The sequence below is a fragment of the Chiloscyllium punctatum genome, chromosome 18 (genome assembly GCF_047496795.1).
Source record: "Chiloscyllium punctatum isolate Juve2018m chromosome 18, sChiPun1.3, whole genome shotgun sequence".
NCBI classification, from domain to species: domain Eukaryota; kingdom Metazoa; phylum Chordata; class Chondrichthyes; order Orectolobiformes; family Hemiscylliidae; genus Chiloscyllium; species Chiloscyllium punctatum.
The window spans coordinates 99,369,383-99,431,338 of NC_092756.1; the positions used below are offsets into that span (position 1 = coordinate 99,369,383).

The following is a 61,956-nucleotide window of genomic DNA, read 5'->3' on the forward strand; positions in this document are numbered from 1 at the left end:
CCTCCTCGTGGGTCTGCTCCTGGGCCTGGCCAAACTGGCCATCAACAGGTCCAGGCAGCGGGCCGTGGAGGGGGTCGTTAGGGCCGACTGCCTGCCCCTCTTCCGGGGTTACGTTAGAGCCCGGGTGTCCTTGGAGAAGGAGCACGCGGTGTCCACCAACACCCTGGAGTCGTTCAGGGAGAGGTGGGCACCGCAGGGAGTGGAGTGTATTATTTCCCCGTCCAACTCTATTTTGATTTAGTCCTTACCCTCCCCTTCACTGTTTTGATCACACAGCATTGCCCTTTGATGTGAAGGGCCCTGCTTGTCACTGGCCACTCGGGTGTTTTTCCTATCTTCCTGGTGGTAGAAATTGAATAAAGATTCATGCACTTTGTGTCTTTCGCTATGTCTCACACCTGCACAAAAAAAAATAAAAGCAAAATGAGCCCTGAAAAAAAAATAAAATACAATTAGAGATGGACAATGTCGTGCTGCCAGCAATGTCTTTATAAAAGAAAGAGTATAAGGGCACTACTTGTCACTGGCCATTTGTGTGTTTCCTATCTTCCTGGTGGTAGAAATTGAATAAAGAGTCGTGCACCTTGTGTCTCTCACTGTGTCTCACACCTGCACGCGCACGCACACACACACACACCATGGGGGCTGGGGAAAAAGAAAAACAAAGCAGTGTCTATGGGGGAAAAAAAAACAGGAGTGTCAGAGGTTCTGCTCACTCTGAGACTGGGCTCTGAGGAAGTTGGACCAGTATCAAGGATTCTCCCACATGTAAATAATGGGTAACTTGCTGATAGGATACCAGCCTCTATGCATCTATTTCATCCTGCAAACCTCTCCTCTTCAAGTATTTGTCTGATTCATGTTCCTAAAAGTTCCTATTGAATCTGCTTCTGCTGCCATTTTAGACAGTGCATTCCTGATCCCAACAACCCATCCCATCTGAAAGATGTTTTCTCATCTTGCCTCTACGTCTTTTGCTAATTATAACTAACCTGCTTCCTGTGGTTTTTTTACAGCTTCCCCTTTCTAGTCTTCTGCTGAATGTGTAATTTATCTTATTTTAGTCTGCTTAAAACTGTGACAGTATTAAGAGGATATAGGAATCATAAAATCCCTACAGTGTGGAAACAGGCCATTTTGCACAACAAGACCACACTGAAAACTCAAAAAGGGATCATGCTGTAAGGTTGAGTGAAATAGGAGTTGATGGAAAGGGTGAGGGCAGTAACAAATTAAAATTACTATATATGAATGCACGAAGAATTAGAAATAAGATGGATGAGCTTGAGGCTCTTTTGGAAATTGGCAGATACGATATTGTGGGGATAACTGAGACGTGGCTTCAGGTGGACAGGGCCTGGGAAATGAATATTCAAGGCTACACGTGCTATCGTAAGGACAGACTGACGGACAGAGGGGGTGGGTGGCCATGTTGGTAAGGGATGATATTCAGTCCCTTGTACGGGGGACCAAGAATCAAGGCATATAGAGTCAGTATGGATAGAGCTGAGAAATTCTAAGGGTAAAAAGACCCTCTTGGGAGTTATCTACAGGCCCCCAACCAGTAGTCTGGATGTCAGATGTAAGTTGAATCAGGAGCTGAAATTGGCCTGTCGCAAAGATGTTACTACAGTTGTTATGGGGGATTTCAACATGCAGGTAGACTGGGAGAATCAGGATGGTATTGGATCTCAAGAAAGAGACTTTGTGGAGTGCCTCCGAGATGGATTCTTATAACAGCTGGTGCTGGAGCCTACCAGGGAGAAGGCAATTCTGGATCTGGTATTGTGCAACGAACCAGAATTGATCAGGGACCTCAAAGTGAAGGAGCCATTGGGAAGTAGTGACCATAATACAATAAGCTTCAATCTGCAATTTGAGAGGGAGAGGGTACAATCGGAAGTGACAATATTTCAGTTGAATAAAGGGAACTATGGAGCTATGAGGGAGGAGCTGGCCAAAGTTCAATGGTGCAATACCTTAGCAGGGATGACAGTGGAAGAACAGTGGCAGATATTTCTGTGTATAATGCAGAAGATGCAGAATCAGTTCATTCCAAAAAGGAAGAAAGATCTCAGGAGGAGACACGGGCGGCCGTGGCTGACGAGGGAAATTAAGAAACATATAAAGTTAAAAGAGAAAAAGTATAACATAGCAAAGATAAGTGGGAAAACGGAGGACTGGGAAGCTTTTAAAGAACAACAGAGGATTACTAAGAAGGAAATACGCAGAGAAAAAATGAGGTACAAAGGTAAACTGGCCAAAAATATAAAGGAGGATAGTAAAAGCTTTTTTAGGTATGTGAAAGGCAAAAAAATGGTTAAGACTAAAATAGGGCCTTTGAAGACAGAAACAGGGAATATATTACGGGGAACAAAGAAATGGCAAAAGAATTGGATTGGTACTTCAGATCTGTGTTCACTGGGGAAGACACAAGCAATCTCCCTGAGGTAACAGTGGCTGAAGGACCTGAACTAAAGGGAATTTGTATTTGTTAGGAATTGGTGTTGGAGAGACTGTTAGGTCTGAAGGTTGATAAGTCCCCGGGGCCTGATGGTCTACATCCCAGGTTACTGAAGGAGGTGGCTCGAGAAATTGTGGATGCGTTGGTGATTATTTTCCAGAGTTCGATAGATTCGGGATCAGTTCCTTCGGATTGGAGGGTGGCTAATGTTGTACCACTTTTTAAGAAAGGTGGGAGAGAGAAAGCAGGAAATTATAGACCAGTTAGTCTGACCTCAGTGGTGGAAAAGATGCTGGAGTCTATTATAAAGGATGAAATTACGACACATCTGGATAGTAGTAACAGAATAGGTCAGAGTCAGCATGGATTTATTAAGCAGAAATCATGCTTGACTAATCTTCTGGAATTTTTTGAGGATGTAACTCTGAAGATGGACGAGGGAGATCCAGTAGATGTAGTGTACCTGGACTTTCAAAAAGCTTTTGATAAAGTCCCACATATGAGGTTAGTGAGCAAATTTAGGGCGCATGGTACTGGGGCCAAGTACTAAGTTGGATTGAAAGTTGGTTGGCTGACAGGAAACAAAGAGTAGTGATAAATGCCTCCATTTCAGAATGGCAGGCAGTGACCAGTGGGGTACCACAGGGATCAGTGCTGGGACCGCAGCTTTTTACAATATATATTTATGAAATAGAAGATGGTATTAGTAATAACATTAGCAAGTTTGCTGATGATACTAAACTGGGTGGCAGGGTGAAATGTGAGGAGGATGTTAGAAGATTACAGGGTGACCTGGACAGGTTAGGTGAGTAGTCAGATGCATGGCAGATGCAGTTTAATGTGGATAAACGTATGGTTATCCACTTTGGTGGCAAGAACAGGAAAGCAGATTACTACCAAAATGGTATCAAATTAGGTAAAGAGACAGTACAAAGAGATCTGGGTGTTCTTGTACATCAGTCGATGAAGGTAAGCATGCAGGTACAGCAGGTAGTGAAGAAGGCTAATAGCATGCTGGCCTTCATAACAAGAGGGATTGAGTATAGAAGCAAAGAGGTTCTTCTGCAGCTGTATAGGGCCTTGGTAAGACCACACCTGGAGTATTGTGTGCAGTTCTGGTCTCCAAATTTGAGGAAAGACATTCTGGCTATTGAGGGAGTGCAGCGTAGGTTCACAAGGTCAATTCCTGGAATGGCGGGACTACCTTACGCTGAAAGACCGGAGCGACTGGGCTTGTATACCCTTGAGTTTAGAAGACTGAGAGGGGATCTGATTGAGACATATAAGATTATTAAAGAATTGGACACTCTGGAGGCAGGAAACATGTTTCCGCTGATGGGTGAGTGCTGAACCAGAGGACACAGCTTAAAAATATGGGGTAGACCATTTAGGACAGAGATGAGGAGAAACTTCTTCACCCAGAGAGTGGTGGCTGTGTGGAATGCTCTGCCCCAGAGGGCAGTGGAGGCCCAGTCTCTGGATTCATTTAAGAAAGAGTTGGATAGAGCTCTCAAGGATAGTGGAATCAAGGGTTATGGAGATAAGGCAGGAACAGGATACTGATTAAGGATGATCAGCCATGATCATATTGAATGGTGATGCAGACTCGAAGGGCAGAGTGGCCTGCTCCTGCAGCTATTGTCTACTGTCTATTGACCGTCTGAAGAGTGACCCAGCCAGACCCATTCCCCTACCCTATTACTCTACATTTACACCTGACTAATGCACCTAACTTACACATCCCTAATTTAGCATGGTAAAAACAATAACTGCAGATGCTGAAAACCAAATACTGGATTAGTGGTACTGGAAGAGCACAGCAGTTCAGGCAGCATCCAAGGAGCAGCGAAATCGACGTTTCGGGCAAAAGCCCTCCTGATGAAGGGCTTTTGCCCGAAACGTCGATTTCGCTGCTCCTTGGATGCTGCCTGAACTGCTGTGCTTTTCCAGCACCACTAATCCAGTAACTAATTTAGCATGGCCAATTCACTTAACCTGCACATTTTGGATTGTGGGAGGAAACTGGAGTACCTGGAGGAAACCCATGCAGACATGTTGCCTGAGGCTGGAATCAAACCTGGGTCCCTGACACTGTGAGAGAGCAGTGCTAACCACTGAGCCATGGTGCTGCCCAATATAAAACAATTTACAAGAATGCTTCCAGGAAGAAGAAACTTCACTTATGAGAATAAGTTGAAGAAATTGGGACTATTGTCCTTGTGGAGAAGAAGGCTGAGAGGAGATTGGACAGAGGTTTTCAAAATCATGAGTGGGTTGGACAGTATAGATAGGGTGAAGATGTTTCTGCTTGTTAAAGGAACAACGAGAGGATGTAGATTTAAAGTGATGTGCAAATAAAGCAAGGGTGACATGAGAAAAAATGTTCTTCACAGTGAGTAGTTAGGGATTAGCATGAAGAACTAAATCACTGTCTTCTCCTGAAGCGTGGTGACTCTCTGATTAAACACGCAGCCCTAACGTATAGATGCCTATGGTGACTTTGCTTCTACCTTTTAGTTAGAGTGTGGAAATTTGGTGGAGGCAGATTGAATTGTGACATTTGAGAGGCGATTGGAGGATTATTTGGGTAGAACTGGTGTGTAGGGATATGGAGAAAAGGCAGGGAATTGAAACTTGATGATAGAACCAGTGCAGCACAATGGGCCGAATGGCCTCCTCCTGTGCTGTAATAATTATATGATAAATTTTTAAAAAGCAGTTTTTAGACACCAAGGAGACCTGATTAATTCAACATGAGCTCTATGTGTAACTTCACAGATTTTCAACCAGACTCTATATGTGGAGCAGATCCACCCACCAAGGTGGAGACTAAAGGATAAATTTCCATCATATGGGCATTGATCTTGACATTGAAGATATTACTGGCAAGATCCAAAGTACTGGGGCAGCATGGTGGCTCAGTGGTCAGCATTGCAGCCTCACAGCACCAGGGACCCCAGTTCGATTCCAGTCTCGGGCGACTGTCTGTGTGGAGTTTGCACAATCTCCCTGTGTCTGCGTGGGGTTCCTCCAGGTGCTCCGGTTTCCTCCCACAGTCCCAAGATGTGCAGGTTAGGTGGATTGGCCATGCTAAATTGCCCGTAGTGTTAGGTGCGTTAGTCAGAGGGAAATGGGTCTGGGTGGGTTACTCTTCGGAGGGTCGATGTGGACTTGTTGGGCCAAAGGGCCTGTTTTCACACACTGTAGGGAATCTAATCATGGACTGTGCATGACTATTTCCTGTTGAACAAGGCGATTATGGGTTAATGGTAAAAATCTGATAGAGAATACAAGGGAAACAGTGAGGCACAGCGTGACATCTCCAGAATTACATTAACTTAGTGGCTGATGATAACACAGAGGAAGAAGTATTTTGGAAAGTCCTGAGGATGTAAGAGACGCTGTCGACATGCTGAAGGAAGCTTTGATTGGAAGAGTAATGTGGTGCAAACCAAGAATTGGGTCCTGTGCTGATACTTTATGAACCACCTCCCTGAAGGTTGTCCTCTCTCTCCAGATTCAGACACCCACACAAGGTGTAGTCCTGCATTCATGGAAAACAGGCTCTTCTCCCAATTTACTGTCTCTCTCTAGTTCATCAAATGTTGCTGGGTCACCAATCCAAAAGTATTTTGATCACGAGGGTGAGAGGATTAGTTTAACCCAACTTGGAGAGAAACTGTTGGCTTTGCCCTCAGACGTACACCCTGATTCTCCGTTCCATAGGCTTCAATGGATGATCCAGTCAGTTTCCTACTTGGGCTGATTAGATTGAAATTACCCCCAGCTGGCCCTGCCACTCCCCACCTCAAAGCCCTGGGCTCTATTACAGTGGAGCCAATGACACTGCACAAACCCCATCTAATGTCAACATACAGCAGTGTCATTGGTTAATAACCTGAACACCAGCTGAACTTTCCCTTCAATGATTCCAAGACCATCTATCACACCCAACTGTATCCCCGAACAGGGTCGGTTGCACAGCAGAGACCAATTCTGGATTCTCTTGTTCTGTATGATTCAGAACCCCATTAAACAGCACATTGATCATTAGTATCTCTAATTGAAAACAGATGTCCACATGGACCTCAGTCTGTAAGGGGCTTGGAGAATAACAAGGAAATGTGGATCATTTTCTTGTGAGAATTTACCTGCCTATTTTTTCAGCGACTGTTCTGGTAACACATCCCACAGGATCAGCCGTTATCCAGAACATGGACTTCCCAGTGGGGCAGTGCTCCCCCCACCCCCATTAAGCTGCAGTAAAGAATGTTTCTCATATTTACTCAAATCGGTAGACCCATTTCACTCATGACCTTCACCTGAGATAATTGACACACCAGCTTGACACTAATTCACTGTCTTATTCTGGTTCTGAATTCTATATTAATTGTGATTGGAGGTTAAAAATAAAACCTGTTACAGGATGTTACATGGTGTGAGGGGAAGTGTAGGCAAAGCAGTGAGTGAATGTGCTGGGCAATGACGCACAGAGCAGATACTAGCTGCTGATATTCAGATCACAGTGGGGAAATTACACAGAGGATGTGCAAACCTCATTCTTTTACAAACAATTCCACCACTTTATTCATCAACCATACAATGACCAGAATATTTCATATTTCCCATTCTCATTCTGATGAATGATGTACCAAAACTCCAATTTATCTGCAAATCGTTCTATTCTTCCATCTCACATCCATTCTAGTACATAAAATCCAAAAGAACTGCAGAGTTTGTAAATCAAACAAAAACGATTACTGGAAAAGGTCAGCAGGTCCTGCAGCATCTGTGGAGAATAATCAGCATTAACCTTCCAGTTCTGAGGAAGGCTCACTCGACCTGAAACGTTCACTCTGATTTCTCTCCAGAGATGCTGCTGAGCTTTTCCAGCAATTTCTGTTCATGTCCTTTTATTGCACGCTGGCTGACTGTACTTGAGAACGCTTTGTGTGGGTGAAGCAGTGCGGAATCCATGTGTCCCAGTGAATATTTAGAAATCAGTCCAAGTCACTCTCAAGTCTTTGAGGGGTTGGAACAGGAAATTAAAAATGTAACATTGGTGCTGCAAAAGGGTATTCTTTACAGAGGGGCCAAGACACTTGGGACAGTGTGGGGCTTTTTTGTTCACTCTCCACTCAGTATTAAATCTCTGTAACCCAGTGTTGACCCTGTCCTGGGAGTGTTTGATGGGAACAGTGTAGAATAAACTTCACTTCCAATTTAAAAGATTAGAGGGAGCTTCACTTTGTATCCAACTCTGTGCTCTAACTGTTCTGAGAATGTTTGATGAGGAAAGTGTAGCTCTTGGCACAAGAGTAATGTCCCTACCTGTGAGACAGGAGGTCTGGGTTCAAGTCCCACCTGCTCCAGAGGTGTGCAATAACATCTCTGAACAGATTGGTCAGAAAATATCTGGAGGGAGCTTTACTCTGTATCTAACTCTGTGCTGAGGGAGTGTTTGATAGGGTCAGTGTAGAGGGAATTTTACTCTGTATCTAACCCCATGTTGTCTCTGTCTTGTGGTGAGGGAGCTCTAATTTCAGTTTAAATAAAGTAGAGAATATTAATCGGCATCTAACCCTGTGCTGTACCTGTCCTGAGTGATCAAGATGACATTTGACAGTTTTAGCATGTTCTGTTCTGTCATGAGCACAGAAGCCAAGCTCTTTAATTGTGGTGATTTGACAGCAATATCGTGCTTGCCACTGTGCAAATGAATTCCAGCTAAGTCCATTTCTAAAGTATTTTCATTGATGCTTGTCTCTCACCTTAACTTGCAAATGTGAGTCACTGTTGGACTGCATCAATAATGAGCCACCAAGGGAAAGCAGCTTGTTCTAAAGCTCATAGATGTGTCAATAACTGTCTGCTTAGGTGATTCAAGCTTCTCTGTTGGAGCTGAGGACTCAGTTTAAGCAGCCAACAGAGCACACTTCTTAGGGGGCCAACAGTGTTGAGGATACAATTCTTCAAATACTCAAGTCCCCATTTGTGTGTTCAGTTTGTTGATGTCAAAGAATCCATGACTGTTTTTAAGAACAGCAGGAAACTCTCTTGATAGATGGTTGTGAATGATTTAGTAATTTTGCTACCAGACTAGAAATTCAGATTTATATAAAATCCAATTCCTTATCAGCTCAACTCTACTTCATTTTCCTGCTTGGCTGTCCTTCCTAAATCTCAGATATTCTTGAATATTCAGTTCCCAGCCCTGGTTACCATACAGCTGTGTTTCTATAATTGGAATTAAATCAAACACACATATATCGTATTTGACCTTAGATGAACTACCTCATTGCAAATGCTTTATTTTTAACTTTGTCCAAAGTTGTGTGGTGTGTGGTGTTATAGTGTAAGTGTTGAATCAGCCATGATCATTTTGAATGGTGGGGCAGGTACGATGGGCTGAATGGCCTACTCCTGTTCCTATGTTCAGTTCCATATGGCGTTGACGCCGACTGTATCAAACTGACTGCAATTCAAGGTGAGTGGGGGGCTAGCCCTACTGGGTGCAATTATAGGATCTTACAAACATTACATTGCAGATATACACTAAATGCTGGCCTGTTCACAGATATCAACACACTGAGGATGAATAAAGAAAAAGATCCTGGAGAGCATTTACACAAACACCCACCCATCAAATGATCATTCACTAGGGCGGACCTAGAGTCAGGGGATGTAGAGTCAGTGTGGATAGAGCTTCGAAACACTAAGGGTAAAAAGACCCTCATGGGAGTCATCTACAGGCCCCCAAACAGTAGTCTGGATGTTGGAGGTAAGTTGAATCAGGAGCTGAAATTGGCTTGTCGCAAAGATGTTACTACAGTTGTTATGAGGGATTTTAACATGCAGGTAGACTGGGAGAATCAGGATGGTATCGGGCCTCAAGAAAGAGACTTTGTGGAGTGCCTCAGAGATGGATTTTTAGAGCAGCTGGTGCTGGAGCCGACCAGGGATAAGGCGATTCTGGATCTGGTATTGTGTAACGAACCAGAATTGGTCAGTGACCTCGAAGTGAAGGAGCCATTGGGAAGTAGTGACCATAATACAATAAGCTTCAATCTGCAATTTGAGAGGGAGTGGGTACAATCTGAAGTGACAATATTTCAGTTGAATAAAGGGAAATATGGAGCTATAAGGGAGCAACTGGCCAAAGTTCAATGGTTCAATACCTTAACAGGGAAGACCGTGGAGGAACAATGGCGGATATTTCTGTGTATAATGCAGAAGATGCAGGATCAGTTCATTCCTAAAAGGAAGAAAGATCCCAGGAGGAGACATGGGCGGCCGTGGCTGACGAGGGAAGTAAAGAAACATATAAGGTTAAAAGAGAAAAAGTATAACTTAGCGAAGATAAGCGGGAAAACGGAGGACTGGGAAGCTTTTAAAGAACAACAGAGGATTAGTAAGAAGGAAATACGCAGAGAAAAAATGAGGTACGAAGGTAAACTGGCCAAGAATATAAAGGAGGATAGTAAAAGCTTTTTTAGGTATGTCCAAGGCAAAAAAATGGTTAGGACAAAAATTGGGCCCTTGAAGACAGAAGCAGGGGAATATATTACTGGGAATGAAGAAATGGCAGAGGAATTAAATGGGTACTTCAGATCTGTGTTCACTGGGGAAGACACAAGCAATCTCCCTGAGGTAACAGTGGCTGAAGGACCTGAACTTAAGGGAATTTCTATTTGCCAGGATTTGGTGTTGGAGAGACTGTTAGGTCTGAAGGTTGATAAGTCTCCGGGACCTGATGGCCTGCATCCCAGGGTACTGAAGGAGGTGGCTCGGGAAATCGTGGATGCGCTGGTGATTATTTTCCAGAGTTCAATAGAATCGGGGTCGGTTCCTGAGGATTGGAGGGCGGCTAATGTTGTGCCACTTTTTAAGAAGGGTGGGCGGAATAAAGCAGGAAATTATAGACCAGTTAGTCTGACCTCAGTGGTGGGAAAGATGTTGGAGTCTATTATAAAGGATGAAATTACGGCACATCTGGATAATAGTAACAGGATAGGACAGAGTCAGCATGGATTTATGAAGGGGAAATCATGCTTGACTAATCTTCTTGAATTTTTTGAGGATGTAACTCGGAAGATGGACGAGGGAGATCCAGTGGATGTAGTGTACCTGGACTTTCAGAAAGCTTTTGATAAAGTCCCACACAAGAGGTTAGTGAGTAAAATTAGGGCGCATGGGATTGGGGGCAAAGTACTAGATTGGATAGAGAATTGGTTGGCTAATAGGAAACAAAGGGTAGTGATTAACGGCTCCATTTCGAAATGGCAGGCAGTGACCAGTGGGGTACCGCAGGGATCCGTGCTGGGACCGCAGCTTTTTACAATATATGTAAATGATATAGAAGATGGTATCAGCAATAACATTAGCAAATTTGCTGATGACACAAAGCTAGGTGGTAGGGTGAAATGTGATGAGGATGTTAGGGGATTACAGGGTGACCTGGACAAGTTAGGTGAGTGGGCAGATGCATGGCAGATGCAGTTTAATGTGGATAAATGTCTGGTTATCCACTTTGGTGGCAAGAACAGGAAGGCAGATTACTACCTCAATGGTATCAAATTAGGTAAAGGGGCTGTTCAGAGAGATCTGGGTGTTCTTGTCCACCAGTCAATGAAGGCAAGCATGCAGGTACAGCAGGTCGTGAAGAAGGCTAATAGCATGCTGGCCTTCATAACAAGAGGGATTGAGTATAGAAGCAAAGAGGTGCTTCTGCAGCTGTACAGGGCCCTGGTGAGACCACACCTGGAGTACTTGTGTACAGTTCTGGTCTCCAAATTTGAGGAAAGACATTCTGGCTATTGAGGGAGTGCAGCGTAGGTTCACGAGGTCAATTCCTGGAATGGCAGGATTGCCTTACACGGAAAGACTGAAGCGACTGGGCTTGTATACCCTTGAGTTTAGAAGACTGAGAGGGGATCTGATTGAAATGTATAGGATTATGAAAGGACTGGACACTCTGGCAGTAGGGAACATATTTCCGTTGATGGGGGAGTGCCGAACCAGAGGACACAACTTAAAAATACGGGGTAGACCATTTAGGACAGAGATGAGGAGAAACTACTTCACCCAGAGAGTGGTGGCTGTGTGGAATGCTCTGCCCCAGAGGGCAGTGGAGGCCCAGTCTCTGGATTCATTTAAGAAAGAATTGGATAGAGCTCTTAAAGATAGTGGAGTCAAGGGTTATGGAGATAAGGCTGGAACAGGATACTGATTAGGAATGATCAGCCATGATCATATTGAATGGCGGTGCAGGCTCGAAGGGCAGAATGGCCTACTCCTGCATCTATTGTCTATTGTCTACTGCACAGAGCAATGGAATCAAAGTGCTGCTGCACTTTCCTAACCTCAAAGGAGTTCAGAAACAGAAGATTTGTGATAAATACACAAGCAAACTAATTCTTCTGTTTTCCTGGGAGTGGTTGTTGAGGTTAGCTCAGACTGGGGATTGAAGTCAAGATGAGCAGCTTGTTCCCAGATTACAAAGGATGACACAGGATGTACAGCAGAGAATTGGCCATTTGGCCCAACTAACTCATGCAGGTGTTTATGCTGAACTCAAGCCTCCTCCTACTCTACCCCATCTAAATTTGCTAAGATGTGGAGGTGCCAGTGTTGGCCTGGGGTGGACAAAGTCAGAAGTCACATGCCACCAGGTTATAGTCCAACAGCTTTATTTAAAATCACAAACTTTTGGAGTGTAGCCCCTTTGTCAGGTGAAGTGACGAAAGCTTGAGATTTTACATAAACTTGTTGGCCTATAACCTGGTGTCGTGTGACTTCTGATCTAAACTGATTAAGCCATAAACTTCTGAATGGAAACATTGGTGAATATATATTTTTTACTGAGCTGTAGAACAATAAGGAGGATAACACTAAGAAGAAGGGAACTGAAGGGAAATATTTGTCCCTTTGTTGGAGCAAGTGAGGACAGTTCAAGTGAACAATGACTGGTGATACCGATAAAATAGACCATAGAGCTATGGGCAATTTTTATTGCAAAAGTATACTTTAGACATAAAAGGAAATCTTTATGTACATATACAGTTAATAAAACCGTTCAAATCCAAACTGCCTTACCTACAGAGAAGAAAACATAGGTTGGGGCTCAGTTTTCTCCATATTTTCAATTAATCTATAGGCATTTATCTGAGGCAGTGGGAGGGTCCAATAACTTAATGTATCCCCCCTTTACTGTCTCAGAAAGATCTTAGATAGTGCTCTTCCCTGACTGCCCCAGGCTTTAGTGCGTCCCTCAGCACGTAGTCCTAGACCTTGGAATGTGCCAGTCTGTAATTCCCAGTCGGGGTCAACTCTTTCAGCTGGAAGACCAAGTATTGGGCAGACCAAAGAGTGTCTTTCACCAAGGTGACGGCCCTCCAGGCGTAGTTGATGTTTCTGGATATTGGAGTTTTCTTGAGTAGTGTGCAAACCTAAATAATGGTAAAGATCCACAGCACTGAAGTGTGGAGAAACAACCAGGGTCAGGGTGTGTAATGTTTTTATGCAACAAATGCTGGAAATACTCAGGCAATCTGGCAGTATGTGTGCAGAGAGAAACAGAGTTAACATTTGAAGTCACGTGTGATACTACTTCAGAATATTTAGCAATGTCTTGTACAACTCTGGTTGCAAATGAGAATTGAATAACTGTCTCTAAAGTCACAAAATGCAGTTTTCAAGCTGTTTCTTACTCAAAGCTGTGAAACTAATACACTGCGATAAAGTTCCCTCTTTAAACACCAAATGACAGGGGAATATAACAGCTGCAATTATCAGAGTTGCCATCCTAAAAATGAGCTTAAAAATATGTTGCTGGAAAAGTGCAGCAGGTCAGGCAGCATCAAAGGAGCAGGAGAATCGATGTTTTGGGCATAAGCCCTTCTTCAGGAATACCCCTTATGCCCGAAACGTCGATTCTCCTGCTCCTATGATGCTGCCTGACATCTGCACTTTTCCAGCAACACATTTTCAGCTCTGATCTGCAGCATCTGCAGTCCTCACTTTATCCTATGAATGATGAATAGAAAGTCCCTTTAACTACTTGTTAAAGAAAACTGCACCTTGGTCTGTTGAAAAGCAATCCACAATGACACATACAATTTTCCCACATATGGGCTAAGTGAACATGCATGAGTTCCCTTGCTTTTCAGCAAGTGTTTATATGTAACCATAGTAGGCTGGCGATGGCCTAGTGGTAATATTGCTGGACTATTGATCTAGAGACCCAAGCAATGTCCTGGCGACCCAGGTTCACAATCCTGCCACATCCGTCAGTGGAATTTGAATTCAAAAAAATCTAGAATTTAGTGTGTGATGATGACCATGAACCCATTGCTGTGAGGGAAGGAAACTATCATCCTTACCTGGTGTGGCCTAAATGTGACTTCAGACCCTTACCAATGTGGTTGATTCTAATCTACCCTTTGGGTAATTAGAGATGGACAACATCTAGCTGGTGATGCCCTCATCCCATGAATGCATAATAAGTTATTATTTGGGATTTTTGTGGCACAGTGGTAGTCCCTACTCCTGGACTGGTTCAAGTCCCACCTGCTCCAGAGCTAATCAACTCTAACCATTGCACCCTGACTGACCGCTTGTCTCTCCTCACTTCAGTGCTGGTTTTCTGTGGGTCCTCACCTTTCTCTGGGTTTGCACTTTAATTGAGAAATCCCAATATCCTTGGCTCAATGTTATCAAATACCACCACAATCACTGTTCTCCTGAACTCTCCCCACTTGCCCCAACAAAGGGAGAAATACCTCCCCAATTCCCTTCTCCTCCACATATCATCAGTCTTACTGTGACCCCTGTAATTTAACCACAACCCTTCATCTAATCAATCCACCTCTACCTTGTTTCATGTTCTTTTTAGGTGGTTGTATTTCTTCCCTTCCCTTGCCTCTTCCAAATCCCTTCCCCCCCCCCCCCCCCCCCACTTTTGTTCAATTTCTCAGGGTATCTTGAAGTGCAAGACCTATCTAAACAATCTCCCTCCCTCCCTGCTTTTCCCCCAAGTATCTGCAAATATTTCTTTCTCAACTATTTATCGAACTCCTTGTTGAAAGCTCCAATGCTCCTTCAGGAAAAACATTCAGATCACGACAACTGGCTGTATGAAAAACAATTGCTCTTCATCTGCCCTCTGATTATTTTGCAAGTGATCTACAATCTGTGTTTGTTGGTTACACCCTCTTATCAGTGAAAAGAGTGCCTGCTTATTTGTGTCATTAAAACCCTTCTTAATTCTGAGCATCAAACAGTTTGTCAATAATATACGCTACAGGAAGGACTTGGAGACTTTGGGGAGAGTGCAAAGGAGGTTTGCCAGGATGTTGCCTGGATTGGAATATATTTGCTATAAGGAGAGGTTGGACAAACTAGAGGGGGTGACTTGATAGAAGTATATAAAATTATGAGAAGTATGGATAGGGCGAATAGTTGGAGTCTTTTTCCCAGGGTGGAAATATCAATTCTTAGAAGGCATAGATTTAAGGCAATGGGGAAAGTTTAAAGGTATGGAATGTAAGTTTTTTTCATAAAGAGGGAGAAAGTTTAGGGGAGAAATGCAGGGAAAGTTCTTCACCCAGAGGGTGGTGGGTGTCTGGAAGGCACTACCTGTGGAGGTGATGGATGCAGGCATGTTAGCAACATTTAAGGCGTATCTTGATAAACGAGAGGCAAACAAAGGGATAGACACTGTGCATGGGCAATATATAGTGGGTCTGAATAAGGACTAGGAACTGGCACAGACTTGGTGGGCCAAAGGGTCTGTTCCTGTGCTGTATTGTATTGAGGGTGATAGGTGCCTGGATGTGCTGCTGGGGAGGTGGTAGAAGCAGGTACGACATCAAGAGGCATTTAACAGATACATGTCTAGGAATGGAGGAATACAGACAGTGTTCATGTCAATGGGATTAGCTTAGAATGACATCGTGGTTGACATAGAATGATAGGCTGCAGGGCCTGTCCCTGTGCTGTACTGTTCTATGTTCTAATATCTCCCAGTTCTCCCAGATGTTGTCTGGCCTTCTGAATGGTTCCTGTGTTTTCTCCTGCTCCAGAAAGAGGTATTTTGTCGTTTTCATCTCTGCTTCAAGGTATATGTCGTCATTTTCATGTTGACATTTTCAGTTAAATCCAAATGGTTGATGACATAATTTGCAGAATTGGCTAATGTTTATTTAGCTGAGAATGAGAGTGGAACTGAAATTGTACACAGCTGAATTGACAAACTTGGTTTGTGATGTGTCCAGGCTGATGGCTTCACTGAATCACTGCTTCAAGTCAATTTCCCACTTGTGCATTAACAGAATGCACCATTCACAACACCAAATCAGGCAGTCAACAGCACCTAGAGGAGCAGGTGTGCAAAACAGCATGAGAGGCAGTCAGCAGCACCTACAGGAGTGGGAGATTGCCAGATCCTGTGACTGACATTTTGAAACAGACAATGAAAAGTGACATTATAGGACAGCCACATGCTGAGTGGCTAGGAAGGGAACAGGATATGGTATATTTGCTTGAGGAACACAGAGCAGGGATGAGAATAAATTCACTAGGTTTGGAAAAGAAGTCAATGATATCTCAAAGTCATGAGCTGATTTGGTCGGTGAGTAACTGCTATTGAGGCCTATGGGTAAATTACTGAAACAGATTAAAACACAGGCAGTATCTTTTAAGGTCCTGAATTATATGGGATAGGGTGAGAAATTTGCTTCAGTATTCACTACTGAGAGGGACCTTGATGTTTCTGAGGACAGTATGAAACACACTGATATGCTAGAACAGGTTGATGTTAAGAAGGAGGATGTGCTGGAAACTTTGAAAAACATAAGGAGAGATAAATCCCCTGGGCTAGATGGGATACACCATGGGATATACCCAAGATTACTACAGGAAGTGAGGGAAGAGATTGCTGCACCTTTGGCAACAATCTTTGCATCCTCACTGTCCACTGGAGTAGTGCCAGATGATTGGAGGGTGGCAAATGTTATTCCCTTGTTCAAGAAAGAAAATAGGGATAAACTTGGGAGTTACAGACTAGTCAGTCTTACGTTAGTGGTGGGCAAAGTATTGGAGAGGATTCTGAGAGACAGGATTTCTGATTACTTGGAAAATCATAGTTTGATTAGAAATAGTCACCATAGCTTTGTGAGGGCAGGTCATGCCTCACAAGCCTTATTGAATTCTTTGAGGATGTGACAAAACACTTTGATGAAGGTAGAGCAGTGGATGTGGTGTACATGGATTTTAGCAAGGCATTTGATAAGGCTCCTCATGGTAGGCTCATTCAGAAAGTAAGGAGGCATGGGATACAGGGAAATTTGGATGTCTGGACACACAACTGGCTGACCCAGAGAAAACAGTGGGTGGTAGTCGATGGAAAGTATTCAGCCTGGAGCTCGGTGACCTGTGGTGTTCCACAGAGATTGGTTCTGGGACCTCTGCTCTTTGTGATTTTTATAAATGACTTGGATGAGGAAGTGAAAGGATGGGCTAGTAAGTTTGCTGATGACATGAAGGTTGATAGAGCTGTGATAGCGTGGAGGGCTTTTGTAGGTTGCAACGGGACATTGTCAAGATGCAGAACTGGGCTGAGAAGTGGCAGATGGAGTTCAACCTGGAAAAGTGTGAAGTGATTTGGAAGATTGAATTTGAATGCAGAATACAGGGTTAGAGGCAGGATTCTTGGCAGTGTGGAGGAACAGCGAGATTTTGGGGTCCATGTCCATAGATCCCTCAAAGTTGCCACCCAAGTTGATAGGGTTGTTAAGAAGATATATGGTGTGTTGGCTTTCATTAGCTGGGGGATTTGCTTTAAGAGTCACAAATATGCTGCAGCTCTATAAAACCCTGGTTAGAGAACACTTGGAATATTGTGTTCAGTTCTGGATGCATCATTATAAGAAGGATGTGGAAGCTTTAGAGAGTGCAGAGGAGATTTACCAGGATGCTGCCTGGACTGGAGGGCATGACTTATGAAGAAAGGTTGAGGGAGTTAGGCTTTTCTCATTGGAGTGAAGAAGGATAAGAGGTGACTTGATAGAGGTGTACAAGATGATGACAGGCATAGATAGAATGGATGGTCAGAGATTTTTTCCCAGGGTGGAAATGTCTATCATAAGGGGCATAATTTTCAGGTGATTGGAGGAAGGTTTAGGGGAGATGTCAGAGGTAGGTTCTTTACACAGAGAGTGGTAGATGTGTGGAATGCACTGCCAGCAGTGGTAGTAGAGTCAGAGACATTAAGGACATTTAAGCGACCCTTGGACAGGCTCATGGAAGCTGGTACAATGAAGGGTATGTAGGTTAGTCTGATCTGAAAGTCAGATAAATGGCCAGCACAACATATAGGGCCAAAGGGCCTGTACTGTGCTATATTGTTCTATGTTCTATTTGTGAGAATCATGTGAGAAATCCAGTGAGGCTTTTCAGGTTGAGAGCAACTAGCTGCAACTGCCAACTATATTCTGGATGTTGAGATGAAATTCTCACTAAGGAGGAGCCTCAGGGATCCCTTGCTCTCTGTTTCAAACTCCATGCTGTTCTCTTGCTCTCTTAGCAATCACTTGAGCCTACTGAGATAGTCACAGCACTCCTGCCTTTTTGCACTTTGTCACAAGTCACACAACAGGTTACAGTCACACAACAGGTTACAGTCACACAACACCAGATTAGAGTCCAACAGGTTCATCAAGTAAAGTGGCACTTTACCAGAGCTACCAGGTTCACAGTATTCCTGTCCTCCTCTGCCATTTACTGTGGACCATAAAGCCAGGTGCTTGTTAGTTCTCAGCAGTCATCCTCCGTCAAATTAAGGGAGACAGCTTTCAGTCAGGGGGTCCAAGCACAGTAGTCAAAGGACAGCCTCCAATCTCAGCCCAGAGGTTTGGACAGTCAGTCAGCCACTGAGACTATCAGGAAGTGGCAAGTTACCCGGTCACTTTATTGTAACACCACTTAGAATAAGTAACACCACTTTGTGGGCAGCACGGTGGCACAGTGGCTCGGGTTCAATTCCCGCCTCAAGCGACTGACTGTGTGGAGTTTGCACATTCTCCCTGTGTCTGCATGGGTTTCCTCTGGGTGCTCCAGTTTCCTCCCACAGTCCAAATAAAAAATGTGTAGGTTAGGTGAATTGGCCATGCTAAATTGCCCGTAGTGTTAGGTGAAGGGGTAAATGTAGGGGAGTGGGTCTGGGTGGGTTGCGCTTCGGCGGGTCGGTGTGGAATTGTTTGGCTGAAGGGTCTGTTTCCACACTGCAAGTAATGTAATCTAAGCTAATCAAATAGGGTCTTCTGATTTGGCCATTGGTCAGTGAAAAAAGGGTATGAGTTAAGCAGGTAAGGGGACACAGGGGCAAGAGTGCAGGAGTTTGTCTTTGCAATTGCCCATCAGGTTTGAGGTTCTTTCTTTCAGTTTATTTGGAGGAGAGTGAAGACTGCAGGGTAGATGGGTTAGCTGACTGGGGTACTATTGCACAGGAGGTTTTTCAAGTGGGGAGACCACAAAATGAACATGGTGATTATTTGAAATAGTGAAGGGATTAGAACTGTTAAGAATGAAAGTCCAGAAACACCTATACCAGAATTCAGACATCTCTCCATGACTGGAGAATGGAAGGGAGAGGATCCAAGGGTTGTAATCCATGCAGGTATCAGTGATGTCGACAGGACAAGGAAAGATGTTAGAACATAGAACATAGAACAATACAGCGCAGAACAGGCCCTTTGGCCCTTGATGTTACGTCGACCTGTGAACTATTCTCAGCTTGTCCCCCTACACTATCCCAAAATCATCCATGTGCTTATCCAAGGATTGTTTAATGTGGCTGAGTTAACTACATTGGCAGGTAGGGCATTCCATGCCCTTACCACTCTCTGAGTAAAGAACCCGCCTCTGACATCTGTCTTAAATCTATCACCCCTCAATTTGTAGTTAAACCCCCTCGTACACACTGATGTCATCATCCTAGGAAAAAGACTTTCACTGTCTACCCTATCTAAGCCTCTGATCATCTTGTATGTCTCTCTATCAAATCCCCCCCTTAGCCTTCTTCTTGCCAATGAGAACAGGTTCAAGTCTCTCAGCCTTTCCTCGTAAGATCTTCCCTCCAGACCAGGCAACATCCTGGTAAATAGCCTCTGCACGTTTTCCAATGCTTCCACATCCTTCCCGAAATATAGGGACCAGAACTGTACATAATATTCCAAGTTTGGCCGCACCAGCATTTTGTATAGTTGCTGCATGATATTGCGGCTCCGGAACTCAATCCCTCTACCAATGAAACTTAACACACTGTATGCCTTCTTAACAGCACTATCCACCTGGGTGGCAACTTTCAGGGATCTGTGTACATGGACTCCAAGAACCCTCTACACACCCACACTATCAAGAATCTTTCCATTGACCCTGTACTCTGCCTTCCTGTTATTCTTCCCAAAGTGCATCACCTCACATTTAGCTGCATTGAACTCCATTTGCCACCTCTCAGCCCAATTCTGCACTTTATCCAAGTCCTCCTGCAACATTCTTCCAAACTGCCCGCTACTCTACCAACTTTAGTGTCATCTGAAAATTTACTAATCCATCCACCTAAGCCTGTGACTAAGTCATTTATAAAAATGTCAAACAGCAGTGGTCCCAAAACGATCCTTGTGGCACACCATTAGTAACCGGACTCCAGGCTGAATATTTTCCATCAACCACCACTCGCTGCCTTCTTGCAGAAAGCCAGTTTCTAATCCAATCTGCTAAATCACCCTCAATCCCATGCCTCCGCATTTTCTCCAACAGCCTACCATGTGGAACCTTATCAAAGGCTTTACTGAAGTCCATGTATACCACGTCAACTGCCCTACCATCATCTACATGCTTGGCACCTTCTCAAAAACTCAATGAGGTTTGTGAGACACTACCTGCCCATGATAAAACCATGTTGACTATCTGAAATCAAATTGTTGCTTGCTAGATGATTATAAATCTTATCTCTTATAATCCTTTCCAAAACCTTTCCTACAACAGACGTAAGGCTCACTGGTTTATAATTACCTGGGTCATCTCTGCTGCCCTTCTTGAACAAGGGCACAACATTTGCAATCCTCCAGCCCTCTGGTACTACCAAACCTGTAGACAATGACGGCTCAAATATCAAAGCCAAAGGCTCTGCTATCTCCTCCCCAGCTTCCTAGAAAATCCTCGGATAAATCCCATCAGGCCCAGGGGACTTGTCTACTTTCACTCCTTCTAGAATTGATAACACCTGTTCGTAACTAACCTCGATCCTTTCTAGTCTCATATCTCGTACCTTATTCTTCTCCTCTACGATATTCTCCTTTCCCTGAGTGAAAACCGATGAGAAATGTTCATTTAGCACCTCTCCGATCTCCACAGGTCAACACTCAACTTCCCACTTCTGTCTTTGATTGGCCTTATTCCTACCCTAATCATCCTTTTATTCCTCAAATTATTCTGCATATACTGCAGGGTAGTATATTTCACATTTTTACCACTCTCTCATAGAATCCCTAGTGTGGAAGCTGGCCATTTAGCCCATCAAGTCCACATCGACACTCCAAAGAGAGCATCATACTCACAGCAGCGATCCCCCATCCCTGTAACCCTGCATTTCTCCTAGCCTGCACAACCCTGGATACTCTAACCAATTTAGCACGGCCAATCCATCTAACCTGCACATTTTTGGAGTGGGGGAGAATCCAGAGCAGACGGAAGAAACCCATATAGATATGGGGAGAATGTACAAAGTCCACAGATAATCGCCCAAGCCTGGAATCGAACCCGGGTTCCTGGTGCTGTGAGGCAGCAGTGCTAACCACTGAGCCACAATGCTGCCATATTGCGGTATGCTCTCTAGGTTTTTTTAAAAAAAGTTTCCATCAAATTCCTTGTTAGATTTGAATGATTATACTTATAGCTTCTAGTTCTGGTCTACCCTTCAAAACTAAACATCTTCAGTGTTTTGAGTTGAGAGTCTGGTGCTGGAATTCCTGATGAGGGGCTTATGCCTGAAACGTTGATTCTCCTGCTCCTCAGATGCTGCCTGACCTACTGTGCTCTTCCAGCACCACACTCTCAACTCTGATCTCCAGCATCTGCAGTCCTCACTTTCCCCTAGCAAACTCAATCATAATTTTTAACTCCTCTATCAGGTCACCCTGTCAGTCTTCTTATTTCTAGAAAAAAGAGCCCCATCTTGTTCAATTTCAATTCTGGAATTATTCTTATAAACCTTCTCACACCTTCTCCATGCCTCGATTTGCTTGTTCTAATTTAGAAACCAGAGCTGAGTCGATGAGTTCATAAGATCAGCAGTAATCTTACTCCTGGCATAACAATATTCAAATAAGCAATGGAACAAAATATAAGGATGTGACAATGGAAGGATTTCTCATACCATTAGCAAGACTTGCTCTCTAAGCTGCCCAAGAGTGTCAATTTAGTTTTAATTTGTGGTTGATTTGACATATTATCCAATTTCATCGAGGAGCTGAAGTTTACAGCTGAGGCCTTATGCAATTAAAATCCTCCCTCTCTCAGGCACCAACACACCATTTCATTATCCAGCTGTAATAATCAATGTGTTCCCAGGTTTTTATGATAGAGAGGCAAGTCACAGCAGATCAAAAAACACATTTGCTTCATCAATGCACAGGAGTCGACTTAAAGCCAACACTGAGATAAGTGAAATAGTTCATTCACACAAATTCCATCTTTTCATCAATGTCAGAGAAATGGACAGGTTTCTAGTGAATGCAGAAGGTCTGTGGGACTGTGCCTGGTAAAGGTAGGAGGGTCCCAAAGGAAATGAAGTCATGGGACTGGGCTGATGACTCTTTGCGTGTTCCTACTTCTATCATCATCTATTGGCTGAGTGGGTCTTTAACACCGCACTGTGATTACATTGTGATGGTTAGGCTTCATTAGCTTAAGGGTTTGGGATATCATGGAACAAGAGTGGGTAGATGAGAGTTAAGATGCAGCCTGGATTCAGTGAAGAACAGGCTAACGGGCCAAATGGTCTCATAGTCCAATGATCCTACCACACAATATGATGACAATGTGAAGCAGTGCAGGAATTCTGGGAAAGTGAAGATCTAGACAGAGATTATTAGGAAAAATCAGATCTACCCAAGTACCATTGGAGTGTAGGCCTGTCAAAGCTACTAACTTTCCAAACTAATTTATGCAGCATGGACTGAATAGATAAAAATAACAAGGAGAGGAATGTTAATAGACTCTCCAAATTATCTGAGGGAATCCTTTTTATTTTCAGGTCCTGGGAAAAGTAAGGGAGTTGGTATCTGTGACAAAATCATCTAATTGTATTTATGTTTTTACATTGAAGAAGAGCTCATGCCCGAAACGTTGAGTCTCCTGCTCCTTGGATGCTGCCTGACCTGCTGCGCTTTTCCAGCAACATATTTTCATCTCTGATCTCCAGCATCTGCAGTCCTCACTTTCTCCTTGATGTTTTTACATTAAGCAAGTCCGCAAGCTGTGATTAGTGATATTTATGAAACATATAGTTCCAAGAGTTGCTAGATGCCAATATGCAATTGTGCCCAAGAATAGGTTAGTTTGATCTCAGAGTGGGATAAAAGGTCGGCACAACATCAAGGGCAGAAGGCCCTTTACTGTTCCATGTTCTATGTTTATTGTAAGGTTTTCAATAGGTTACTAAAGAGCAGTTCAATGGGCATCAGAGCTAGATAAGGAGACAGTCAGTACACTCCATGTTAGGAATGCTGTTTAAGCTATACTGTTGGGAAGTCAACTGAATTACAAAGTTTCAGTGAAAGACTCTGTGAGGAGTCAAGAGTAGATGGATGGCTCTGTGCTTTCAGATCAGGAGGAGGTTCTAGGATTAGTCGGCAACTTAGCCACAGGATGGAAACAGACCCTTTGGTCCAACTCGTCCAAACTGACCATGTTTCCAAACTAAACTATACCCACTTGCCTGCATTTGGCTCCTATCCCTCCAAACCAATCCTATTCACATACCTGTCCAAATATCTATTAAATGTTGCAACTTTATGTACATCCACCACTTCCTCAGGCAGTTCATTCCACATACAAACCTCCCTCTATATGAAGAAGTTGCCCCTTATGTCGTTTTTAAATTTTTCCCACAGTTTTGAACTCTCTCACCTTTGGGGAAAAGACTTTTGCCATTCATGTTATCTATATAGAACTCACACCATAGAAAAGTACAGCACAGAACAGGCCCTTTGGTTGACTATGTTGCGCTGAGGATTATTCCTAATCTAAAATACAATAACCTAACCCACACACCCCTCAATTCACTGCTGTCCATGTGCATGTTCAGTAGTCGCTAAATGTCCCCAATGACTCTGCTTCCACCACCACAGCTGGCAATGTATTCCATGCATTCACAACTCTCTGCATAAAGAACCTTCCTCTGATGTCTCCTTTATACCTTCCTCCTAACAGCTTAAAACTACGACCCCTCGTGCTAGTCAATCCTGCCCTGGGGAAAAGTCTCTGGCTATCGACTCTATCTATGCCTCTCATTATTTTGTACACCTTGATCAGGTGTCCTCTCTTCCTCCTTCTCTCCAGAGAGAAAAGTCCAAGCTTATTCAACCTTTCTTCATAAGACAAGCCGTCCAGTCCAGGCAGCATCCTGGTAAACCTTCTTTGCACCCTCTGCAAAGCCTCTGTATCTTTCCTATAATAGGTGACCAGAACTGGACACAATATTCCAAGTGTGGTCTCACCAGAGTTTTGTAGAGCTGCAGCAAAACCTCGCGGCTCTTAGACTCAATCCCCCTGTTAATGAAAGCCAAAACACTATATGCTTTCTTAACAACCCTATCCACTTGGGTGGCAACTTTAAAGGATCTATGTACTTGCACATCCAGATCTCTCTGTTCCTCCACATTGCCAAGAATCCTGTCTTTAATCCTATATTCAGCATTCAAGTTCGACCTTCCAAAATGCATCACTTTGCATTTATCCAGGTTGAACTCCACCTGCCATTTCTCAGCCCAGCTCTGCATCCTGTCTATGTCACGCTACAGCCTGTAATAGCCCTCGATACTATCAAAGACACCTCCAACCTTTGTGCCATTGCCAAATTTATTAACCAACCCCTCAACCTCCTCATCCACGTCATTTATAAAAACTACAAAGAGCAGAGGCCAAAGAACAGAGCCCTGCAGGACACCACTCACCACTGACCTCCAGGCAGAATACCTTCCATCTACAGCCACTCTCTGCCTTCTATCACCCAACCAATTCTGAATCCAGACAGACAAATCTCCCCGTATCCCATACTTCCTGACTTTATGAATGAGCCTACGATGGGAAACCTTATCAAATGCCTTGCTGAAGTCCATGTACACCACATCCACTGCCTGAACTTCATCAACGTGTCTCATCACCTCCTCAAAGAACTCAATAAGATTTGTGAGGCATGACCTGCCTCTCACAAAGCCATGCTGACTGCCTTTAATCACGCTATTCTTTTCTAAATAGTCATAAATCCTATCCCTCAATTCTTTCCAAAACCTTGCTGGCAACAAACGTAAGACTGACTGGTCTGTAATTGCCAGGGATTTCTCTATTACCCTTCTTGAAACGAAGAACAACATTCACCTCCCTCCAATCCTTTAGTACGACTCCTGTGAAGAGTGAGGAGGCAAAGGTCTTTGCCAGCAGCTTAGCAACCTCCTTTCTCGCTTCTCGGAGCAACCTCGGATAAAATTGGTCTGGCCCTGGGGACTTATCAATCTTAATGTCTTCCAAAATTCCCAGCACATCAACTTCATCAATCTCCATTTATTCAAGCCTGTTTCCCGATTCCTCAAAAGTTCTCATTCCCAACAAGTTCCCTTTCCTTGGTGAAAACCAAAGCAAAAAAAAACTCACTTAGGGCTTCCCCTGTCTGCTCAGACTCCATACACAAGTTCTGTCCGCTATCCCTGATTGGCCCTTCCTTCTCCCTGATCATTCTCTTATTCCTCACGTATGAGTAAAATGCCTTTGGGTTCTCCCTAATCCTTCTTGCCAAGCCTTTCTCGTGCCCCCTCCTGGCTCTCCTCAGTCCATTTCTGAGATCCGTTTTAGTAAGCCTGTAATCCTCTAAACCCGTGCTAAATCTTTGTTTCCTCCACCTTATGTAAGCTGCCTCTTCCTGTTGACGAGAAGCTCCTCTATTCTGGTCATCCAAGGCTCCTTAATCTTCCCCCTTCTTGTCTGTCTCAAAGGAACAAATTTATGCATCCTTGCAACAACTAAACAGTTTCCACATGTCCGTGGTGTCCTTTCTGTGGAACTATTGCTCCCAACCTGTACTTCTCAACTCCTGTCTGATAACATCATAATTTCCTTTTAACCAATTAAATATCTTCCCATGGTAACTGCTTCTTTCCCTCTTCATGGCTACAGTAAATGTGAGGCAGTTGTGATCACTGTCGCCAAAGTGTTCTCCCACCGTGAGATCTGACACCTGTCCTGGCTCATTGCTGAGCACCAAATCCAAAATGGCCTCTACCCTCATTGGCCTGTCTACATACTGAGGAAGGAAACCCTCCTAAACACACCTGACAAAAACGGCTCCATCCAAATATTCTGCACTAAAGAAGTTCCAGTCAATATTGGGTAAGTTGAAGTCACCCATAACAACAACCCTGCTACATCTACATTTTTCCAAGATCTGTTAGTCTATGAGTTCTTCAGTCTCTCTTTTTTTACTGCTATTAGGGGGTCTGTAGAAAACCCCCAATGAGGTGGCTGTTCCCTTGCTGTTCCTAACTTCCACCCATATTGACTCAGTAGACAAACCTTCCTCAAAAACTTTCATTTCTGTAGCTATGATGCACTCTCTGATTAGCAATGCTATACCCCTTCCTCTTTTCTCCCCTCCCTGTTCTTTTGAAATGTTCTAAACACTGGAACATCTAGCAACCATTCCTGCCCCTGAGAAACCCACGTCTCCGTTATGGCCACAACATCATAGTCCCAAATACTGATCCATGCTCTATGTTCATCACTCTTACTTCTGACACTCCTTGCCTTAAAACAGACAAACTTTAACCAATTTCTTTGTTTCATTATATGAAAATCCTCCCTGATAGATTCACTACATCCTGTCATTAACCCACCCTCAGATATGTAGCTCTGGTCCCCACCCCCTTTCCAAACTAGTTTAAACCCTCCCACCCACATGAGCAAATCTCCTACACATGACATTTGTGCCCCTCAAGTTCAGGTGCAACCCATCCTTCATGTACAGGCCCCACTTTCCCAAGAAGGCATCCCAATGGTCTAAGTATCTGAAGCCCTCCCTCCTACAATGCATCAGCGTTGTAACCACATGCTAAGCTGCACTCGCTGACTGTTCCTCATTGTCCCGTGGCACCGGTAGCAAACCTAAGAACACTACTCTACTTGTCCTGTTCTTCAGCTTCCAACCTAGCTCTCTGTCGCCACTTTTCAGATCTTCAATATCTTTAATGATTTTATAAATCCCTATAAGGTTATCCCTCAACCTCTTATGCTCCAGTGAGAAAACTCCCAGCTTCTTGAGCCTATCTTTATAACTCAAACCCTCCATTCCCAGCGATATCTTGGTAAATCTTTTCTGGACCCTCTCCAATTTAATAATTTCCTTCCTTCCTGTAGCAGGGTGACCAGAACTGTACTCAGTACTCCAAAAGCATTGGAGTCAAGTTTCAAAAGTTCCTGTGGGGAGCTGAAAAGTAGGACTGTCGCTGGCTATGTTTTGGGGATGGTGTTCTCAGGGTTCCAAAGACGTCTGCAAGCATTAATACTTCAGTGCAGCTGAGAGTGGAGACTGAAAAGCCCACAAGCAGTGTTTGCTGGATGCAACTGAGCAAGAGTAGAGCTCAGGAAAGTCCAGTAGTAGTACTGGCTTGGTGAAGCTTACTGCTTATGAAAAGCAGTGAGAAAGTACCATTCCAGAATTTCGGGATGAGTAAACATAGGAAAGGGAAGGTGATTGGCCAGAATGGAAACGCCATTGAGGCAGTCCATGAAGGAGTAGCTTTTGAGAAGGAATTTCAAGGCCAGATCCACATAAGTGAAGAATTTTAATTCTTTGTGAAGTTTAATGATATTTAATAAGCCACTATGACAACAATGTCTGTAGGGAGTTGTTGGGAAATTTGTAGGATCAGTCTTGATTGTATTTGCTATTTCATGTATGCTGTGGGATGTCCAATTACAATCTATTAGCCATACTTACTGCATGTTAATTCAGAACATTAGAAATAAATTCTACATACATTGTAGATTGAATTGCTGGTTCTAATGTTGTATATTAAAGTTTATTGCTTGTTCTAAACCACAGAATCTTGTAGTTTTATTCTCTTAGTTAGATCCCCTAGATTTCACACATTTTGCCTATTTTAAAAATAAATGTTACTGATTCCTAACCAGTCTGTAGTGTAAATTAGTGGTGTGTTTCAGGACACACCACTTAATGTAACATCCAACCAACTAAAATGTGATCAAATGCAGTCAAAGAATGACCATGACTCAGACTGATCAAAATAACTCAGAATACCACAACACTGCATATGTCATTAGACTCAATCAATTCAGTTTGATCATCAGTAATGAAGTCACCAAAAGGAAGTTGTTCAATGAATGCTGAGAACTGGAGAAGGTCAATAGCCCCTTGAGCTATTCAGTAAAATTCTGAATGATTTATGACCTAACTCCATGTATCTACCTTTACCCCATATCCCTGAAAAGCACTGGATGCCAAACATTTATTAATCTCAACCTTAAAATTTCAACTTATCTAGCATCAATTGCCATTTGCAGAAAATTTCCAAACACTTCAAACCTAGTTTCCTAACTTCACTCCTGAAGTGCCAGGCTCTAATCTTTAGATTATCCCTCTAAACTTTCCAAACTTCTCCACATCTAGCCTATCAATGAAGTAGAAGGACATCAGGAGGTAATGGAACATTCCAGTAGGTTTTGAGATGTTTGCAAAAGCGATCTTAATAACAAAAAGTCATAATAGTAAGTTAGAAGGTTAAATGTTTAATTTGACCAAGGTTAACCAATGAAATGGATCACAAGTCTTTGAACACATTGATCACGTCAAATATGAACAGCAAAAGGTTTATACATTGAGTTAAGATGGTGAACAAGAAGATGACTAAAGAGGCCATAAAGATACCTGTCACAGACACTTAAATACCAAAATCTGAGTCTGACTGTACCTGATGTAGCAGAAACATCCACAACTAACAAATCTGGAGCTGGCTGTACACTGGTGCTAATATCTCAGGAGACCGTTGAAATGGTGGAATGCTAAAACAACAACAACATACATTAACATAGCAGTTTTAACATAACAAAATATATGAAATGCTTAGTAGGAAAGATACCACAAAATTTGACACATAAGAGACTGGGGCAAAGTTTGGTGGAAAAGGCTTTAAGAAGTGAGTTGAGATGTAGAGAGGGAGATGTTTGCAGACACAGTCACAAATTATACAGGAAATGCAACGATGGGGCACAAGAGGCCAGGATTTAAAGAATAGAGATATCTAATCTGTCTGCAAAACAGATGGCGATCAGTGAGTGAATGGATGTTGGATCAGTGAGTGAATGGATCAGTGGTGATGAATGGACAGGACTTTGTGTAAGTTAGCAGAGTTTATGAGGAGATAAACTGCAAAGTTAATGTTGCAAAGCCATGTGGGAATCTTTGACATTGAGTGTAACTTTGATACACTGTTAAGGTAAAGCCCAGTTAGTGCTAAAATAATCTGTCATATTAACACTCTGCAGCAATGGTGATTAGACTCTGATTAATAATGAACGGTTGAGAGCTTTCTGTACTCAGTGGTTAACCTTTGTAACGGTGTTATGGGTGTTATTTCAAATGTTGAATAAAATTGTATTAGCTCATGCCTTTCCAAACCTAGTTCACAGCTTAGTGATTCTGGCAGGAGTTCTGTATTCTGGTTTCTTGTATATCCCCTCATTTTAATTACACTGCCACTGGAGATTGTGGAAACCCCCTGGCAGAAGCTCCCTGTGATCATTCCCCTCTCAGATATACTATTTTGGATACTGCTGGGCGTATTTAACATCTCAGGAGAAAGCAGCAGGAGCAAATCAGTGGCACCACGAAAGGCTCTATTGTACAGCAGGAAGGGTCAAAGTCTAGGCAAAAAGTAGTAACAGGGGACCTTATAATCAGGGGCACAGATGGGCATTTCTGTGGCCGTGAATGAGATCTCAGGATGCTGCGTTGCCTCCTTGGCACCAGGGTCAAGGATGTCTTTGAGTGGGCACGAGATACTCTGAAGGGGGAGGTTGTTCAGCCAGAGGTTGTCATCCATGTTGGTACTAATGACATTGGCGGAAAGAGAGATAAGGTCCTTCAAAGGGAATTCTGGGAGTTTGGTAGGAAGTTAAAAAGCATGACTTCCAAGGTTGTAATCTTGAGGTTACTTCCTGTGCCATGTGCCAGTGAAGTTAGGACTATGAAGATGGTCCAGATAAGTACCTGGCTAAAAAGCCTGTGTAGGATGGAGTGCTTCAAGTAGAAATGTCAATTGTTAGGGGACATCAGTTTAAAGTAAAAGGGGGCAAGTTTGAAGATGTGAGAATCAAGCTTTTTTCTTAACTGAAGAGGCTGTTAAGTGCTGAGAATGTGCTGCCAGAGGTGATGGTGGCAGATGCCATAACAACATTTAAGAGTCATCTTGACAGATATATGAATAGGCTGGGGATAGAGGGTTACAGAACGCATTGAGGCAAAAGGTTTTTAGCTTAGAGGGATTACATGTCAGTGGGCTAAAAGGGACCTGTCACTGTCCTGTAGGTTGTTTGATCTCTTATGTCCTCAAAGTGCTATGAAAAATGCAATGACCCCACCAACTGGTGGAAATCTCTAACCCAAGACCATCACTGGAGAAGAAGCAACCACATCGAGCATGTCTGACAGGCTCATGTTGGGGCCAACAGCAAATATTGAAAGGAGAGCACGAAACCCCAAGTTTCCTGTCCACCATCTCAAACAGCAAATGCCCCACTTAAGGCAGGGTCTGTGGATCCAGCATTGGACTGCTCCAGTGTGAGAAAGTGACAACTACAGATGCTGGAGATCTGAGCGAAAAGTATGACACTAGAAAAGCACAGCAGGTCAGGCAGCATCTGAGGAGCAGGAGAATCGATGTTTCCGGCATAAGCCCTTCATCAGGGATGCCCGAAATGTCGACTCTCCTGCTCCTCAGATGCTGCCTGACCTGCTGTGCTTTTCCAGCACCATACTTTTTGATCTGCTTCGTCACCTCAGGACCCACAACTCAGCAACATCCTTGGTTTCGAGGGACTGCCTAAGAAGATAAAAAACATTTTCTGCTAATTTATATCCCAACACCATTTACTGAGGAATGTATAATTATCAATGGGGCATATAAAATAGTAACTTCTGTTGAAATCCCAGAGAAATGGCAGGAACAGTTAACCAGTAATGTCCAGTCTCTGGCACCTCATTCGAACCCTCAACCCTCAGCAGGGTATTTGGCAAGGTAGTGCACCACAGGCTGCTGAACTCACAGGAGGACATGGAATTTGAATACAATTAATCTGGAATTGAAACCCATTCTCAGTAATGTAATCATCACTGTCAAACGATGATCAATTGTTGTAAAAACCCATCTGGTTCAGCAATGTCCTTTAGGGAAGGAATCAGCTATTCTAACCCAGTCTGGCACACACATGAATTCTGACCCACAGACTCTGAACTGACCTCCGAAATGGCCTGGCAAGTCAGTCAGTTATAACAGCAATTACAGATTGCCTACAAATTCTGGTCTGCTTCCAACATCTGCATCCCAAGAAATAAACAAAAAAATCAGTTTCAGTTAGAGCCAAGATTTTATCCCTTTTTTTGTTTCATGAGGTACTTCAATAAGTTCTCTGTTCACACTCTATATGAGGAGAAAACCCTAAACACGTCTCTCGGCCTGCATCTTAAACATGCCTTGTCACATTAGACTTAACTGAAGGTTATTAAAAATTTATGTCTCTTTCTTGCCTTCCGCAGGCAGATTTAAAACAAAAAAAATTCACTGCTAAAAGTAAAATATTAATCTTGCTGCTAGATTTTTTAACTGTTTCCTTCCAAATTGCCTTCTGAGGTTGGTGCAAAAGCTGGGGCAGTGGTTCTTTACGATTAAACTGTGGTTCTCCCCTCTCAATCAGGAACGTTTCATACAGGAACTGGAGGACAGCAACATATGGTCTCATGGACTGAAACATACTCCAATGTTGAGCTGAAGTGTTCTCAACAAATTGTTTTCTGTGCTAATTTGAGACACAGGCACTAATCCATCAGCACAGCATCTATTGTACTGTGGCCATTGTAGCCCTAACCCAAACCAAATTAAAGACATGGTTATTATCAAACTGCAGTTTGTGGGAGGCTGCTGTGCACAAATTCTGTGTCCTATTATAACAGAGTTTCTTCAAAAAGTACTTCATTGATTGTGGCGTGTTTGGGATGTCCTGAGATTACAGAAGGCGCTACAGAAATGAAAGTTCCTCATTTATTTCTGTCTTGTGACAAATTACATTTATTCTAAAACTGTCTTCTGCTGTTCTTTACTTGATCTCTATTTCATACCTAATGGGAAAGAGAATGATCATTTTATGGTTGTTCTGTTCTGCTCTCCAGGAGAAGTACCACAGCAGGAGGCAATTCAATCCTGAGTCTAATTTTGCCATACGATTAGATCTGCAACCTAACAACGTGCAACTACCTCAAGTCCTTGTTGTTTAGACCACCATCCATTCTGATGAAGTGCGTCCTGACATCAACATGGAATTACTTGGCTCTGATCTAGTGTTCCCCAGGGAAAAGACTTAGTCTATTTATCCTATCCATGCCCCTCATAATTTTGTAAACCTCTATAAGGTCACCCCTCAGCCTCCGACACTCCAGGGAAAACAGCTCCAGCCTGTTCAGTCTTTCCCTGTAGCTCAGATCCTCCAACCCTGGCAACACCCTTGTAAATCTTTTCTGAACCCTTTCAAGTTTCACAACATCTTTCCGATAGGAAGGAGACCAGAATTGCACGCAATATTCCAACAGTGGCCTAACCAATGTCCTGTACAGCTGCAACATGACCTAGAGAAGTGATTGCTGGGCCTCTTGCTGAGATATTTGTAACATCGATAGTCACAGGTGAGGTGCCGCAAGACTGGAGGTTGGCAAACATGGTGCCACTGTTTAAGAAGGGCGGTAAAGACAAGCCAGGGAACTATAGACCGGTGAGCCTGACCTCGGTGTTGGGCAAGTTGTTGGAGGGAATCCTGAGAGACAGGATGTACATGTATTTGGAAAGGCAAGGACTGATTCGGGATAGTCAACATGGCTTTGTGCGTGGGAAATCATGTCTCACAAACTTGATTGAGTTTTTTGAAGAAGTAACATAGAAGATTGATGACAGCAGAGCAGTAAATGTAATCTATGTGAACTTCAGTAAGGCGTTCGACAAGGCTCCCCATGGGGGATTGATTAGCAAGGTCAGAGCTCAGGGAGAACTAGCCACTTGGATACAGAACTGGCTCAAAGGTGGAAGACAGAGGGTGGTAGTGGAGGTTTGTTTTTCAGACTGGAGGCCTGTGACCAGTGGAGTGCCACAAGTATTGGTGCTGGGCCCTCTACTTTTTGTCATTTACATAAATGATTTGGATGCGAGCATAAGAGGTACAGTTAGTAAGTTTGCAGATGATACCAAAATTGGAGGTGTAGTGGACAGCGAACAGGGTTACCTCAGATTACAACAGGATCTGGATCAGATAGGCCAATGGGCTGAGAAGTGGCAGATGGAGTTAAATTTAGATAAATGTGAGGTGCTGCACTTTGGGAAAGCAAATCTTAGCAGGACCTATATACTTACTGGTAAGGTCCTAGGGAGTGAATAAAGAGACCTTAGAGTGCAGAACTCTGGTTAAAGGCTGACTCTATCTGGGAATGGATTTCACTGAGGTTTGCACTTAATGTTCTTGACAATTTCCACCCACTTTCCTCTCTTGAAGAAACTGACTGATGGCTTGGTTTGCCAATCTATTGTCAAATCAATTAATGAATCAGGTGTTGTGAGCTTTGATTACAGGTGAATCATGTCAGACCTGAATTACTTCTCCGGTTCTGTGATTGCATGTGCACATGGCTCGTGGGAACTATTACTGATGAATCAACAATTTACATCAACATTGCGCTTTCAATACAACCACAGAATTGTTACAGAACAGGAGGCCATTCAGCCCATCTAATCTGTACCAGCCCCCAGTAGCATTTTGATTATTTGTCAATCTTCTGTAATAAAGTCTCCCAAAATGCTGCAGGAGCACAGTAAAACTAAATATGACATAGCCCCATAAACTCAAATGACTAAAGTTGGAGAGTCAGTATTGAATGTCAGATGGTCAGTGTTGAGGGAGTGCCGCACTGTCGGAGGGTCAGTGCTGAGGGAGTGCCGCACTGTCGGAGGGTCAGTACTGAGGGAGTGCCGCACTGTCGGAGGGTCAGTACTGAGGGAGTGGGCACTGTCGGAGGGTCAGTGCTGAGGGAGTGCCACATTGTCGGAGGGTCAGTGCTGAGGTAGTGGGCACTGTCGGAGGGTCAGTGCTGAGGGAGTACTGCACTGTCGGAGGGTCAGTGCTGAGGGAGTGGGCCCTGTCGGAGGGTCAGTGCTGAGGGAGCGGGCACAGTCGGAGGGTCAGTGCTGAGGGAGTGGGCCCTGTCGGAGGGTCAGTGTGCTGAGGGATTGCCGCACTGTCGGAGGGTCAGTGCTGAGGGAGTGCCGCACTGGTGGAGGGTCAGTGCTGAGGGAGTGGGCACTGTCGGAGGGTCAGTGCTAAGGGAGTGGGCACTGTCGGAGGGTCAGTGCTGAGGGAGTGCCGCACTGTCGGAGGGTCAGTGCTGAGGGAGCGGGCACTGTCGGAGGGTCAGTGCTGAGGGAGCGGGCACTGTCGGAGGGTCAGTGTTGAGGGAGTGCCGCACTGTCGGAGGGTCAGTGTTGAGGGAGTGCCGCACTGTCGGAGGGTCAGTGCTGAGGGAGTGCCGCACTGTCGGAGGGTCAGTGCTGAGGGAGTGCCGCACTGTCGGAGGGTCAGTGCTGAGGGAGCGCCGCACTGTCGGAGGGTTAGTGCTGAGGGAGCGCCGCACCTTCGGAGGGTCAGTGCTGAGGGAGTGGGCACTGTCGGAGGGTCAGTGCTGAGGGAGTGGGCACTGTCGGAGGGTCAGTGCTGAGGGAGTGGGCACTGTCAGAGGGTCAGTGCTGAGGGAGTGGGCACTGTCGGAGGGTCAGTGCTGAGGGAGTGGGCACTGTCGGAGGGTCAGTGCTGAGGGAGTGGGCACTGTCGGAGGGTCAGTGCTGAGGGAGCGCCGCACTGTCGGAGGGTCAGTGCTGAGGGAGCGCCGCACTGTCAGAGGGTCAGTGCTGAGGGAGTGCCGCACTGTCGGAGGGTCAGTGCTGAGGGAGTGCAGCACTGTCAGAGGGTCAGTGCTGAGGGTGTGCCGCACTGTCGGAGGGTCAGTGCTGAGGGTGTACTGCACTGTCGGAGGGTCAGTGCTGAGGGTGTGCCGCACTGTCGGAGGGTCAGTGCTGAGGGAGTGCAGCACTGTCAGAGGGTCAGTGCTGAGGGTGTGCCGCACTGTTGGAGGGTCAGTGCTGAGGGAGTGCAGCACTGTCAGAGGGTCAGTGCTGAGGGAGTGCCGCACTGTCGGAGGGTCAGTGCTGAGGGAGTGCCGCACTGTCGGAGGGTCAGTACTGAGGGAGTGGGCACTGTCGGAGGGTCAGTGCTGAGGGAGTGCCGCACTGTCGGAGGGTCAGTACTGAGGGAGTGGGCACTGTCGGAGGGTCAGTGCAGAGGGAGTGGGCACTGTCAGAGGGTCAGTGCTGAGGGAGTGCCGCACTGTCGGAGGGTCAGTGCTGAGGGAGTGCCGCACTGTCAGAGGGTCAGTGCTGAGGGAGTGCCGCACTGTCAGAGGGTCAGTGCTGAGGGAGCGCCGCACTGTCAGAGGGTCAGTCCTGAGGGAGTGCCGCACTATCATAGGGTATGTGCTGATGGAGTGCTGCACTGTTGGAGGGTCAGTGCTGAGGGAGCGGGCACTGTCGGAGGGTCAGTGCTGAGGGAGTGCCGCATTGTCAAGAGGGTCAGTGCTGAGGGAGTGCCGCACTGTCAGAGGGTCAGTGCTGAGGGAGTGCCGCACTGTCAGAGGGTCAGTGCTGAGGGAGTGCTGCACTGTCGGAGGGTCAGTGCTGAGGGAGTGGGCACTGTCGGAGGGTCAGTGCTGAGGGAGTGCCGCACTGTCAAGAGGGTCAGTGCTGAGGGAGTGCCGCACTGTCAAGAGGGTCAGTGCTGAGGGAGTGCTGCACTGTCAAGAGGGTCAATGCTGAGGGAGTGCCGCACTGTCGGAGGGTCAGTGCTGAGGGAGTGCCGCACTGTCAAGAGGGTCAGTGCTGAGGGAGTGCTGCACTGTCAGAGGGTCAGTGCTGAGGGAGTGCCGCACTGTCAAGAGGGTCAGTGCTGAGGGAGTGCCGCACTGTCGGAGGGTCAGTGCTGAGGGAGTGCCGCACTGTCAAGAGGGTCAGTGCTGAGGGAGTGCCGCACTTTCGGAGGGTCAGTGCTGAGGGAGTGCCGCACTTTCGGAGGGTCAGTGCTGAGGGAGTGCCGCACTGTCAGAGGGTCAGTGCTGAGGGAGTGGGCACTTTCGGAGGGTCAGTGCTGAGGGAGTACTGCACTGTCGGAGGGTCAGTGCTGAGGGAGTGGGCCCTGTCGGAGGGTCAGTGCTGAGGGAGCGGGCACAGTCGGAGGGTCAGTGCTGAGGGAGTGGGCCCTGTCGGAGGGTCAGTGTGCTGAGGGATTGCCGCACTGTCGGAGGGTCAGTGCTGAGGGAGTGCCGCACTGGTGGAGGGTCAGTGCTGAGGGAGTGGGCACTGTCGGAGGGTCAGTGCTAAGGGAGTGGGCACTGTCGGAGGGTCAGTGCTGAGGGAGTGCCGCACTGTCAGAGGGTCAGTGCTGAGGGAGTGCCGCACTGTCAGAGGGTCAGTGCTGAGGGAGTGCTGCACTGTCGGAGGGTCAGTGCTGAGGGAGTGGGCACTGTCGGAGGGTCAGTGCTGAGGGAGTGCCGCACTGTCAAGAGGGTCAGTGCTGAGGGAGTGCCGCACTGTCAAGAGGGTCAGTGCTGAGGGAGTGCTGCACTGTCAAGAGGGTCAATGCTGAGGGAGTGCCGCACTATCGGAGGGTCAGTGCTGAGGGAGTGCAGCACTGTCAAGAGGGTCAGTGCTGAGGGAGTGCTGCACTGTCAGAGGGTCAGTGCTGAGGGAGTGCCGCACTGTCAAGAGGGTCAGTGCTGAGGGAGTGCCGCACTGTCGGAGGGTCAGTGCTGAGGGAGTGCCGCACTGTCAAGAGGGTCAGTGCTGAGGGAGTGCCGCACTTTCGGAGGGTCAGTGCTGAGGGAGTGCCGCACTTTCGGAGGGTCAGTGCTGAGGGAGTGCCGCACTGTCAGAGGGTCAGTGCTGAGGTAGTGGGCACTGTCGGAGGGTCAGTGCTGAGGGAGTACTGCACTGTCGGAGGGTCAGTGCTGAGGGAGTGGGCCCTGTCGGAGGGTCAGTGCTGAGGGAGCGGGCACAGTCGGAGGGTCAGTGCTGAGGGAGTGGGCCCTGTCGGAGGGTCAGTGTGCTGAGGGATTGCCGCACTGTCGGAGGGTCAGTGCTGAGGGAGTGCCGCACTGGTGGAGGGTCAGTGCTGAGGGAGTGGGCACTGTCGGAGGGTCAGTGCTAAGGGAGTGGGCACTGTCGGAGGGTCAGTGCTGAGGGAGTGCCGCACTGTCGGAGGGTCAGTGCTGAGGGAGCGGGCACTGTCGGAGGGTCAGTGCTGAGGGAGCGGGCACTGTCGGAGGGTCAGTGTTGAGGGAGTGCCGCACTGTCGGAGGGTCAGTGTTGAGGGAGTGCCGCACTGTCGGAGGGTCAGTGCTGAGGGAGTGCCGCACTGTCGGAGGGTCAGTGCTGAGGGAGTGCCGCACTGTCGGAGGGTCAGTGCTGAGGGAGCGCCGCACTGTCGGAGGGTCAGTGCTGAGGGAGCGCCGCACCTTCGGAGGGTCAGTGCTGAGGGAGTGGGCACTGTCGGAGGGTCAGTGCTGAGGGAGTGGGCACTGTCGGAGGGTCAGTGCTGAGGGAGTGGGCACTGTCAGAGGGTCAGTGCTGAGGGAGTGGGCACTGTCGGAGGGTCAGTGCTGAGGGAGTGGGCACTGTCGGAGGGTCAGTGCTGAGGGAGTGGGCACTGTCGGAGGGTCAGTGCTGAGGGAGCGCCGCACTGTCGGAGGGTCAGCGCTGAGGGAGCGCCGCACTGTCAGAGGGTCAGTGCTGAGGGAGTGCCGCACTGTCGGAGGGTCAGTGCTGAGGGACTGCAGCACTGTCAGAGGGTCAGTGCTGAGGGTGTGCCGCACTGTTGGAAGGTCAGTGCTGAGGGTGTACCGCACTGTCGGAGGGTCAGTGCTGAGGGTGTGCCGCACTGTCGGAGGGTCAGTGCTGAGGGAGTGCAGCACTGTCAGAGGGTCAGTGCTGAGGGTGTGCCGCACTGTTGGAGGGTCAGTGCTGAGGGAGTGCAGCACTGTCAGAGGGTCAGTGCTGAGGGAGTGCCGCACTGTCGGAGGGTCAGTGCTGAGGGAGTGCCGCACTGTCGGAGGGTCAGTACTGAGGGAGTGGGCACTGTCGGAGGGTCAGTGCTGAGGGAGTGCCGCACTGTCGGAGGGTCAGTACTGAGGGAGTGGGCACTGTCGGAGGGTCAGTGCTGAGGGAGTGCCGCACTGTCGGAGGGTCAGTGCTGAGGGAGTGCCGCACTGTCGAAGGGTCAGTGCTGATGCGTTTCTAAGGCACAGCGCCGCTCTTTAAGCAAGACCCAGGCCGTGAACCTGTGAAGGATCGAGAATCGACAACAGAATCTGACAAACTAGCTCCAAAGTAAACAAAGTGAAAAGAAACAAAACCTGATCGGACAGACTGATCGACAAACCTCCCCTCGGGAGGACCACAACCAGAGGGAGGAGACACCCGCTGATGACTGACAACGCCACTAACCAATGTGGATGCGTGATATCTTCCCGTAGACCAATCAAAGGCGTTAGAAGGCCAGAATGTTGGCGTGTGTTTGACGTCAGTCGCAGCCAATGAGAGACCGGATCTACTGCATGGCGGCAAATCACGACTGTGGGAGGCGGGCACAAAAGCTCCGGTTCTGACTGATAGCCTAATGACCAACGAGAAAGCAGGTACTCGGCATAGCGACCAATTAGTGGCTTGGAAAGGTGAGTCCTATGGCCACGACTGTGACTGGCGTCCATTCTAGCGAATGGTAAACAGGTTCCAGAACGAGGGACGAATTGGAGATGGAGATGGGCGGGACCGTCCGGGCATCGCCGGAACGTCATTATGAGTGACGTCCCTTTAGACTAATGAGAAGCCGGCCCCTGGAAGATGCGACCAATAGGTCCTGCTGGGGGTTGGTACATCCGGAGGCGTCTGATTCCCGGATTTTGTCCCTAACAACGGCCGGAGCGGGAGAGAGGGGGTTTGGTCCAGGTGAGTCCATCCCATCAAATACCGGCTCTTGAACGACGTGACACGGACTTGGTTGAGGGAGTGACTATCGGTGCTGGCCCGAGCTCCTCAAACAGTCAGTGAGGGAAGTGTGAAAGACCTGCATTTGTATAGCGCCTTTTGTCTCCCTCCTCTCCCCCTCCCCTCGGGGTACACCTCAAGAGCTGGTGCAGTTAGCGAGTTTTGAGAAGATCTGTAGCTCAGGTTGAGGTACTAGATGTAAGTTTGTTCACGGAGCGCCATCCCCGAACTTCCTGCACGAATACCTAAAGAAACAGGTGCCACCTAAATGAAAATGAACCTTCTGGGTCAGCGACCAAACATACATCCAGCCAGTGTTTGTTTTATTGTTGAAGAGTAGTCACTGTGTGAGGAAACTCAGCAGCCAGTTTGAACACAGTAAGACCTCACAGTGGGATCAATGATATGAGGATCTGATTTGGAGAATGGGTTTATGACCTGAACGAGGGGTTCTGAGCAGCTATGTTTAAAAAGGAGAACGAGTAGAGCTGCTGGACATCATAAAACATTACAGTATAGTACAGTACAGGCCCTTCAGGTGTTGCAGTGGTTTGGCGTTAGTTTGGTGTTTTAACAGAATCTTTAGTGTAGAAAGAAAACTTGCAGAGGTCACTTGCATACATAAAACAAAGTGTTTCATTTATATAGCTCCATCACTTCCTCTGGATGATCCAGGGTACCTTACCACCATGTTCTAAGATCCTTCCATACATGTATGGTGATGAACCTACAGCAATCTCAGCTGGGATGGGGGGGGGGGGTCCTATTTTAATGACCCTTTGCTGTTGCCTAAACAAGTTGTTTGTTGAGAAGTAGATTCCACAATAAGTGAAGCGAACATTGGCTGGGTTGTTTTCAGCATATGTGCCTGTTGCCAAACCAATCAAAGAATCATATAGAATGGAAATGCCCATTGAGTGTGCATTGACAAAAATTACCGCTTACCAGCACTTGGCCTGTAGCCTTGACTGTAGAGACTAGTAGTCATGGTGGTGCATGTCCCTCGGTAGGTGGGCATTTTCCTCTGTTGTTGGCTAGTGACTCTCAATTGGATGCTTTATGTTTTAGGATCTGTGTGTCATGCTTGTAAGATTAGCTGTGGGTATCCAACTGGTCACACAACTTTGGCTGCCTCACCATACAGAAAATGAAGCAGTCAGTTTGTGCATACTAAGATTTCACAATCAGCAATGTTATAATAACAATCCCTCTATTTTATTGTTTGCTTGGGAGAAATTAGTTCCATTGTGAGGAGGACCAAGGAAGTATTGGCAGAAGACAATTGGAGGTATTTGGCAGAAGAAAAGGGGGAGAAAAAACTGTAGGGCAAAGGGGAAAGAACAAGGGACTGGGATTAGTTGCTCAACTCTTTTTCAAAAGCTAGCACAGGCATATTGGGGTGAATATATTCCTATGCTGTAAGACTCCATTTGGAAAACATTACATCTACTTGTGTTGCAGCTGACAGTCAAAGTGAGCTGGAGTTTGCAGGTAGGAATACTTGGTGCTTTGTCTGCTGATGCAAGTCATGCCCTTCACTGTCGTCCCTCCTTCCAGGGCCATTTGCAAACATTGCATAGCTTCCTTACTTTTGTGTTTCGATTATAATTAAATTATTAAACTGGAAACTTTGAAGTTACAACCACCAGCCAGTTGTGGTGCTGTATCACCATCTAAACTATAAACACTTTAGTCATCGAAATGGATAACAACTAATGACCTACAGATAAATGTTGGCAAAGCCAATGCTTAAAGTCCTTGCTTCAAACTCTTTTCCCTAACCAGCATCCTTTTCGCTGACAACTGTCTGAGACAAATCAAGTCTGCTCACAATTTTGATGTTGTATTATTTCCCAAGGTGATCTTCTGACTATGCAGGGTTTTTTTCTTTTGCTGCATTGAGTTGCAGGTGTAGGGAATTGCAAATTCTCCCTGTATGCACATTGATCTTTTCATGCCTACATGTTTTAACATCCTCTTCATCCTGTGAATTTTAACCTTTTTAGGTTCTGATCACTGCAATGTGTAGACTAAGTAGAAAAGTCCCAATGGTTTAGAAGTGAGCTTTTGACTAGTTCTTGGTTTTCTTGCTCATTTGTTTTCATGCTTCAGCCTCATAGGATCTTTTATAAAGCAGGTCATCTCATGAGTTGAGGATATTTTATCTCCATTGCTTGGGTTATCGTTCCATTATTGCTAGACACCCTTTGAAGCTCACCCAGATGGTTATTATGAGTTTGCCTGCTTTTTGACTGTGGCAAGCAGAACATTTCATTTACATCCTTACTGGCTTTAACTTAAGGCAATATACTGTACTCAATTGTACACAAAGGGATGTTTGCTTAGTCGACAGGTATTGGGATTGAGAGATGAGAAAGAATCCAGGATTGTAGCTGAAGTGGTTTAGTTTTTGATGTGATTGCCTTTCAAAATGAGAATATTAACAACTATTCCTTTCCAAAAAGGGATAGACTCACTGTGTAATGGCAGAGCCCGAGGCAAAGAAAGAAGATGCAGACTCCAGACGAATTCAAACCTTTCCTATTGTCAGGGTGAGTTTCAACTAGTCTGAATCAACCTCATTCCCAGCAGAGACTAACTCTGACCGTTCAATTCAATAGCCTAGCTGGCTCATGGGCCTATGATTTTAAAGTTTCCCAACAATCGGGTGCTTAAATGTTCCTTGCATGTAGTTGTCCAAATCTGGAGGAAATTCCTCCCTAGTCAAAGCAGGGTTCCTTACACTAGACAGACACATGCTTAGTTAATCTCTCAATAATCTCATCAAAGTCAGCTCATAGGCTGTAGCTGTAAGATTTATTCATTAATGAACTCATACCCTCACACTTTAAAATAATTTAATTTCATTTGATGTTCTGATTGAAGCACAGAGTTTAAAAACTTTATTAGGCCAAATAAGATTAACATTTAGACCAGCATCATTGGATGTGATAGGAATGTCACTAAAATACAGATTGTGATGTGAACTGTTGTCACATCCACTCATTTTTGCTAATTAGTCAGGAAATTCCTGTTGATCATTGCTAAAGCATACCATGATTGGCTGATCATAGCTAAGTTCAATGACCCTCAAAAGTCTCATTTGTTCAAACTGACAAAATAGCTACTATTTCTACATGATTTGATTTTCATCTTTTTCTTAATCTTTAGTAAGCTTGTGGTGAGCTTTATGCTAAGTGGACCACATCATTGTGCATTCTTGTGTCCTGAAAAATTATTCCAGGTGGCAGAGGATACTTGTGACTTTAAACCTGTGGGAATCCAGTGTGAAATGCATTTGGAAGCTTTGAACCATTCCCAAGTGGATATCCACCCAGAGTGCAATTTGTCTCTAATCTAGTGCTTCCCAACTTTATCCCACCATGACTGACTTTGAGGCTTGAAAATGATTGTGACCCTTCAGCAAAATTGTGAAGTTGGGAGAAGCTGAGTGTGGGAGCTTGTCTGTTAGGACAGGAGCACAGCCATTACACACTCGAGCTGAGTTCATGGCTCCACTTGGAGTCCCAATCCCCATTTTGGGAGATGCTGCTCTAATCTCAGCCAAACTCTCTCTGGATATTGTGGCTTTTGGGGAAATGGGGGATCATCACCATCACAACCACGCAAGTAATTGTGATGAAGGTATTACTGGGGTTAGTCACAGTGCTTCCACAATTGTAGAAGTTATTCTGAAAGTTGGCCGCTTCAAGACAGATTCACATACAGATTTGAGTGCAAGCTACACGTGCAGTCCTCCCTCCAGTCGAAACTGCTTCTTCAGTGTCTGTCATCATCTTTTGCAGTTTTGTGATATGCCAGAGGAAATGAAAGTGGAGACGATGGAATTGTGTGTCACAGCGTGTGAGAAGTTTTCTGCAAACAATGAGGTGAGTGTCATACTCGCATTATGTGCAGCTGGATGGGTGGCTTGCCTGAAATACCTTGTTCCACAGTCAGTATTGATGGTTCCACAGAACCAGAGAAAAGTATGATCCATTGTGTCTGTGTCTATTCCATGATAGTAATATGTTTGGTAACTAAACTATGTGTGTTCAATATTGCCCTAAACTCTGGGTGCACTGCCATGGAGAGGTCTTAAGGGAACTGCATGAGGGAGCAAACAAACTGTGCACAACAAAAAGGAAACAACAAGAATATTGCATACGATACTAAACAGTACAGATCAAGAAATTGTACTCTGATATCTGCCCTGTAATTAGTCAGTGTTTCTACTCCTAACTAATATCCGTCCATTTCTTTTAGAATGTGTTTGTGCATTATGGTGGCTGTATCATCTCACATGATCAAACAGTTATGTTTTCACTCATAGTAAGAACAGTATGGCTGAACATTTGACAGTTAAAGTCAGCATCCCTTTTTTTTGAGGGGGGAAAATAAGTTTAATAAACAGATTTCTTTTGTGAAAGTGGCGGGAGGTAACATGTAAAACTCCACTTGATGAGTTACACATGCTCAGTTATTTTTGGATTCTGTGAAAAGAAAACACAGCCATTTACCTTAGAACTATAGTGCTCTGCACTTTTCAAACTTTCTTAACTCGGGTACTGCATTTGTATCAGTTTCTCTTTCTTTGTGAACAGCGTTCCCTTTTCAAAATATTTTGCCTCTGGATATGGGTAAAGTTGATCAGGTTGAATTAACCTATGAAGGTGTATTACACCTCTTTCAGGCCAAAGTCCTCATGTGAAGGAACAGCAACATTTTTGCAATGGTTTGGGGGAGAGGAGACTCTGATTCCTGCATTAAGTGCCGGAAGTGTGGACTGTTGCAATGCCCTATTCACTAGATTGTGTTATACATATGCAGTATACTCGGGTAAATGGCATGGAGGGTAATGCATGCAAAGGCACAGTCTGATCAATCAGTATTTACCCAATTTGGTGTGTCTTCCCAGTGGTCTGACAGAATCTCTCTGGAATATGGTTTGTTGTAACCAGGAGCTCTTGTTCTGTCAACTCAATGTATCAGCACAGAACAAATAAGATTTAGATCCTATTTTAGAGAAACCACATGTATTTTTCATTCTCTCTTCCTCCTATCGATGCGATAGACCTTGTCGTCCCTTTGGACTGTAATGCTAGAACAAACTGAGTCCAAATGTGTAACAACAGCTCAACCTACCATATTTTTTCAAAGCTTGTGGAAACGCACTGGTAAAGACTTGTTTTCCTGGGTCTTAAATGCTGTTTGTTCACAAACCGGATTCCAGTCCTGGTTTCTACATTCTAATATCTGAATTGCTAAACAATAAAAGACCCAGTGGGGGAATACTTTAGGACATAATTACAAGTCACCACACATACACAATGTTTCGCACTCCTCGGATAGCTATATTGTATTGTTATATTGTGTAATAAACACTTTAATTCTGGTTTGTTTTCTATGGACAACTTCACTTCCCATTTTTAAACAATAATCAATTTGCTTCATCTCTTCCACAGACTGCAGCCAAAATGATTAAAGAGACTATGGACAAGAGATTTGGTGCTTCTTGGCACGTGGTAGTCGGTGAAGGATTCGGCTTTGAAGTCACTCACGAGATGAAGAACATTCTGTACATGTATTTCGGGGGCAACATGGCAGTGTGTGTGTGGAAGTGCACATAACATGAATGGTCTGCATGTGGAACAGAAATACTGACTCTCCTGCTTCCCCTTCCAATCCTAACTCGTCTTTGAGCATGACTGGACAAAGGACACTGATTCAATCCAACCGTTACGATGGGTTATCCTGCAAGCAGGCCATTTGCTGTTTGAAAAGACATGTCATTTTAGAGTTTCAACATGGGCAGGGGCAAGAACTGAGGTTTTAAGTCTATCTTCCAACAAGGTACAAAATTTCAATGTTCAGAAATGATCGATATTACACTCAAGCAGGTGTAGTGGACTTGTAATATGGCTGGTCTGTTAACAAGGGGAATGATCCACAGCAAGTACGCTCCTCTGTATAGTGTTTTTAAGTAAGTTTTAGAATCTTTTTATTCCATTGCAAGCACAACAGTGCATGTATTTCTGAAGGAGTTTCCTGTGAACATCTGAACCTGAACCCCTCCTCTTTAACATGTGGTCATTGAAGCAGCAACCATTTTAGATTAAAATGGAATGATGCTGACATTCCTAGGCAAGGGAGACCGGGGTGGGGAGGCAAATTGAGTAAGAGTTTCACACTATCCATTTGAAATTTAACAGGGATTCTGGTCCAGGTTATTTTTGTTTTTGTGAAACTTGCAGGGACCAGATGGAAATAGACTGGTCTCTTCTTGTCTCCCTCAACCTATTTCAGCATTAAAACACTCAGTCTGTTCAGGTTCCCTGGTTAACCAACTTCATAACTGGGGATGTGAATGTCGCATGTCTTGGAGTTAAAATCTCAGTTGACTGGTTTCTAAATACTTGCAATTTTTTAAACACAACTTTTTAAAAGGTATTGTAACAAATGTTCTCACTTGTATCTTCACAGGTTTTATTAAAAAAACACTACTTGAAATACCTTCTGTGGAGTTTTTTAAGCTTTAACTAAAGGATTTTGCCCCTCAAGGCTCAAGTGCTGAATAGATTGTTCAAAATGCACTTTGTGCATGGGAGGATCCCACAAATAGCCATGAGCTAACTGGCCAGATAAAGGTTCAGTATTGGCTAGGATATTATGGAGCGTTGCCCTGCCCTTCCAATGTTTGACTCCAATAGGGCTGATGGGACTGCTATTTCACATCTTTCTGAAAGAGCATATTTGATAGTGCAGCACTACTTCAGCCTTGATTATGTTTTGAAATCTCTAGAATGGGACTTAAATCCACACCTCTCTAAATCAGGTATGAGAGTACTACCCAGCTGGATGGAGGATTGCTGGATAGGGATCAACAGTAAGAATCCTGGTCTGAATATCTTCAATATTTATCCAGTGTGGGTGAACCAGCTGTGCAACCTTCCCTGTGGAAAGGATTATTTGGGAAGAGCCTTTGTTATAGCAAAGAACACTGCAAAACCTCTAAACCTCTATTGGCCATAGTGCAGATCCAACTGATCATGAACTGTAAAGTTATGGTGTTTCTTCCAGTTGAATTTATAATTCTTAAAAAAAAGTTGCACCACTGTTACTGATAACCCAGTAAGGTTTTGCAACTTGAAAATCAAGCGTTACATAATATTGAGCAATGTTGCACTTTTGAAATAAAAAGAGGGAGAATTTGGATCTGAATTGCACCAAGAAGCTTTTGTGTTAAGGAAATTCTGCATGTCAACAGCCCTCTGGGTTGTGCTACAGTGTGTTACAAAGCTATAAGTATCAAGAGTAGCAGAGGTGGGAAAACATCCAGAGCTTGCAGACAGAGAGTCTGTGTCTCTCTCGCTCTCACGCTGTTTTGCTCCCGCTCGTGCTTTCACTCTCATGCTTTTTCACAATTTCTCTCTTGTGCGCTTTCCTCTCCTTCCTACCCCTCCCCCAACCCCTCGCTGTAGGGGAAGAGGATAGGAAGTCCAAGAAAAGAAAGGGAAGACTTCAAACAAGAAACAATTTAATAAACGCACGATATGTAGATGTTGGAAAAACCAAGTGCTGGAGCAACTCTGCAGGAGTGAGAGGGAGTTAGTGTGACATTAACTCAAGAGTCTGACATGACTCTTCACTGCAGAGCAAATCTACGTTGACCTGATTGTGTTGAATCAAAGGATGGCTATTACTGGTACAGACAGCAGCATCTCTCCACTGTAAACATCAGAAGGACTGTGAGAGGAAAAATAACCTTCCACCTTGTAATCTGGATTTATTTTCAGAATCTTATTTACTGTTCTTTTCCTACTCTGCCGAGTGTATATGTTAAATCTTTTGTCTGTCTTAATATGATTGTGTATGTTCAGGGTGCAGTTTAAGTTGCATAAATTAGAAATCCTTTCTAATCTTTGTAGCTTATCCTAAATAAATCAATTATAATAAATAGTTTTATTTTGCTACTACTGAAGAAACCTGATGTGAATTGGTTTTTGCTGGGTGATAGTCAGTCAAGCAGATTGGGGTTTTGGTGACCTCGTTGGGATTTTATCCATCTTATGTTGATTGGGAGAATAGTGGGGTATGATTGTCAATACACTGTTGCCAGTTAAATAATCAGTCTTGGCTCTAATTTTAAAATTAGTCACCTCTTTCTGGATGTGTCAATTCTGCAGGAGCTAGGTGGGTTGGGTCAAAACTATCAAATTCCTTGACCTGTTTAGACACCTCAATCACAATACCCTTCACAGTTTTAAACCTGAAGAAATAGGAATAATGCATATGCCTTTATAATTTTTTTTCCCTGTAATCCTTCGTTGCAAGGGGTTGTCAGAAAGGCAGCCACTAGTTGCCCATCTCTAATTGCCCCATGGACAGCGTGGCTTACTGGTTGATTTTAGAGCGCAGTTATTACGACAGAAATTGAGTTTGGTAGTTCAGCTGGTACCTTTAACAGTTTCACTCTCCTACAATGCTGCAGCTCAGGGTCAGCCTGCATTATAGGTTTAGGCTTTTGAAATGGGTTTGTACCCCCAGCTGTGTGACCCACATGGGAGTGAGAGTCACACTGAGATCCTGAAAGGCTTAGGATGTGTCACTGCTAAACTGGAATTGGAATGATATAGGAATCCTGGCTGGGATTTCCCTTCCCGATTTCCACACTATAGAAAGGATTATTGCAGAGAACGGCTTTGGGAATATCCTTCTGGGACACTTTACTTCCGACATTTGTGTGAAATGCATTTCTCCACAAGATGGCGCAATTTATCAATAAATGTCTTTTGTTGACATTTTTACACATTGTTGAATCGAGATTGGTGTGGTACAGAAATGTTGAGGAATTGCAAGATCGCTCTCTCTCCATTTCTCAGTTGATAGCCTCCAATCAGAAGGTTGTGGAAGCATAAATTTGGGGAATTAACATCATCAACCATCAAATACAGGTTACTGAGAACTCTGGGGGGTGTCAGAAAAGCAACCACTATCTGGGCTGTCATTCCACCTTAATCAGACACTTTTTTTTTCTCATTGCTGCATTTTTGCCCAAGTAATGAGAGTTAATTAATATCAAATTAAATGATTGGTGGTGATCTGGCTGAGAGCTACCCAGCGAGAGACTCTTATTTTTTATTCTAACCACTAAGCACTGTGCTGCCTGGAGCGACTCCCCAAGCAGGGATATCTTCCATTCGTTCCTCATTGGGCTAGTAATCCATCTATAAGAGAAACTCTCACCATTTCCTGCTGGGTTAATGAGAATGTTGCCCTTTAATCACTATCATGGAATAGTCAACATCCACTGGAACAAGTGGGGGAGAGAGAGAGCGGAAGAGAGCTCCTTCAAACTCTCATTCAAGGGATGACAAAGCTACCCAGGATAGTGACAGTACGATGTTAGATGCAGAGTATAGCTCCTCTACACTGTCCACCCCCATCAAGCGCTCCCAGGGATGGGCAGCACAGGGTTAGATACAGAGTAAATCTCCCTCTATACTGTCCCCAACAAGTCCTCCCAGGACAAAGGGAGCATGTAAAGACAGGTGGGCACTTTTGTTGCAATTTTCCAGTTCATGAACTTGGCAGGGGTATTCGAAGTTAGAACTCATGATCATTCTTGCCAGCTCATCAGTGAGATTCTGGATGAGGAGGTTAATGCACAATGTTTGTGACTCACTACCAGTTAAGATTACCTACAGTATGGAAACAATCCATTCGGCCCAACAAGTCCACACTGACCCTTAGAAGAGTAATCCACCCAGACCAATTCCCCTACCCTATATTTACCCCTGACTATGGGCAATTTAGCTTGGCCAATTCACTTAAACTGCACATCTATGGATTGTGGGAGGAAACCCACACAGACACGGGGAGAATGTGCAAACTCCACACAGTCACCCGAGGCGGGAATTGAACCCGGGTCCTTGATGCTGTGAGGTAGCAGTGCTAACCACTGAGCCACCATGCTGCCCCTAATGCCCTGAAATGATCGATAAAGGAGCCAAAAAGGCAGCTCCATTCTTAATTGGCAAACCACAGCGAGCTGCCTGACCAGTTTGGGGGATCTCTAACTGTCCCAGTATGTGTGATGACATGAAAGCTGAACTGCAGATGCACAGGAACTAGCAGTGCTGAACTGGGGGGGGGGGGGGGTTTGGGAGCGGAGACATGGTGGGTCCGGAGGAGGTTGCAGAGATAGTGAGGGGTGTATGGGCTGAAGGAGGTGACAGAGATAAGGAGGTGACAGAGATAGGCAGGTGTGTAGGAGTTTGAGGAGGTGATAGGGAAGGGTGTAGGGGATGGAGGAAACTGCAGAGACAGGGAGGGCTGCAGGGGCTGGCCCAGAGCTAGGTATAGAAAGGATAGCCAATTTTCTGGACCAACCTTTCTCCTAAACTCGCTGACTGTCTCACTGTGGCTGGCAGTCTGTTATATGCTATATGTTTGCAGTAACTCCCAAGTAATCAGTGTCAATTAACTTGAAATCATTGTTTGTGGTTTTGAGTTGTTTCCATTCTTTCCCCCAGGCTAATTGCAATGCTTTCCATCACGAACTCAGTAACATTTCTCTGGGGTTATCAACTAAATGGTACTATCTTAACCTGATGCAGGAACAGAGAGACCAGGGGCTCAAAGCATTTAACTCTTTGCAGGTAGGACTGAAAGCTGAGACAAACGGTGGATTGTCAGGATTGAGGACAAAGCAAGGAAATTATATTAAACATTCAAAACACTGTGGTGAGACTGGTGATGGAAAGATCAGAAACCAAAAAACTCTCATGACACTGAGTGTGATTCATTGGACAGGTACAGACAATAGAATAAGCTGATTAAAAACAACAGGTTGAATCTGATGCGTTTTTGGTGAAGTGTCTATTGTGTTGAGTTTTCTGGAGGGATTCTTGCTGTCAGGTTCACCTGCTTTCTCACTATTTTTTAAAACAAACTCCCCTCAGTAACTACCTACCCTTCTCCCATGGCATTCCTCATGCCTAATTCCATGCCCACCTCATCACATGCCATTTCCAGAATAACTCACCCTGACTGGGATATCTGGGATTTACCACCACGCCCTGCTCCTGTGCCATCTTTAAAAGCCCATGGTGTACCCAGACAAACTCTGTCAGTCCAGAGCTGCCCTGCCCAGTTCCTGATTTTACCCCAGATGTGCCAGACAGGGGTACCAGTGCTCCACATTGCAGGCAGTGGACATGGGCAGGGATATTAGAACATAGAACATAGAAAAGCACAGCACAGAACAGTCCCTTTGGCCCACAATGTTGTGCCGAAGATTAATCCTAATGTAAAATAAAATAACTATGCACCCCTCAACTCACTGCTATCCATGTGCATGTCCAGCAGTCGCTTAAATGTCCCCAATGACTCTGCTTCCACCACCACAGCTGGCAACACATTCCATGCATTCACAACTCTCTACATAAAGAACCTACCTCTGACGTCTCCTTCATACCTTCCTCCTAATCTCTTAAAACTATGACCCCTCATGCCAGTCAATTCTGGGGAAAAGTCTCTGGCTATTGATTCTATCCATTCCTCTCATTATCTTGTACACCTCGATCAGGTCTCCCCTCTTCCTCCTTCTTTAGCAGGAGTTTGTACGTATTGGGCTGTTGTACAGTGAGGAGGGCAGGTTTAACCATCTGGAGACATTTCAGGAACTAACTAATTCCAATTTATTTCTGTGTGAAGAAACTTGTCCTCAAAGCAGAAAATGGGATGTGATTCTGAATCATCAGAAACTGTTGACACCCAGGAGTCAGGAAAGAAGAGCAAGGCCTGAAAGTTTTGAAAATCCAAAGCCATTTCACAGACATTTGGCATCAAAGGATGGAATTTTAGCACAAGGCTGGCCACGATTCCCCATGGCAGACCAGGAAATGGTCCTCACTTCTGCTGTCTTCCTCTTCGCTGCTTGCCACACAATTACAACTCAAGTGTAAAACTCTGGTCAAGACACAAGCTTTTCATCGGTGAAACATAGCATTAGCTGGTAATGCCGCAGCTACAGGAGGGCTAGGAATGAGCAATGTGGATCATCTGGAAGAGACCACAGCAAGGCCACAATTTTCCTTTTTTCCACATTTCCCTCTGACGAATGCACCTAACCTATGGGAAATTTAGCATGGCCAATTCACCTAACCTGCACATCTTTGGACTGTGGGAGGAAACCAGAGCACCCAGAGAAAACCCACACAGACACGGGGAGAATGTGCAAACTCCACACAGACAGTCACCCGAGGCTGGAATTGAACCTGGGTCCCTGGCGCTGTGAGGCAGCAGTGCTAACCACTGAGCCACCGTGCCACCCGAAATCAGATTCCCCTTTCTGCCCTAGTGGGATTTGAAGCCAGGTCCCCATAACATTATCTGGGTCTCTGGATTAACAGTGCAGTAATAATCTACTAGGCCATTACCTCCCCTAACTCTATCGTCATTATTGTAAGATGTTTTGAGAGCACAATGTTAATATGGGTGCTTTCAAATTTAAATTCCACTTTTAAATATTTCACCCTTTATTCATCATGCATCACAATTGTGTATTGACAATAGTTTAGTCAGAGAGCTCATTGTACTGGTATGTCTCAATTGGCACACACTGATGTTTACAGGGGAGTGGAGGGTATTAACTTTATTATAGAAGAAACACTGTTGTAATACTGAAAGAACAGAAATTTAGAGTCATTGAGTTTTTGACAGCATAGAACAGGGCCCTTTGGCCCATCATATCCATACTAGTTATCAAGCATCAATCTATTGTAATCCTATTTTCCAGCACTGAGTCTCCAGTCTTGTATGCTATGGTCTTTCAAGTCCTTAACTGATACTGCCATTTGTCTGCACTCTCACACTGTCTGTACCCTGGCACTGAATCCCTCCTGTTCCTTACCTACAGACTGTGTTCCCTCTGCAGATTCTTTATTGAGTTTAAAATGTAAACACTAGAGACGAAGGCCTTCCACCTTCCTGTGATATAAGCAGCAGGGTTTGTTACAGGAAAAGACATTGATAATTATATTCTGAGAGAAAGTGATTAGCTCTCAGTAATGATTCCCCATTGGAACTGGAAGCAGTTTATAACTGATTCCCACGGCTCCCCACTGCTCCAGGCTGGTTTCTGGAACTACATTAGCTAAAGGTTCAGGGGCTGGGTGTCAGTGAGTTCCTGTGATCCAGGGGCTGGGGGGTCAGTGAGTTACTGTGACCAAGGGGCTGGGGGTCAGTGAGTTCATGTGTCCCAGGGTTTGATGGGGGATAGTGTAGAGGGAGATTTACTGTGTGTCTAACCCCATCTGTCCCTGTCCCTGGGAGTGTTTGATAGGGGTGGGGGAACAGTGTAGATGAAGCTATACTCTGTATCTTACCCCGAACTGTTCTGGATGGGTTTGCCTCCGTTGAATGAGAGTCTCTCTCTCTCTCTCTCTCCCACTTGTTCCAGTTGAAGTTGACCACTCCATGGTAGTGATTAAAGGGCAGAACCCTGACAACACTCTCATTAACCCAGCAGGAAATGGTGAGAGTTTCTCTTATGGATGGATCACTAGCCCAATGAGGAACGATTGGAAAATGTAAGAGTTTCTCTCTGGGCAGCTCTCAGCCAGATCACCACCAATCATTTAATTTGATATTAATTAACTCTCATTAGATTAGATTACTTACAGTGTGGAAACAGGTCCATACCAACCCACCAAAGCACAACCCACCCAGACCCATTCCCCTACATTTATCCCTTCACCTAACATTAAGGGTAATTTAGCACGGCCAATTCACCTAACCTGCACATTTTGGACCAGAGCACCTGGAGGAAACCCACACAGACACGGGGAGAATGTGCAAACTCCACACAGTCAGTCACCTGAGGCAGGAATTGAACCCAGGTCTCTGGCGCTGTGAGGCAGCAGTGCTAACCCCTGTGCCACCATGCCGCCCACCTTGGGCCAAAATACAGCAATGAGTAAAAAAAGTGTCCGATTAAGGTGGAATGGTAGCCCAGATAGTGGCTGCTTTTCTGATAACCCACAGAGTCCCCAGTAACCTGTATTTGATGGTTGATGATGTTAATTTGACCTTGTACCCGAGGAGCAGGCTGCGAGGTGTTGGTGACCGCTGTCCCACATGGATGTGTTTCAGAGTGAACACTGAGCTGATTTTGTCAGATACATGCTCTGGTTTCCTTGTTAAGTTTTCCCAATGTTGAGCTCATTTGGCAAGTTTGGTAATGTGGGAATCTGAATATTAATGAGGTGAATTTTGACCTTATTACGGTGTTTAACGAACAATAATGACTGTCAATTGACATCACAGCTCTGCCTAGTGAGAATCACCCCACACTGCTTGTGAGAAGCAGAAAGGATGGAACAAGGTGCTCATGGAGATAAGATCCCAATCCGGTTCTGCCCATTGTCTTTACCCATGCAACACCCAAGTTAACAGAACATAACATGCTCATTGCAATCAGAAATGTGGAATGGGAATACTAGCCATCATGAGACGATCATCATGAAAGAGAAACATAGAACTTCCACAATCCAGAGCACTCCCTATAACATTGCACAACAGCTTCATGGAACTCCTTATGGATCCCAGTGTCTGTGTCACTGACCAAACTGCTGATCTGAAACAGACCTATGGCATAGTTCCAATTCATGTCCAGGGTGTGTAAGATTTTTGCAGTTATGATGACGCACTGATTATAGGAAAGCAATTAGAAAAATAACAGCACAATATTACCTAAACTAGTTTCACAACATTAATGATGGTATATATAAGCTTCAAACAGAATTTACATTTAGAGAAGATGATCCCATTCTGGGTGAGTTAAATATATGATGTTTAAATAGAAGTATTTGAAATGATTTATTCTGATGTGTTATGGCTCCCCAGATAGAGAAGAGCCTGCTCTCTAGTTGGCTGCTTCTGCTCTCAGCAACTGTCCTGAAGCATGCTTTAAGATCATTTTGTCGACTATCCTTGCTGATATGATCTGTGCCTTGCATATGTAAATTAAAATCACTGACGTTTAATGCTGTATATTTTTCACAAGTTTTCTCTGTAAACTCCAGTCGAGTTACTGCTAAGACCTTAAAAACGAGTCTGATTGGTGATTTTTTTCCCCTACTTCTCAATTCTACACAATCCCATTCTACATGTTGATCATTACAGCAAAGATGATTTCTCTCTCCTGCACTATTTTCATCCTTAGTTAGTAGAGTTTCTTCTCCACATTTCCCCAGCTTCTAAAATGTTGTGTATTTATGAATCTTCTGATCTTTTACTTAGTCACCTTGCAGTCGTGTCTCTGTAATGACTAGCAGATGATGGATACTATTTTCAATATGGCCTGTCAATCCATCTGTTTAGATGTGAATGCTACACACATTCAGCTACAGGGCCTTTAATTCTTTTTATTATGATCAGAACATCTAACTTTAGCTGCTGATGCGCTCTTACACATGTGTACCCTGTCCCTTCTTGCCACACTCAGATTATCACCTCCCTTATTGTTATTTTACTATTTTGCCTTGTCTTCTGTCTTTAATTTGTTACATCTTCCTTCACTTGATCATTCAACACTACTATTTTCCTTCAAGTTCTCTTTTCCAGCCTAGTTATGTGACTCACTAGAGTATAGGTGTCCCAGCACAGTTTATGTGAAGGCTATCCCAATGGTACCGTTCTCTTTTCTCCATGATGTCACTTCCATGTGAGCCAAAACCTATGTCTCCCATTCCAATCTTTGTAGGTTTAAGTATCTAATTTTGAAACAATGCCCTATGCCAATTTGCTGGTGGCTGTTATGCCAAACCCCAGAGACATTCCTGAGGTTATTCCAGCTCCAGGCAGATTCACCTCAGTGAGGAAGAAGGCTTTTCTTTATTCACCACCCTGTTTGGTTAGTTACAGCAAGGTTAATTTGAAAAGATCCCTCAGTAGTGGTTGCCCTTCTCCCAAATCAAATAAGCTTATTTTTTAAAAAGGGACATTTAACCAGGCTTTCATGAATTAGCAAAGAGTGAGTTTGTTAATTATTAAGTACAAAAGAAATAATTATGTAATACACATACTCACAGATTAGGAATAAAGAGTAAAACCTCTCTCTTAGGTTTCCTTGACTCTCTGCATAGACAACATTCAGTAAAAGATGTCTGTGCTATTTTTGAAGAGTAGTTTCTGGAACTTTGAGAGTTGAACAGTCACTTTCAGAATTCTTGGTTTTACATGTTAGTTGAAATCCTTTGGTCCTGTTCCCTTTTGACAGAGCTTGGTTGGCAGCACTCAGAGTCATAGAGTCCTTCTTGACATGCTTCCTTCAAACTGGCTTCTTATCTGTTTGGTTTCTAGTATTCACAGAAAGGGTCATTTTACCTGCAATGCAGGGATGACCAGTTTCTCAGCTGACATTCACTAGGCTGGTACATGTCAGTACCTCAGCCCACTGGTACACATGAGCATCTCTGTTCACTAACACATCTTCTTCCACTAGTCCACTCAGTCCGGGACCACTTTTTTGCACATTCCACAATGGGCAAGACATAACAATGTCTGGAAGAGGTGCCTTTCTGCTTGGGGTTGGGGGGGGGGGGGAGGTTTGGGGGAAGTGATAGTCAGCCCCATTGCTACCTTTTCCTGTTATGTCTCTGCAAGTGGGACATTCCATGGGTACCATGCAGAATGTTACCGGACACTAACTGAATTTACACCTGTATCTTTGCATTTGTCTTTTATAAAGAAACAAATTTGGAATTAAAACTTTAAAACATCTCCAAAAACCTTTGTGTTTCTGATCTGTTTTTTTTTCAGTTGCTGACATAACAATCCAGATATTATTAGTTTTGAGGTCCTGCTTTTTATTTTGAACCCCCAGGTGCTCATACTCCCACAGCAGAACTTCTGTCCTACTCCTACATATAGTTTTGGTCCCCACTTGAACCACGACAACTGGATCCTCCACTCCCACTGAAAGTATGTCTCCAGCCCTGAGCAGGTTTTCCAAGCCCTGGCAACAAGTAGGCAATACAGCCTTCAAAACTCTCACCCCACTGCAGAGAACTGTCTGTCTTTCTGACTAAACTTGCTCCTCCTAGCACCACATTCTCATTAACGTCCAATCTGAATGGCTTCCAGTACAACTACGGTCATTGACTTATTCAACTTGTAGCCTCCACAGTGTCACAGAGTTGTGGTTTATGATTTAACTCGCATTGCATGTGTTTACAAACCAATAAGTGGTTAGCACTGCTGCCTCACAGCACCAGGGACCCGGGTTCAATTCCTGCTTGGGGCGACTGTCTATGTGGAGTTTGCACATTCTCCCTGTGTCTGCGGGGGTTTCCTTTGGGTGCTCCAGTTTCCTCCCAGTCCAAAGATGTGCAGGTTAGGTCAATTGTCCATGCTAAATTACCCATGGTGTTAGGTGCATTAGTCAGGGGTAAGTATAAGGTAGGGGAATGAGTCTGTGTGGGTTACTCTTTGGAGGGTCGGTGTGGACCTGTTGGGCTGAAGGGCCGGTTTCCATACTGTAGAGAATCTAAACCAAATTCCTGACATGTTGCTGATCCTCCTGAATGACAATTGAAACATTAATTTAGGATATTTGGTAGGCAGGGATGAATTGGACCAAAGAGTCTGTTCTGTGCTGTAAAGCTCTATGAGTCTTTTGGTAAGAATTTTTATCTAACAGCTGTGGGCATTTCCTGAATACATACGACTCTCTTTCCTAACTTTTCTTTTTACTTTCTTCTCCCTCATCTCAATCATACTTTGGGAATGATAGACTTACCACAACCTCTCTGTAGTCACATCACATCCTGAACCTTCTGTTGTGTTACGACACGAGGTAAACCTTTCTGCTAATTAAACCAAACACACAGAAAAGCTCACCTCATCTCGTAATCTGTTAAAGTATAAGTGACAGAGAACTTCCAAAAAGAATATTAATTTTATTCTTTAACTCTAAAAATGGGTATATGAATAGGAAGGGTTTGGAGGGGTATGGGCCGGGTGCTGGCAGGTGGGACTTGATTGGGTTGGGATATCTGGTCGGCATGGACAGGTTGGACCGAAGGGTCTATTTCCATGCTGTACATCTCTATAACTCAATGACTCTAACTTTAAACAACAGCTATCTACAACTCCAAGCCTCCTTTCTCTTAAAGATTTGTTATCTACCTCCCACTCTATAACAATACACCGATCCAATAAAGCCCCCATTAAATTTACAGCAACTTAATTTTCAAAACCAGACAGTGGCTCTCGTCTCTGGTGTCTGTCTTCCTGTGTTTGTAGATCTCCTTGGGTCATCTTTGGTCTCCTTCTGCAAAGATATCTCATGTGAAAAAGGTACCTTTGATAGTATTGTGAATAGCAGTCTTTAAATGGCAATTGGTGCTCTTTCTCTGGCTAACTATCCAAAATGCCTGCTTTTTATACCCCAAACATTGGATCATTTCATTGGTTCAATGTTGTCAAAAGAGTAAAATTCAAATTCAATTGGGTTTTAGTATCTTAGGGCATAATTTAAACTGATTGGTTAAATTCAAACTGCTGTGAAAACAACTGAGGTATCTCGGTTACAGCCAACTTTCTGTTTTCCAGTGCACTCTGTGACTGCTAGTCAGTCACATGACAGGTGCTTGCAAGCTTCCAGCTTTCACTCACTTTGAAAGGTACAGTACACGCATTCAAATTCATAACAATTGCATTTCACTTATACTCTCTCGGTTTCCCATCTTCATTCATTCAATGACCTCATTCCCTGTGCCATGTACACAATGTCAACAACAGGATTTCCCAAGTGTTGATATCAGGACCACTGGTTTTTTAAAAAGTCTATATTAATGATCCTGGCTCGTGCACTCAGGACACAATTCCAAAAATTCTAAAACAACACAAAATTTAGAAGTTCTGTGAACAGTGAAGAGGAGAGTAAATGATTTTGCAAAGATAAAGCTCGGCTGGTTAAATGGGCAAACACTTGGCAGCGGAAGGACATGGGGGGAGTACAGCGGCAGACAGACCAGGGATATATATCTGTGCACAATCTATGGAAGGAGGCAGTGCAGGTTGAGAAAGCTGCTCACAAAGTGAATGGGATCTTGGTTTTTAAACACAGAGGCGTAGAATACAAAAGTAAAAATGTGGTGAATATAATAATTATAACAGTATGGTGAATAAAATGATGGTCTGACCTCTACTGGCGAATTGTATCAATTTCTGTGCATTTTAGAAAGGCTGTGAAGGGTTTATAGAGGGTGCTGAAAAGATTTATAGGAATAGTTCCAGGGATGAGGGGCTTCAGTTTCTCAGATGGTTTGAAGAAGCTCATTGTTACCCTGAGCTTTGGGAAGCTAAGAGAAATTAGAGAAAGCTGTTCCAACCTGAGGGGCCTGGACAGAAACAGGGAGAAGGGTTGAGGAGGGTTGACATTGATGTATGGGAAATGACAAAAGAACCAAGGGAAAAACATAGGAGAAAATGAAATAGGTGAATGTTATGTGAGTGTTTATGATATGGAAGGTACTGCCTTTGAGTGTGAAGGCAAATTCAAATGCAGTTTTTAAGAAGGAATTGGATAAACTCTTGAGAAGAAAACAAAAGGCATCCAGAGAAAGAGGAGAGGAGTGGGATCAGGGAGGTCCCTCCTGCAAAGACGTGGCATGGAAAAGAAGGGCTGACAGGCCTCTTTCTTGTTGAACCTACCTTGGTACTAAGTCACTGCGGCCCTCCCTGAGGGGATTTCTGAGAGACATTTATGGAGAATGATTTTCCAGGAATTTCCAATTCTGAGAAATTTCCCTAATTTGATGCAGGATTTCTGAAAATATTTTGGCAGAGATCTCCTGACCTTGTTGAAGTTCACCTTTTTGGTTGTTGATCCTCTTCACTGCCTGATTGTCTTGGGTTGGCTCAATGAACTGCAGGCTTTTCTGAAGGGATCATAGCTTTCGAAGTTTTTCTTTCCCATTGCCTAGGTCTGACAAGTGTAAGAAGAGGAATTCTCCATCGAAATCCCTTCAAACATCTCTCCTGTGCACCTCGTATCATTGGGATAGTCACAGTGAACGTATTTTGCAGGCAAAATGTCAGGGAGTTGAGAGATTTGGAGATTGTGGCAAATGTTTAACAAATTCAAATTCTTTCTCCTGTTCAGTATACACACACCTACTTAATTCATGAGGATGACACCAACTTTTACAAAGTGGCTCATTTCTGGAAACCTAAAAACCAATGTATACAATTTCAGACAGGAAACTCCCCGTGATCTGATCCTTTTGTAATCTGTCATGGTGCCAGACGGGAGGGAGAGAACCTCATGATGCATTGTCTGATTACAAAGTTCTCACATTGAATGATTTGAGCTCAATGACACTTGGCACAGCAATCAAAAGAATGAAAAGCCGTTTTGATACACATTTTAATGACTATTTTATTGCTCAGTTAATTAGCTGAGCAGCAAAAAGTGTCAGCAGGCTGGAAATCCGAAACACAAACAGAAATTGTTGGAATAGCTCAGCAGGTTTGGCAGCATCGATGGAGAGAAATCAGAGTTAACCCTTCAGGTCCAGTTACCTTTCATCAAGAACAGTTGAACCCTCACTCAGTACTGTAGAAGCCCTACAATGTGGGAACAGGCCATTCAGCCCATCAAGTTCACACCAATCCTCTGAAGAGCATTCCACCCAGACACATCCCCCCACCCCATTGCTATAAACCTGCATGTCCTATGGCTCATCTATCTAACCTACACATCTTTGGACTGTGGGAGGAAACCCACACAGACTCTAGGAGAATTCTTGCGTGACTCCACTCAGACAGTCACGCAAGGGTGGAATTGAACCCTGGTCCCTAGTGGTGTGAGGCAGCAGTACTAACCACTGCACCACCAGTGCTGTACTGAAGCATCAGCTCAGGTTAATGGTTTATTGTCAAAGTTAGGACTTGAATCCACATCTTTGAAATGATAGAGTAGACTGCTGCCCATTGAGCCACGCTGAACATGGAGAGCCCTGAATAGGGATCATGAGTAGGTCTCTGGAATGAACTTGAACATTTTAAATATCTTTCTATTTGCAGGTGAGCAAGCTGTGCAATCTTGAAAGCAGAAAGGATTGTTGTGGAGAACCAGGATCAGGGAAAACAACATTGGGCAATCCCAACTGGTCATGAGCTGTAAAGCCATGGTCACCCTAAACCAGCGTCAGTGCTTCTCAAAGCTCCTGCAGCACAGTGGCAGTGTCTGGGTGACCCAGATTCAAATCCCAGCTGCTCCAAAGGTGAGTCAGAACATCACTGAACAGGTTGATCAGAGACTTCAACAGGATTAGCCAATCCTTACAGTTCTTACAGTCTCCAATAAGATCGACCTTGAAACACCCGGGGCACCAGGAATTCCACGTATATTGACCGGTGACCCATGTTTCAGACGATAAAGTACATTTCTCCAGACGACAGAGCGAATTACTAATAAATACTTGTGGACTTCTGCTGACATCTTTAGGAAATGATGGTTGAATCTGGAGAAATATTCTTTCATCACAAACTCCAGCCACCCTCCTTACTCTCTGTAGGTAAGACCCCATTCTAGCAATTGACCATGTAACAAGACAGACACTGGGGAATGAGGCACCACTCAAGAGTCAAGAGCTGTACAGCATGGAAACAGACCCTTCAGTCCAATTGGTCCATGCCAACTAGATATTCTAAATTAATCTAGTTCCATTTGCCAGCATTTAGCCCATATCCTTGTAAACCTTTCCCATATATATGTACTCAAGATGCCTCTTAAATGTTGTATTTAAACCAGCCTCCATCATGCAGTCATTTCATACACGCACCACCCTCTGCATGAAAAAGTTGCGCCTTAGGCCCTTTTTAAATCTTTCCCCTCTCACCTTAAACCTATGCCCTCTAGTTCTGGACACCCTTGGGAAAAGACCTTGACTATTCACCCTGTCATGCCCCTCACAATGTTACAAACTGAATACTGAACTTTTGTGATCTGTGTCCCAGGATATCCAAACCCCTGCGGACCGAATACTGCAATCTCTCCCTGCTAGCATACCTTACACTCTATGATTCTTCCCTTACATTTAAGGCGACTCACGCACCAACTCCTCACGCAATGTTCTTGCAAAAAAGTACTGGGACAGCTGTACATTGGCCGTTGAAAATAGGGACAAATCGAAAGCTTAGCAGCGAGTGGAATTTGCTGAATATTGCTGCTGCACCCAGTTGGTGAATCTGATGTGGTTTTTGGTGAAGTGTGAGTTGTGTTGAGTTTTCTGGAGGGATTGTTGCTGTCACATTCACCTGCTTTCTCGCTTTTTTTCCCCATGCTCCCTCAGTAACTACCTACCCTGCCCTAGGACATTCTTTACATCTGATCCTATTCCCACCTCATTACATGCCATTCCCAGAATAACTCACCCTGACTGGGATATCTGGGATTTACTACCATGCCCTGGTCCCATACATTCTTTAAAAGCCCATGGTGTACCCAGACCACCCCTGTCAGTCCAGAGCTGCCCTACCTGGTTCCTGATATTTACCCCCGATGTGCCAGACAGGGGTACCAGTGCCCACATTGCAGGCAGTGGACATGGACACGGATATTTAAACAGGAGTTTGTATGTATTGGGCTGTTGTACAGTGAGGAGGGCAGGTTTAACCATCTGGAGACATCCCAGGAACGAACTCATTCCAATTTCTTTGCGTGTGAAGAATTCTGTTCTCAAAGCAGTCAATGGGATGTGGTGATTCTGAATCATCAGAAACTGC

General features: G+C 44.6%; 1 protein-coding gene across 1 annotated transcript; it reads left to right on the top strand.

The window, feature by feature from the left end:
• The first annotated feature begins 39,032 nt into the window (after nucleotides 1–39,032).
• LOC140489409 (dynein axonemal light chain 4-like) lies at nucleotides 39,033–45,663 on the top strand. The gene is made up of 4 exons (XM_072588937.1): nucleotides 39,033–39,114; nucleotides 41,619–41,705; nucleotides 42,960–43,043; nucleotides 44,619–45,663. Exons 2-4 carry the CDS (start codon nucleotides 41,637–41,639, stop codon nucleotides 44,781–44,783), a joined length of 318 nt encoding a protein of 105 aa, XP_072445038.1. The 5' UTR covers nucleotides 39,033–39,114; nucleotides 41,619–41,636; the 3' UTR covers nucleotides 44,784–45,663.
• Nucleotides 45,664–61,956: the final 16,293 nt, after the last annotated feature.

What these genes read in the sequence shown, in the direction of transcription:
- LOC140489409 (XM_072588937.1), top strand. Translation starts at nt 41,637, where the DNA reads ATGGCAGAGCCCGAGGCAAAGAAAGAAGATGCAGACTCCAGACGAATT. An exon ending in AAACCTTTCCTATTGTCAGG is followed by an intron (nt 41,706 to 42,959) that starts GTGAGTTTCAAC and finishes CATCTTTTGCAG; the next exon opens with TTTTGTGATATGCCAGAGGA. An exon ending in AGTTTTCTGCAAACAATGAG is followed by an intron (nt 43,044 to 44,618) that starts GTGAGTGTCATA and finishes TCTCTTCCACAG; the next exon opens with ACTGCAGCCAAAATGATTAA.